This window comes from Lissotriton vulgaris, chromosome 4_1, assembly GCF_964263255.1.
Source record: "Lissotriton vulgaris chromosome 4_1, aLisVul1.2, whole genome shotgun sequence".
NCBI classification, from domain to species: Eukaryota; Metazoa; Chordata; class Amphibia; order Caudata; family Salamandridae; genus Lissotriton; species Lissotriton vulgaris.
The window spans coordinates 1,968,090,369-1,968,162,457 of NC_141691.1; the positions used below are offsets into that span (position 1 = coordinate 1,968,090,369).

Here is a 72,089-nt window from a genome sequence, read left to right on the forward strand (position 1 = left end):
TAACATCTACCTTACTCCTTGAACTGAGGTGGCTGAATCATATGGGGCCAGAATTGTGTCCTATGCAGACGACACTGGGCTGTTGTTTACATGGAAGGCTAACGATCCCTGCCCAGGTGCCCTAATCAGCTGCTGCCTCACCAGTTGAAATGTAACATTGCTAAAACAGAACTACTCTTCTTTGGTAAGGCGGGGGAGACCCCGTTACATGTCTTCTGGCCTGCGGACGCTCCGGCTCCTTCAGCGAATTGCCTTGTGGTGAAAAATCTGGGGTTCAAACTAGACAACCAGCTGCTCTTTCACGCTCAGGTGAACGCAGTATTTGGCACCCGTTTTGCTTTTCTGCATCTTCTACGGAAATTCATGTTTTTCTATCTAAAGAGGCCAGACAACAGGTGATCCAGGCTCTGATTATATCAAGGCTGGACTATGGGAGCCAACTCTATCTGGGGATGGCTGACTTTCTGCTGGACAGGCTTCAACTGGTCCCGAATGCAGCAGCCCGGACCATTTTTGAGCTCCCACGAAATTCGCATGTGTCACACCTTCTGAGGAGCCTACATTAGCTCCGTGCAAGGAAAAGAATAATTTTTAAAACTCTGCTTATCACACAGAAAGCACTCTACGGGGAAGGACTTAGCTACCTTAAACATAGAATATCTTTCTACTCTCCTCGTAGACAGTTACGCTCAGCTGACCTGTTGTTGGCTAATGTCCCTCGCTTTAAAAAATCTAGGTCAGGAGGTAAGTCTCTCTCCGTCCTGGAACCATGCCATTGGAATAAAATGCCACTTCAGCTGAGACACATTGAATCCATCCATGGCTGTTTTCCTGCCCCTAAGCTTGCTCTCCTGTGTTGCTACTGGTCAGTCAGCGTCAGGACACTCTTTGGAGTAACAGTGCGCTTTACAAATATTCCCACATAGACATAGACCCTCTGGCAGACCAGCTTGAAGAGCCAGACTGGAGAAAGGAGTTGGGTGATGCCAGTGGTCTGGATACCTCCCCAGACCTTGGTATGCTTTCCCCCCTCTACCGTGGATACGGAGGAGGGAGCTTCCTACGCTGTGGTGGTGCGTAGGGCGGCTGAGGCCTTGGGTCTTGAGCTTCTTTATTGCTTGATTAGTTAAAACCTTAGCAATGTGAAAAGGTGGCATCAGATCACAGTTTGCGTATTCCATAAGGTTATACCCTTTAAAATGCAGGTTTAAAGCAATAAAAGTTAAGGATTCATCGAGTCACATAGGCCGATATTACATGTTACCAACACAATGATGCTAGAATGAAAACTGCATTCATATGTGAATTAACATGGTAAGGAGTTGGCGTCATGGTTTGTGCGAGTAGATAAGGAGGAGCTTGCTTCTCCTTCCTTGCTCCGGCTACCTGGAATTCCCTCCCTCTTGCCATTCGTCTGTCTACCGACTATCGTTGCTTTCGCAACTCTCTGAAAACTTACCTGTTCCGTTTGGCGCATGGCTAGTTGCCCGGCCCCTGAATGTTCTCCTCCCACCCGGTCTTGAGCGCCAAGAAACCAATTGGTGTATGTGCGCGGTACCAAATCTTTTTTAATAATAATAATAATAATAAGCACCTACTGTGCGTTACACTTGTATGGGCTGGAGCCTGTCTGTTAGTCACAAGGCAGAAGAAGGGAGGGATGACATTAGGGGGGAGTGGTCGGTTGCGAGAGCCCAATGGTGATCCAGTTATCTGTCAGCCCATTGCATGCACGATTCTGAGCCTCAATCTTCCTAGAGAAGAAAATGTAACCAAGACACAATTCAAGATGGTATTGAAAGGGTCGAAGCAGGCCAGGATGTCATTAACTATCCAGCCCCTTTGTAGCAGAGTCCTTCTATCCTCTAGAAGGATTGGGCACAGGCACAAGACGTGTGTTATGTCCTCTTTGTGTTGATTGCCTCAACCTTGCCCCTTTTTGCATGCTGGAAGGTGCCCGGCCATGGGAATCACCCCTATTCTCAGCTTCATGAACTGTAGATTTGTCCTTTCGTTGTAGGGGGTTATCTAAGTAGCACTGGGGTGTCAGTTGTTTATAGGTGCATAGGGTCATCAAACCGAGGGACAGGGAGGAGAGACTGGCCTTGTCTTCTATTGAAGAGAGCCATTTCATGCTCCTTTTTGCCAGCCTTTTGAATTCCGATGGCTGGTGTGTAAGTCCCAGGTGGGAGCCAAGCCAAGTGTGCTGAGGGCTTGGGTCAGATAATGGTTGCCCGACGACCTATAGTTTGAGGCCAAGTCCATTCATAAGTGGTGTACCAAGAAGCCTTCCTTGGAGGCCCAAGCTTGTGACAGCTTATAGCAAAGTTAGAAATAAGTAAGAGGGTGCTACAAGGGATTTTGTTTCTATATTTGATTCAATAGTTATTTCTATAGAATTCACTTTCTGTTCAACCCTGATCAGTGATGAACCAATGATTAATCAAACAAACAAAACAAAACACATTTCTTTTTCATGCTGACAAATTTTCTCACAACCATTAAATGGGAATACACGGGGCAAGCTTTTCTTCAAAAGAGCATATATTTATTATATGTATACACAAATTGAAACATGGGATAAAAAACAAATCAACCAGACATAGCGCTAGAGGTATGACACCTTAACCTACAAAGCAACTATGCGTACATCTATTCCATAAGGTAAGTCAGGAAAATGATCTGAATAAAACAGTACACAATTCCTTAAAACCAACAAATGTGTGACGAAATAGATGTTGCAGTCGACGTTTCTGTCTGTGTTGGCAATAAGACCGTCAGACCATCTTCAGGATGTGAGGTTGTGTATGCAACCAAAAGATATCCTTCTGTAAGTTCTTTAGAAGGATATGGACACAGAGGAGTCAAATTAGACAGAAGCGTGTTCTGCAACCGTAATTGTTGCACATGCTCAAATGGATTATGCAAGCAATAGCCAAAAGCAAAAGTTGTTTGTCCTGTCGGTTCTAAGTATCTGAACATTAGCCGTTTTCGTGCGAAATGCAGAGTTACTCTCGGAATAGCTTATAGCAAAGGCAGCCTTGCGAGTCAGCGCCTGTCTACAAATTCCGAATTCCAGTCTTATTTGCGCTGGTGCTGTGTAAGAAGAGAGCTGGAAAATTGATCTGTTGATCTTTGTGAGCACTTTGCCAAATGTCTCTCTCTCCTGCCCTTTCAGAGCCTCACACCCATATGTTAGAGTTAGGAGAGCCTTCGCCTGAGCAAACTGGAGGATCCCTGTAAAGGAGAGGCATTTTAGTATTGTGTGAGCGGATCTGAGAGGAAACAAAAGTGCAGTGCCTTTCTTTTTTTTCCGTCATCTGGCTCGCATATCTGCCATTGTCATTAAAAAGGATGCCTAGATGTGGCAGTTGGTTGCTTCTAATTTTCCCTGGTGTTGGCTTTTGAGTTCTGGCAACTTGGACCACAAGTATTGAACCACTCCATGAATAGAGGATGCAGTTATTTTCCAGTATGGATGAAAAGAGCGGGGCTAGTAGGGTAGCCCAGAATGCTGGGTCATCCTTATTTAAGAGCAGGTAGTAATTTTCACTGGGCCAGGAACCCCATCCATCTGTCCCTTGGTGATTTGTTTTTGGATTAGGTATTCTGGGATGTAGAACCCAGCAGTTGCTTGGTCGTGGCTCTCGGTTGGAACTTCCCAGGCACTGCTGTCCGCATAGCATTCCTCCTGCGCGAGGAATAGGTTTGGTGATGGTTTGGGCATTCAAATGATCATGTAGGAAGTGGTACAACACTGGCTCTGAGATGTAGGAAGAAGCCACCCTAAGGAGAGAGCCCCTAGTCCATTTATGGTGCGCCAAAACGTTGCAGAGTTGTTTGTCCTGATATCATGCATCAGTTTATCCCAGAAGGAGTTCCAGATTTTTCTTCGGAGTTCACGTTGTGCAGTCTTCAGCTGTCTTCGAGCCTCTCTAAGTTTGCTTATTATTTTTGAGTACATTGGTGACCTTTTGAGATTCCTCCCCAACCGGTTGATATTTGTTTTAGCAAACCTTATGGGATGACTGAAGCCTACCCCTTGTGATAGAGGCGGCTTTCCTCTGCCCCGTACCGGTTTTGCAAACTGGTCTGGCAGTTTTTCCAAGAGCATTGACCATCTGAGAATTGGATCTACCTCTCATTCGTGGATGCTGGATAGTAGCAGTTTGGCTTTCGCAACCAGGCTGTTGATGGAACACTTGATGCGTTTTAGATTAATTGTGTGGCTTTCAAAACCTAGGTCAGCTGCCGCATTGTGTTGGGTCAGCCGGATGTTAATGGTGAGCTCTTGAGGGCGATGGCCGCTGTCCATGTTTTCACCTAACCCAAATGCAGTGATTTGATTCAACAAGGGAAGGCTGACAAATGTATAGTCGATCAAGGAGGCGGTGGTCTTGGACTGGTATGAAAGGCCAGGGGGATTATCGTGGTAAATCGGCCATTGAGGGTTTTGAGACCAAGGTCTTCCAGATTTCCGTGGAGGACCCGACCTCTTGGGTCATCTTTGCCCCACCTGGGGCGATCCTGGGATGGTGTAGCCCAATAGCCTTCTAGTGACTGGATTATCTCATTTCGGGAAGATTAGTCATGAGCCACATATTGAAGTCTCCCGAGATTTAAATATCTGTGCTGGGGTTTTCTGATTTGAGGTTTGAGACCATAGAGTTCAGTTTGTGATCGCTGCCCTTATGCCTGACTTTGGACGAATGTAAACGTTTATCAAAGTCAGGTTCTTTGACTGGCAATTGTCGGTTCTAAACAAGATGCCTGCTGCTTGCAGCCCTGAGGTGTCGCTCACTTGTTCCCAAGAGTGAATTGCGCTATTGGCCGATACATAGATTGCAAAACCTCCACTACTTCGGCTGAAGTTCTGTTGGTTAAATCAGGAATATAATGGTTTACAAAACCTTTTAGCTGATATGCCCTCGGTAGCCATGTCTCTAGAAGTAAGATTATTTCAAAGGAGCCTTAAGTAGGATGGGGCGCCCCGATCGCCTAGTTTGTTAGCCAGACCTTTGATGTTCCAGGAGCATATCTTTAGTGGGCTTTCCGAGTGTACGTTGTTGCTACTGCTTCGTCACCTGAGCAGTTGGGTTGAGTTCAGGGTCCCAGACAGCCATGCCTAGTTTTCTGCTCCTACAGGGTCCACGGTTAGGATTTTGTGGCCACCCTTTGGGTCCCTTGATCAAGAGATTGGGGTTTTACTTAGGGCTCCTCAGAGGACCGAGTAGGCCAGTCTTGGTTGTGCTGTTGGACTGACCGCGGCCGGCGAGTTGTTAAGCATGTGTGGGTAACACGGTTCCTTGCCCGGGGTGATGAAGATACCCCGCTGCATGAAGATGTCCATATGACTCAGAATTTTAGATGCTAGCTCTGTGGATCGCCATGTAACCTTAGTTATTTCATTGCACTGGTCATGCCCAAGTGCAATAAACTCAACAAATGCAATCATGTGAAATGTAACTTCTTCCTTGAGGCCTGCTGCTTGGATTGGCTTGAGGAAGTTTCCATGATTTAGAGTATCAAATTCACCTCTGGACTTGTATTCCGGGTAGAATAGTGTGTAGGTGGTTGATACTTGTGGATGCCTTGTATTCAGATACGACCATCTCGGTGACTTGCAAGCGTTTTGTCGGTCAGGTCTGAGGGAGTATATGGTGTTTGATTTAGTTTGCTCAATGAGGGAGGACCTGGCCAGTTGGAGACTTCTCCTAATAGGCTGCGAGAGGAGCTCGTCATTCCCAGATTTAAGGTGGTCCGATTGTTGGAGTCTGGAGGTGGCCCTCCTGCATGCATGTTAGCATCTATACCAAAATTTGCGGGTTGAAAAGGTAAGTTTATTACAATTCTTGGCTCCTAATGCCTCATTGGAACTATGTCTGTGTTGATTTGCTTGTCACTTGATTCTTCAAGTTACTCGGTATAGGCTGTTTGAAGCTCAGTGGCTTTGTTTTTGCTGGTTGGTGGACCGTCAGCCATATGCTGTTGCCACCCACCACTTGACTCTGGGCTTCGATAGCTGTAACTTGCCTTGGGGTTTTGGCATGGCTCGCCGGGGGTGAGGGGATCTAGATGCTGTTGTGGTTGAGCCTATTTCTGCTGCCATGTTCCTCGCTTTGATGGGTATCTTGGTGATGCTCTTGAGCTTTGCTGCAGATTCCGGGGTTCGTGTTAGGTCGCCTGTTGCTCCTGCTGGGCTGCTCGGTGTAGGTAAGACGTTGTGCTGGATGGTACCTTCATGGTTCCGAGTTTTAACTAGGTGTAGATAGCAAAGTCGAGCTGCTGTCTGCACTGCAATAAGTTTTTGCCAAGAGCTGCACTGAGTCGACTGCAGCAACCCCCTCTATCCCGTATTTTGACTCATTTTTTATTTTTATTGAGTTATCACCTCCATCGACAGTCTTACCTGTGGGGATTGGTGGTTTTGGAATGGTTATTTCCTTCAGTTCTCGCACTAGCTTTGCCATCACCTCCAGAAGTGCACTTAGTTTGCCTAGGACTGGCGACCAGTTGCAGGCTTGGCGAGGTTGATTGGCATCCTCCTGGGCCTGTTTTATTAGGTTTTTCAGGTTTGTGATCTTTTCATTGATATTGGCAACGTACTTGGCCAGAGTATTTAAGAGGCTTATCTGTATGTCCATTTTGTCTGCTTGAAATGACATTGCGTCCACCGACCTCTGTGTTCTAGGCCGACACTTGTAGGACCTTGCTCTCCACGTTTGGGGTGGCTGAAGGGTTTGTGTTGTTGGTGTCTTCTTTTCCATATGATGACAACATAATTTCCCATTCCTTATTCGCAGATTGGATAGGTCCTTTGCGAGGTGATAAGAATCTTCCTCATAAGGAGACAGTTGTGATTGTCTACTTTCCTGTGAAATTCTACTTTATAACTTTTTTAGGGCACCCCTGAGACATGGTTGTTGCTCGGTTTGTTTCACTGGTTGCTTGGTTGTCAGAGAGGGAGAGCTTTCCTTCTCACCCTGGACCGCCTGCTTTCTATCTTCTTCTTCCTCCTCTATCCTGGGGGTTAGGTGGGATAGATCGTCTCTGCCCAGTGAGGAATTGAATCAGGCTGCCCCGAATCTCCTACCGGTGAAACATTGGTAGTAGCATTGCTAATTGATGTGTTGGTTTGTTCTGGTTTTTTTTGTGCTGGTCCTGCTTTACACCTGGGTTTGGAGGGATAGGTGACAGTAGGGTCCCCTGAACTGGCAAAAATAAGGGGGGTGCAGACGCCCCTTCCTTTTGAAGCTGCCCGCATTTGACTCAGGGGGTCACAAAGATTTTCCTGTACTAGGATGGATTCCGAGGTGAGGGCGTAATGGATTGAGATTTGTGCCCCCCATGCTGACAGTCACTATTGGGATCAGGGAAATGGGCAGGCCAATGGTGCTCGAGTTGCTGGAGTAAATAGCAGAGCCTGCCTTTTTAGGGTATGCACATTTAGATGTTATTTTCGACTGGAAGAGGGGAGTGTTTGGTCCTAAAAGACTGGTTGCCGGGTTCTTTAGGGTTGGATTGGTCAGCAGGCCGCTCGATGGCGTGGTTGGTGTTAGGTAAGGTATCTGGGCAGGTGCCTCTATGGGTTCCAGTCTGCTCTTCCATTTCTTGAGAGGCACCGCCAGAGCTCTAGGTTTTGCCGTGTGCATGGTTTGGCTGGAGATTCAATACGTTTTTGGTACCAGGTGCAGTGCTCTTAGGAAAGTCCCACCCGCGCCCTCACTGGAGGAATCACGGCTTGGCTCGTGCTGTGAGGGGGCCTTTTTTGCATGGTTCACATGGCTTTGTCTTCCTGCTGTCCGCCGTACCCCTTTTCAATTTAATCCTGGTGTGGCTGGTGGATGCCTCCCCTTTAGCAGGCAAGCTGCTGATTATGTGGCCCGACACTTATTTGTAGCTTTGAATGGGGGCTGCTATATCCTTTCTCCACTTCTCCATTCCTTTCTATACCTTGCTGAGAGCGGGCTCTCGTAACTGGCGAGGGCTACGGCGTCTTGCGTGCTACACCCCCATGCATTGGGGGAGGGACGGAGTGACATTGCAAACTGAGTCTTCCGCTCCACCGATCCGAAGGGTTTCAGGCTCCCCTTTGCCCTGTAGGAGCTTGTGGTGAGGGCAGTAGGGCTTGGAAGTAATGCGGTTGTCGGATGTGTGAGTACCCAGCTTCTTGTAAATAGTTGGGGGAGAAGTTGGTGGCGTATTTGTGGCTGTGTTGCAGAAACCCTCCCTTTAGTCCACTTAAGCCCCTCTAGTGGCCCCTAGAGGTTCTCGAGTTGCGAGCCCAGGGTTACATTTTGCTGCAATGGACTCTACTGGTGAAAGCTGCGGGGAGCGGTGATGGGTGATGGGCATATGCAGGATTGGGGCAGTGATGAGTGGGGCCTCCAAGGGAATCGCAGGCTGCACCCAAGGCTAGACCGGGCCGCCTCTGCAGTCCACCTGGCCCTACTCTTGGCAGCTGCTGAATAGCAGCAGCCACACTCACAGATTCCGGTTACAGCCTCGGAGCTGCGGGATCGACCAGATTGTCTAGTTGGGGGAGAGTGCGTGAGCAGCTTGGACTGTGTAGGGCTAGGGTGGGTGGAAGGTAGGGGTGACTCGGTGACCTGGTCACTGACCCCCACTGACTCCCTCCACCCTGCTTACTCCTCACTCCTTACTCCTTATCCTTGCTGAGGGCCCCCGCTGCTGGCAAGTGGCTGCACTCTGCTATCCTCTGCATGCCTGCCTCCTCCTGCCCTGCTCTCCGCTTTTCCAGCCTCCTGTGCCTGTTCCTTGCTGAGTCACAAATTGGGTCTGTAGGTCCGTGGCATAGGACACAGAGAGCAGGTAGCCAAGGCCGGGGGTCTAAGCTGGCACGGAGAGCGGAGCGTATCGGAGCATTAACTCCTCTGGCTTCCGCAGCAACCTCAAGGAGCCGACTTGCAGGTTTCAGGTTTCCTCTTTCCTGACTGCCGCAAGCCACCCGGTGTGGACGTGCCAAAAGTCGCCTCTGGTACGAGTTTTCAGAGGATGATCTCAAGACAAGTAAAGCACTGCGAAACAGACAACATGTTAAGCAACAGCCTGGTGTGTGGTGTAAAATGCAACAAAAGAGAGAACTAGTCTGGCAAAAAACAACATTTGTGCAAAGAAGACTGTCCAGTGAGGAGTGTTACAGATTTGGGTCAGAAGTCCATGCTGTTGTTGTATAGCGTTTTAGGATCCGAGCGAAAATTTCCTGATTCATGCCCTTATATAGGTACAATTCACATTGCCCTAATGTGTGACTTGGCAAGGAACAGGCACATTGCCCTAATATAGGCATAGAAATCATACCCATACTTAGACATAGCCCATGCAGTCTAAATACAGGAATGGCTACTTTCAACCATACCAAAAAACTGCAACGATTTCTTGGAAATTCGGATAAAGCAGTCAGGGACATCCCCTTGCTTGAATATTGATTTGTCCAAGAACTCAAGGAGTTTTCAAAGAACTGCCATTCCCTTGGGGTTCTTTACTGACGTTATTATGCCCGACTTTACGTCAAACTATGCACCTGCAAGGTATAAATATGCCTTCACTTGCTCCAGCAAGACACAGTGGTTCGGAGCAGCTTGACTATCTACTTGCCCGACGCAGCTCGTTACAGCAAGTGCAGAAAGAAGCCGACCCTCCAGCTGACGCACTGATCGAGACGCTGTCCTTTCTCTCGCTGAGAATCCAGCTCCAGTGTTTCCAAGCTCCCCTCGCGGGGTATTGGGAAATCGAGTCCCGAGACAGAGATACCAGACCTCGTTCATTCTAAACTAAGGTATGGAGCTGATTAGACCCTAAGAGAAATCTTGGATAGATTCTTGGCAAAGAATCTAGACCTAAGCTACACCACACTTACCTCTTTCCTCGTACTAGACTTAGGTTAGGTACCTTGGGGTAGGCGTATTTTAGAAACACCAGTTGAGTACTTTTAGCCATTGTTATTTATGTATGTATTTATATATAGTTTAGAAACCATACAGTGCTTTTACAGTATTATTTCATAATACTATTCTCGTTGTACGCATTATATTTTCAGCTTGCATTACGATTGTAACAGTTCACTTTACGTGTATGAGAAAGAAGACTGTTCAATAAATCCTTTTATGGAAAACACCCGTCTCTCTATTTCACTGCACCCCTGATGGAACGAAGCATGCACGATTGACTGAGTAAAATATCTATCTATTGTTTCCACGACTCTGAAGATACGTTTATTCTTGGGGAAACAAAGTTGTCATCTTTTTGGGGTTGTTGGAAACTAATACCTTCTTGTGAATTCGAGAAAGTTTCTAGTGAACTCTGAGCTAGCTGGCACTCACAATTAAGTTTAATATATTTGATAGAGACCTAGTCGACCTCCGTCCTACGCCAAATCTATAGGATATATTATTCCAATGCACAGAGCCTATTGGGAATATAGGAACTACACTACACTGTGACAGACAAGTTATGTCCTTCATGAAAGGTGGATGTAATAAATGCCGCAAACTCAATGGAACAGGATGAAATGCAGTGCATGAAGAAATAGACTTGTAAGACAGCATGGGTAACATAGTCTTGACTTTTCAACTAGATAGAAAAACTATGATAGAAAATGAAAACTATGTAGGAGATGTGATTGTTGATGCCATTGTTTTGCCATCCTTAGTGGACTTAGTTTCATGCATAACTAAAATTTCTAGGTAAACATACGTTACTTTATAGTGTGGTATAAGTTGAAGTTACTGGATATAAACCCAGATGGAAATGCATTATTTCAGCAGTTTTAAGCAGACATAAATTTACTGAGCTAGATGTGTGACTGGAAGAGGACCATATATTTTAGGATGAAGGTACCAGAGAAGATGTGGGATTGTTGAGAGATGGTGGCATGAGCATCCTTTAACGTCCTGCCTTGCAGTGCATCCTGCCTGCTGTCTGTGCCCATGGTCTCTGTTAGGTTCTATTGAATCTATGTTTGGAGGACAGGGGTTTGCAACCTTTCCTGCAGTAAGAGCTACTTATGTTCAATGAAAATCATCCCGAGCTACTAATATATTAGTGTGGTGATAGTGACCACATCAGGTAAGGTTACATTTGTGGCGACACCCTGCAGGATTACCAGTAGTAATCACCTCTGTGTATCAGGCAGGGTTGCCAGCAGTAATGTGAAAAAGGCTTTCCAAATTTCGAATTCCCTGTACATAAGTAATACATGACAACCATGCAAAGCTCCTGGCACCAAGGTGATGATATTATTAATAAGTTCCCCAATGCCACATTATTTCTCACTCAAATATCAGCTTCAAATAGTTTTCGGAAACTCAGCCATGTTTTCCAAACATCAGCTTGTTGGTTCTGAAAAAACACACATTTTCATCTCGAATATACACTCTCAGCTCTGGTCTACTTATATTAATTCAAAAGCTTTTAATTTAGTAGGCTGGGCTGCACACAGGAGAGCTACTTACAGGTAGCTGGGGAGCTACTCATTGGAGAAGCCTGCTGGAGGGGATTCCACCGTAATTTGGAAGAGCTCATTATTTTTACTGTGAGCTGAGAGCAGCACGCTCCTGGAAGGGTGGTATCCCTCTAGTTAATACACACAACTCATTTTAATGAATCTACTTAAACTAACAAAATGTGTGGACCTTTGGATTCCCACAGCAGTTGATTGTTGCTAGGGAAGAATTTCTGAGAGTGAAAGACATTTGTGTGAACAAGTTAAAAATCATTGAAAATGTCTTGGGGAGATGGTCAGGTTGGATCATAAAATAATAGGCAAGGAAAATGTATTTACTGTTGAACACACTGGGTTGTATGTCCTTCATTGTGAGAGGCAAACTGAGTAAGATTTTGGAGCAAATCTGTGAAGAAGGAGAAAGTAAGCAAGGTAATTCATACATTTAGTTATTCTCAATAATCATTTCCTGTACAAGTAACCAAGAATTGTACATATTCTTTGGCATAAGAAGTTTCAATCAAGCCATCTTGGTCAAAGAAACACCCAAAAAGAAACGTTTAAAGTCCTGGAAGAACTAAGTCAAAAACAATCACCATCAGTACCACCCAATCAAGAACAATGCAATCGTTTCTTATCCTACTTCTCTAAATAAATTCAGGACATTATGTCTGAAATTGACAACTCCCCTTTTAAGCAACCCCCCAAGGCTGAGGAGGCCTCCCCGGAAAAGAAAGCAGAAATCTTCTCATCTTTCCAAATTCTTGACATAGAAACCCTCCGGTGTTTGGCCAAGAAGATCAAATCTGGCTCCCCAGCCGACACCTGCCCTCATAGTATTTTTAACCTTGCTTTCCTGGAATTGAGGAGGAAGTCCACGCTCTACTGAACCTCTCACTGGAGTCGGGGGAGGTTCCTACCCACTTTAAAGAAGCCAGATCTATTCCTCTCCTAAAGAAAGCTGGTGCGGACCTATTCAACATGAAAAACTATAGGCCCATTTCCCTGCTCACCTTTCTCGTGAAAATTCTAGAACATCATGTCCTGCAAAATCTATCCTGGTGTTTGGAGGATCACCACCTCCTAGGAGACAGGCAGGCTGGTTTCCTTGCTCACAATAGCACAGAATTAGTGATGTTGTCGGTGCTTGATGATATCAGGCTTACTGTGGACAACAAGAAACCCTGCGTGCGGGTCCTCCTTGACCTGTCGGCATCGTTCGACACGGGCAACCACGCTATACTCCTGGAAAGACTTTGATCCATTGAAATCGGGGGATCTGCCCTACAATGGTTCACCTCATTTCTGACGGACCGCACCCAGAGAATACAGATGAATGACTGGGTCTCAGAGAGGGGACCGATCCCTTGTGGAGTTCCACAGGAGCCGGCATTATCACCTCTCTTGTTCAATATATATCTCAGACCTCTAATTAATGCCCTTGCAGACATGAAGTGCCAAGTTACAACTTGCTGACGACACTCAGGTCATCCTGCAAATTGAAAACTCTCCTCAAGCACACTGTCGGGCTAAAGAGGTACTCCATTTTATCGTCATCTGGATGACCACCAATTCACTGAAGTTTAACCCAGATAAAACGGAGGTTCTAGCCATGACAGATGCTCTTAACCCATGGAACTCCCTCTTTTGGCCCCAGGAGCTGGGAGACACTCCAGCCCCAGTAGTTAAGAGTCTGGGAATTAAAGTTGACACCAAACTCACAATGGCCAATCAAGTCTTCACTGTTCTTGGCACCTGTGTTGGTCTACTTAGGCTTCTGAGGAGACTCTCCCCCATCCTATGATTTTCCACCATGAGAACAGTGATATCCACCATGATCCTAGCCCGCCTTGATTATGCCAATTCATTATACATTGGACTACCAGACTCCTAAGTGGGCAGACTACAAATAGTAATGAACGATGCCGCCAAACTCTTCTACAAAGTTCCAAGGCATATGCGAGCATCACCCCTCCTTCAACACCTCCACTGGCTGCCTCTTAAACAAAGAGCAAAATTTAAGGGTCTCTGCATCGCTGACAAAGCTATTCACGGCCAGGCCCCTGTGTATATTAAACAACGGCTTCAGAAATATGTACCTGGTCGCTCGCTTAGGTCCTCCACGGATAGCCTTTTAAAATGCCCACGCTTCAACTACGTCACCAAAGGAGGACGAGCTTTCTATAGCCTCATTCCCACTCTCTGGAACAAGCTGCCTAGCCACCTCCGTGCAGAAAGCCGCCTTCTTCCCTTCAGAAAGCACCTAAAGACCATCCTGTTCACAGAAGCTTGGACATTATCGCCCAGGTTATCTACCTGGTGCCAGCGCCTACCTTCTTGTAGCGCTTAGAGACCTTTTGGTATTAAGCGCTCAACAAATCCAAATTAACATAACATAACATAACAAAGGCACACTTTACTGAAAAGCCACAAGGGGCCAGATGTACGAAGGTATTTAGCATTTCGTAATGGGCCGAATCACTATTTCGGCAAGCTAATTTAGCCTTTTGGCTTGTACAAAGGCCGTTTTGGACTCACAAAATGGGATTTCTACCCAGTAGAAATAGCATTTTGTGACACCCAAATAGGAAATCGCAAATAGGGATTTCCTATTTGCGATTTCCTGTGCACAAGTACAACAAATTTTGTAAATGCGAATTCGGCATTTAGGAAATGCTATTACTATCGACTCAAAATCATGGGTAACTATGTGCAATAAAAAAATCCCTCCAAAATGTTTTTAAATGCTTTTTTAAAAGTGCAATAAAGCTCACACATGCCCCTAGGGCATCTGGGCGCTTTACATGTGAACCCCTTTTTAGGTCTCGCGTGGCATCGGGTGTGCACATGCGCACTCGAGCTCGCGAGATTTAATGACTTGGAGTAGCGAGGTTAAGCCCCGCCCCTCTTCTCCATTGGCTGTCCTCCTAAACGGTGACCAGCCATTGGAGAAGAGGTCCCAGTGACGTTCTTCTTTGGATCTAAGCCCCGTCCTTTTTGGATTGGGGGGGGCATGTTTTTGACTTTCTTTCTAGGCTGTAAACAACAGTCAAAAACACGCCCCCCAGTCTGAAAAGGACGGGGCTTAGATAGAAAGAAGAACCATTTGACTCTAAGCCCTGTCCTTTTCAGACTGGGGGGGCGTGTTTATGACTGTTGTTTACATCCTAGCAAGAAAGTAAAAAACACACCCCCACAGTCTGAAAAGGACGGGGCTTAGAGACATTTGCCGATTTGCTACAATGGTGCTGTGGCTTTCAGAGGACAGCAGAGCACATCTCTGTGACTAAATTCCAAAATGGAAAACTCTGCTTTTACGCACGAGGGGCTTCTTTAAAGAGAAAAAAAAGTGTTCAATGTTTTAAAACTTCACTGCAACGAGGCAGAGGATCCCTTGGACCACTGCACACTCCCCCTGTGGGCGCCAACCTGATTCCCAAGGTGATGTCTCCCCCTTTGCAAGCCAGCTACCACCACAATGTGGGAATCAATAACAGATCAATGACAGTCGGACACCACCAATGCATATCATACTGACTTGTAATCTAGAAAGAAAGTCAATTCCACACCCCTTTCAAGGTGTCTTTCAGTATGGTCGCAGAATTTTACGAATCGGAAAAAGTTTTCGAAAATGTGAAATGGATTTTGTACAAATAAATGATTTAAGGACCGCAAAGCATGTAATTTACTAAATCTCATGGTGTGCCACTACAAAATTGCTTAATACACGCGGACCTTCACCCCAATAGTCAAGATTTAAAAAAATACAAGCACAAAGCACATGCATGAAAATTCTCACATGGAACGCTCACCTTGAATCTATAGGGATTCCAAGTACATGTATTTGGCAACGTCACTTTACACATGACTTTGGTCTTCAAACACCTCTCATAGCTGCTAAGCAAACACAAACTTTGGTTGCACTGCTTTGATATAGTTTGTTAACAAAGCTCGGGTAATACTTGGGATCAAACAAACGACAAAATAAGAAGGAAAACCCATCATTTGCCACACAATCATTGCCCAGATTCGTCACTAAAAGTGTTCCACCCAAAGCGGTTGTTGTGTGTGCGACCTCACCTCGATGCCGCCACCTTGGCGTCCGTCGAGGACTGGAGGAGGTGCCAGTTGTGGGTGATCCATCTCAGCAGGTGATCCAGCCGTTCCTTGATGCCCTTGTCGCGCCGCACGTGGAGGTCGTGGTATCCGTCCCGTAGGTCGAAGCCGGGCTTCTTCTTATTGGCGGGCGGCCGATAGTAGCGCAGCCTCCGTGCGTCGTTGAAGAAGCGGCGCTCGGCATTCAGCGAGAAGACCCCGATCTCCACCGGCTGTTGGGAGAAGGGGAAATTGGCGTTGTACAGGTCTTGGCGGATGCGCAGCACCGGGAGAGACTGGGGCTCCTCAGGGCTGGTGCCCATGTGAAGACGTTAGGAGGGGTAGTCATCCAGCTCCCCGCCCACCCTCTTCAGGAAGGCCGGCTGCACGCTCACTTGCTCCTCCATCCTTCAGGAGTTTCTAAAAGGAGGCCTGTGGAAAAAGCACATGGGAGCTTGAACCACCACCACGTCCACCAAATCCACCACCACCATATCCACCACCACCAACACATCCACCACCACATCCACCACCACATCCACCATCACCACCACATCCACCACATCCACCACCACATCCACCACATCCACCACCACCACGTCCACATCCACCACCACCACATCCACCACCACCACGTCCACCACAATGTCCACCACATCCACCACCACATCCACCACCACCACCACATCCACCACCACATCCACCATCACCACCACATCCACCACATCCACCACTACCACATCCACCACCACCACGTCCACCACAATGTCCACCATATCCACCACCACATCCACCACCACCACCACATCCACTACCACATCCACCACCACAACCACAACCACCACAACATCCAACACATCCACTACCACCACCACATCAACCACCAGATCCACCACCACATCCACAACCACCACATCCACCACCACATCCACCATCACCACCACATCCACCACATCCACCAAATCCACCACCACATCCACCACCACCACATCCACCACCTCCACATCCACCACCACCACATCCACCACCACCACGTCCACCACAACATCCACCACATCCACCACCACCACCACAACCACATCCAACATCACCACCACATCCACCACCACCACATCCACCACCACCACATCCACCACATCCACCACCACATCCACCACCACATCCACCACCTCAACCACCACCACATCTAACACATCCACCACCACCACCACATCCACCACCAGATCCACCACCAGATCCACCACCACATCCTCCACCACATCCACCACCATTACATCCACCACCACCACATCCACCACCACCACCACATCCTCCACCACCACATCCACCACCACCATATCAACCACATCCACCACCACCACATCCACCACCACCACCACATCCACCACCGCTACATCTACCACCACCACCACCGCCACATCCACCACCACCGCCACATCCCCCACATCCATCACCACCACCACCACATCCACCTTCACCACCACATCCACCACCACCACATCCACCTCCACCACCACCACATCCACCTCCACCACCACCACATCCACCACCACACCCACCACCACATCCACCACCACCACATCCACCACCACCACCACATCCACCACCACCACATCCACCACCACCACCACATCCACCACCACCACATCCAACACAACCACATAACCACACCCACCACCACATCCACCACATCCACCACCACATCCACCACATCCACCACCACCACGTCCACATCCACCACCATCACATCCACCACCACCACGTCCACCACAATGTCCACCACATCCACCACCACATCCACCACCACATCCACCACCACATCCACCATCACCACCACATCCACCACATCCACCACCACCACATCCAACACAACCACATAACCACACCCACCACCACATCCACCACATCCACCACCACCACGTCCACATCCACCACCACCACATCCACCACCACCACGTCCACCACAATGTCCACCACATCCACCACCACATCCACCACCACCACCACATCCACCACCACATCCACCATCACCACCACATCCACCACATCCACCACCACATCCACCACATCCACCACCACCACCACCACGTCCACATCCACCACCACCACATCCACCACCACCACGTCCACCACAATGTCCACCACATCCACCACCACATCCACCACCACCACCACATCCACCATCACCACCACATCCACCACTACCACATCCACCACCACCACGTCCACCACAATGTCCACCATATCCACCACCACATCCACCACCACCACCACATCCACTACCACATCCACCACCACCACCACAACCACCACAACATCCAACACATCCACTACCACCACCACATCAACCACCAGATCCACCACCACATCCACAACCACCACATCCACCACCACATCCACCATCACCACCACATCCACCACATCCACCAAATCCACCACCACATCCACCACCACCACATCCACCACCTCCACATCCACCACCACCACATCCACCACCACCACGTCTACCACAACGTCCACCACATCCACCACCACCACCACCACATCCACCACCACCACATCCAACATCACCACCACATCCACCACCACCACATCCACCACCACCACATCCACCACATCCACCACCACCACCACATCCACCACCACATCCACCACCTCAACCACCACCACATCTAACACATCCACCACCACCACCACATCCACCACCAGATCCACCACCAGATCCACCACCACATCCTCCACCACATCCACCACCATTACATCCACCACCACCACATCCACCACCACCACCACATCCTCCACCACCACATCCACCACCACCATATCAACCACATCCACCACCACCACATCCACCACCACCACCACATCCACCACCGCTACATCTACCACCACCACCACCGCCACATCCACCACCACTGCCACATCCACCACATCCATCACCACCACCACATCCACCTCCACCACCACATCCACCACCACCACATCCACCTCCACCACCACCACATCCACCTCCACCACCACCACATCCACCACCACACCCACCACCACATCCACCACCACCACCACATCCACCACCACCACATCCACCACATCTATGTGTGTGTATGTGTGGCTCTGTGTATGTGTGTGGCTCTGTGTGCGTGTGTGGGTTCAAATGCAATAGGTCTCGCATTTGCAAGAGAATAAACTATTGGCATTGTAAATGACAAGGCCATTTATTTATCTGTTTTCAAAACCAACATATAAATAAAAAAGTTGTCATTTACAATGCCAATAGCTCTAACTTTTGCAAAGGTGAGACTGTTGCATTGTAAATGCTTGCTTGGGGTGTGGCAAGGGGGGTGCTGCAAAGTCATCCTGTGACCTGAGCCCAGATTTTTTGCTGACTGGTACTGGTGGTGACTGACTCCGACTGCCCCTGGGCTCTGCCTAACCAGGCCCAGGGCCAGTGCTATGCTGAAAACACACTTAAAATACAGTGAAAACACCTACATACACTAGGGTACACCATAAGTTAAGGTACCCCTATGATTGGCATGACTTCCCCTATAAGGCCCTTATACATAAGAGGGCAGGGGGATCAAAACTACCTTTAAGTCCCAGGTATATAAAAGGGCATAGCAGTTTAGAGGCCAGCATCCCTTTCTGCACTTGCATGTGTGCACTTCTGACCCTGACCTGAGGTCAGTTTAAAAACAGCACTGTGTTACAGGAATGTTTTTAAAATGTAAATTGTGCCCAAACCCGACTTTGGTGTTTGGGGCACTTTCCTAATATTATACTTCAATATTTTGGCATATTCAGTATCCCTAGGGTATCCACTAGGTGTCTCAGTGGCGGGGGATCATGTATTTAAAAGGAGGACCCTTATAAAATAGGTTTTATATGCCCTGGGCTTAGTGAAATCGCACATTTCACTGCCCACATCAGGGGCGTAACAGACACCCCTACTTCAGTAGGTGAAGGGGCCCCCACAGCTCATCTCTAGAGAGCTGTGAGTATCTTGCTCCAAAGCAACTGCAGTGTGCAGCCTGCTCTGAGCTCCTCTCAGTGACCGAGGACTGAAGAAAAACAAAGTAACAACTTACATTGTTTCTCTTCAGTCAGAGCCAGGCCCAGAACAAGGATGGGGGCGGGGGCCCTCAGAGAGAGCATTCTCCAGAGGGCACTGCTCCTCTGAGAAGGGATGAGGCAGCACAGGGCTGACTGGGGCAGGAGAAAGTTTGCTGCTCCAGGATCTGCTGGGACGCATTGGAAGGTGAACAAGCATTTGCAATGCAATTGGTCTAGCATTTGTGAGAGTTAGAGTTATTGATGTTGTAAAGGACAGTGTATTTTACCTATGCATTTTCTGTTTGGAGTGGAGTGAATGTGTGTGGTGTCAAGTGGACATTTGTGGTTTGGATTGGAATTGTTAGTTGTGGAATTGTGTTGTGTGGATTGGATCTGTGTAGCGAAATAATGTGACATGGTGTGCAGTGTAATTATGTGGTATTGGCTGTACTGGAATTATGTGGATTGGGACTGTGTGTCATAAAGTGGGATTGTGTGTTTTAGAGTGGGATTATCTGGAATGGTATTTTGTGTTGTGGAGTGGTATGTAGTGGAGTTTACTTATGTGGTGTGCTGTTAAACATTGTAGCATGATGTGGAATTTTGTGGTGTAGATTGGATGCATGTGGTGTGTTGTGTAATTGTGTTGTTGGTTTGAATTATGTGGTGTGGAATGGAAATGTGTAGAGTTGAATTGTGTGAGGTGGAAGTGTGCAGTGTTGGGTGAAAATTATCTTGATTGCTATTATGAGGCATGGTGTGAAGTGTAGTTATGTGGAGTGTTGCTATGTGACATAGACTGGATTTATGTGGAGTGTATTTATGCAGTATGGAGTTGAGCATAATTATGTGGAGGTTAATTCTGTGGTGCTGAGTGGTATATGTGGAGTGCAATTATGTTTTGTGATGAATTTTATGGGCATGAATTGTGTGACGTGTGGAATTATGTGGCATGGTGTGGTATATAATTGTATGGAGTGCAATTATGCGGCATGTTGCAGAGTTATATTTTGTGGAGGGTAATTATGTGTTTTGGAGTTGAGTGTAAATATGTTGTGTGAAGTGTAATTATATAGGTTGAAGTGGAATTATGTGTAGTTGAATTGTGTTGTGTGGAGTGTAATTATGTGGTTGGAGTTGTATTAAGTAGTGTCGAATGTTATTATGTGATGTGGAATTATATGGTATGGAGTGAAGTGGAAATATGTATTTTCAAATTTTTAGGATTCTAAATATGTGGTATGGAATGTTGTAGCGTTACATTATTTATAGTTAAATTGTGTGGCATGGAATTAAGAGATGTTTACATGTGCTGTGTGTGGTAGAATAAGGTGGTGTGGATTTGGATAAGCTGTGCAGGCTAAGGCTTTTATGTCATGGGGTATAAAGTTGACGATTGTCTATTTTTCTTTGAAAAAATCATATGGGCTGTTTCTTTACTTTCCTGTACATTTCTGAACAATTTGTTAAGCTTAATTGTATTGTTGCATTGTGTGCACATGCATGCAGGGAAAAACGTGGGTCTGGCAAACATACAAAAAATCATCCTACCTCTCAGTATTAACTTCCACACTTCTAAGCAGCAATTCCAGTCCTAGAATGAGTTACCTGTTTGCTTTACAACGAGTTAGTAAAACAAGTAAGTGCTATGCCAGCCTGTAGAAGTAGCAAAGGTTTTAAAGGGACATGTTGTTCGTGCAAGGTATTGCTTTTTCCAGTTCACAGAAGGGATAAAAAACATCTCCACATAATAATAGGGTTAACAGGATGGTGCGATAGCAGAATATTTATAGGTGTGGATCTAGTGAGGACTGAGGTTAGAAAGTGCTTGATGCGCTATTTGCATAAGAAAATATTATATCTTTTTCTCGTTATTCTCCATTAGTTATTAGTAAGGAAGGGGGAAGAGAAGCGTTCACAGACAGCATTTTGTTAGTCTTAGAGCGACAAAGAATGCTGTGGTCTGTGGTAGATGCCGCCCAGAAGGCATAGGTATATGTATCAGGAGTTGCCATTGAAAGGAAGTGGATATGGGCTTTAGACATTGCCAGTATTGGTGGCTACTGTGCGGTTGCAGAATTTGCTGGGCTGACAGTGGGTGAGGACATGCTACGCTGTCACTGCAGGTTTAATTACTTGAATCGAGCATTCTCTCCGGTGTTTGTCCTTGGGGTATTTGCTGACTGGTGCTACATATGGGATTGGTTTGCCTTTGACAGGAGGTATGGTTTAGTGGGGTACATAGTGTAAATTAATGTTGGTGTGAGGAAACAAAAATCTGACCCTTTGTACATTTAATATTATTGTGTGCCTCATGCAGAGGATGAAAAGTAGCAGGAACGGCTTTGGTGCAGCTAGCAGGAAGACTTGTTTTGGGGTGGTCAGTTGAAGAAATTGATTAATATGTTTTAAACTACCACAGTGGCATTGGCAAGGGCAACAGTTGAAAGGCTCTGTCTGTTCTTGTAGGCAGTGGTTAGATGGAGACTGGCCATCAGTCTTTCTGTCGGCGATCACAGGATCGCAGCGACATCCGAGGGGTGGTTTAAAGGTCGGGCGGAAAAGCATATCTGCGGTTTTTGTAGGGATGAGAGTAGAGTGTAATGTATGCATTAGTAGCAGGCAGGACAGCAGTGGTCTGTGTTTGGAGGTGGTTAAATGAGCAGGCTTTGCTTAGAGGTGGGTCATCAAGCAGGAGGATGTGTTTGGTGGGCCGGCTAGAGGCAGTGTTATTTAACTTTGCTGGAGGGCACAGCAGCAGTATTTACTGAAGTATGGAAATCATTTGATAAGAGGGCGGATGTGACCATTAGAGGAACCAGAATCCTTTTTTTATGGCTTGGGTATGGCAGTATGGCGGGTCGCTGGCCTGAGAGCCCTTGACTGGCATGGAGAATGGGGCCCCCCTCCATGTACTTTGCAGGGGGCCTTCTCAAGTTTTGTTACACCACTGGCCCACATTGTAGCACAGTTCTTCACAAAATTGACTTTTATGCTTGAAGCACTGTGGAGTGAGGATCTGTAATATTTTTACATAATCAAACCCTTAAAGTCTCTTCTAGGTGTTTCAGCGGTGGGGGAGTCTTGTATATATAAGCAGCGTTCTTATAAAATATGTTTTATAAGCCCTGGTGTTGGATAAGTTGTCCAAATCATTTCCCCTACTGCAAATCCCCAGCCACATGGGTTGACATGGCAAGAAGTTATTCATTAATAATTCCCACCAGGAGAATCAGAAACATATAATTCAAGGGCTTCCTGGAATGGCATGGATAAATCTAACACCCAACAATTTACTAATGCTGAATTTATCCTAAAATGTACAGACAAGAAGTTATAAGACTTTCTTGTCTGTGAGCCACAATTCAGCCTTCCACTGATCTGTCTTGATTGGTCAGAGTTAAGAGGATTAGCCAGGCTGCTTTGATGAGGTGATAAGTAGCCCCTGGGGTAAAAGAGCCATTCTGAGAGGAGAGGATTCTGCTGAACAGGAATGCCAGAGCCAAGGGGAGGGGTCGTAAACAATAATCTTCAATAGAAGGAAGAGACAGGCAGGAAACCCAGTTTCATTTACACCCTACTCTTTGAACCCAGCTAGATGGCAGGCTTAAGGAAGGAATGGGCAGATGCCAGGGGGAGGGAGAATATGGAGATGAGCCATCCTGGAGGATGGTTGAGCCAGCTCTTGCCTCTCTGCTGGGGCTTCAGCCATATTGAATTTGGGAGAAATAGTGCTTCCTGGGAGATCATTGCATCACACTTTGGACGAAATGGTCATGCTCTAGGGTGTTGTCCTGCTCCTCACTGGACAGGAGGGCCCTTCTGTGTGACCCCAGAGAACACTGAACAAGTATCTGAGAGGGGCAGTGCTTCTCAGATCTGCTGCTTGAAACAAGAGGAAGGAGAAGGGTCCATGCTGAGAAGTTTGATTTGCACCAACCAGTCCCTGTGCTCTGACTGGAACTACAGCCATGTAGACCTAACTTGCATGAAAAGAACTAGAGAGTGGACTCCCTGCAACCTACAGGTTAACAAGATCACCTGGACCATCACCACCAAGAATCCCCAGCCTGGAGTACTACCAGTGTATTTGAAAGTGTTTTGTCAAAGTGGATTGTAGGAATTTAAGTTCCAAACTTTTAAGGACCACCTTGAAGCTTCCAGACCCTTGAGTAGGTTTTGGACACTTTTAGACCCTCAAAGGAACTTCATGAAGAAGTTCCAGAAGTTTGAAGTAGTTTGGAGCAACTTTGCAAAAAAGCTCCATGTTTCCAGCAAAGCCGGTGGCTATAAACCGCAAGCCGGCCTGGCGTACAGGTTAGTGCCGCTGAAAACCTCCAGAGGTCCGACTTCCAGAGTTTGACCAGGAGTTGGTGGAAACCCAAGCCGGTGAACCCTCACCGAATCCGGCCTGGTGAAGAGCATCAAGGGAGCCCGCAAGAAAAAGGTCCGTAAAAGTTTCTAAGTCTGAACGTATAAAAGGTGACCAAGACCAAACGCTAGAGCAAAGCCGCCCACCTTCAACTGCAAGACTGCATGAATCCTCTGTTCTTCCCGCTAGAAAGTTCCTTAAGTCTGATTTCCATAGGTTTGACCGAGAGCTCGTCGCAAGGCAATCCGGCGAACCCTCACCGAATCCGTACTGTCTAAAAGCTTGGAGGGAAACCAGGAAGAAAAGCTCCATAAAGTTTTTGAGTCAGAAGTAAAAACTTCGACCAAGACCTACTGCAAAAGGTAGCTGCAAACGGCTCCATAGTGGTCAGCCTGAAACTTTGACTTTGTCCTGGTCTGGCGCAACCAGATGTCCCAATATGCACTATAGGCTTCTATGTGTTATCTTAAAAACTTCATATCTCCGGTTCCCTACATTGAATTCTTTTTGTTTTAGTGTCATTTTAAAGACAAACATATTTCCTAATTTTATAAATTGGTGTTGGATTTGTATTGTGTGTTGTGTCTTAATTATATACTGAATTGGTGTTTTTTAATACTTTACAGATTTGTCTTTGAAGTTAAGCCTGCCTGCTTTCAGCCAAGCTACTAAGGGTTGAGCATGGGTATAATTCTCTAAGACCTATTCTGAGCCTTAACTCCTTAACCGCTGCGCAAATTCCGCTGCAGTGCCGGAGTTCTAAAGAGTGGGCGGGGCCGCGTCGGCCAACGGATGTGCACTGCACTACCGAGGTAGTGCTCACGACGGCCGTTGGCCGACGCACGCACACAACGGGTTAAATCAATTTAGTGGCCTTATTTCCAGTGGTAAATATATGTTTACTACTACTAATAAGCCACTTTCCAACAGTGAGCCTTAGGCTAAACTTCACCCTGCTTTGGCATTTACGGCCCATAGAATCGAATGGTTTAGTATTATCTAAATAGCGATTTCCTAATAGCAATTCCTAAACTGCAGGAATCAGTTTTAGGGAATCTCTATTTTTGTACATACCCTTTTGCATTTCTTAAATAGCAATTTCTAATGAGTCGCTCTTGTCAGGAAATGCAAAATAATTATTTCGTACATCAGGCCCTTTATGATTGCCATGCTGGGTCACACCAACTATGTTTCTGATCTAACGCAGATCTTCATACTACCAACTGGTGCTGTCTCAGAAATAAAGATGTCTTCCAGCTTTTGCAATGATAGAGGGTATTTTTGTGCTGGCATTAGCAATAGCTCTTTTCAGCTAATTATGTATAAATTGTTTGAAGAGATAGAGTTTATTTTCGAAGCCTTCTAAGAGGTACCAACTTCGATTTGGAAACAACTGCAAATGTGTGAATTGTATTTTGAATTTGTCATTGGATTTGCTACTGCTATATCACTGTTGCACAGGCTGATTAAACAAAGGGCATATACATTATCTGCCCACATTTACAGCCCTTTGTGCAAGGACTGAAAGTGCAGATGCCAGTGATTAGGCATATGCGTGGTGCTATGCCAGGCCATCTGAACCGCAAAGTGGGTTTGCTTCTCGACACTGAAGGCACCTGAGCATCGGTAGTCAGTGAGTGAGAAAGAAATGTTATCATGCACTTGGGTTGCATCGAAGTTGAGATCATATACGTGGATTATGCATTCTCATTTGGATGGACCATAAGCCACTGATTTATATTAAACTATGATAAATATCCATTTAAGCAGATCTGCAGCCAGGTTGCCAAAATGAGGCAACCCCAGAGTATAATCCCAGAGCTGAGCATATTTCAGAGTAAAAGCACAAGAAAGCTGAATGTATCTCTTTTTGAGAGGGACAACAGAGCTTGTACCTTTGGAAGAGGACATAGATTGCTTAGTGTGTCCTGCAGAAGAGGGGTGGAGCAGAGCACTTGCATAGGATGGTGCTTTGTCTAATGTTGCAGAGCACATAAAAAGGGATAACAATGGGCCTGATTCTGATGCGGTTAGGAAAGCATTCCTACCTTGGGCATGATTCCGATGTGGTTAGGAAGGCCTCCTAATGGCATTTGCTCCTTCCAAATCGGATCAGGAACGTGTCTTCCCAACCCAGGGCCCAATTATGATGCTGTTAGGAACATATGCTCCCATTGAAGTCAATGGGAGTCCAACCAAATTGTATCTGGAAGCATCCGGATGCATCGTACTTGGTCGGTCAGACTCTCCCGATCCGAGTGGGTTGGAAACCATTTCCAAACCGATTCGATCGGGAAGCTTTCCAATGCGCATCAGAATCGGGCCCTAAGTGAACCAAAACTTCCTAGTTTGTAGCAACCACTTTTGAAAATGGTGCAAAGACAGAATATTGAGTTTCAAATATCAATATAAAAAAATATCGAGGTTGAAATATAGTCATTTAGGAATCTCGAGAGCAAGAATATCGTGGTCCAGAATATGACATTAAGGTAAGAAATATTGATTTTAAAAATGTAGAAGTTAGTTATATCATTTGCTAAAATATTGTTGTTTAAAATATCAATTGTAATATTAGTGTTATGTATTTTAGTATATTTTTAAAAGTATGTGATATAATTTTTTTGCATAAGTATTGATTTTGTGTTTTAATATATGTGTTACATTTTTAGTAGTGATTAATTTTATGTTAATTACATTTTGCGTTTTTTAGTTCTGTAGCGGGTTGTGGGTTTATAAGAGAATAGGGTGGGAAGTAATTTAATTATAGTAAAGTAATTAATATTTTTCAATTATTAGTATTTATTTATTTTGATTTTAGTGTTAATTGTGGAAATGAATTTTTTATTAATTAATTATTAATTGGCTATTAATATTTATTAGTTAATTAATTGATAAATATGTTAATTGTATTTTTTCTTGGGAGCGGGTTGTGGGTTTATAGGGGAATAGGGTGAGAAGTAATTTAATTATAATGAAGTAATTCATATTTTTATTTATTAGTATTTTTTTAATTGAGATTTTATAGAGTTAATGTTGGGAATTCATTTTGTATTAATTCATTATTAATTGGTTGTTAATTTTTATTAATTAATCGAAAATTATTTTATTTGTGATTTTATTTTAGGAGCGGGTTATAGGTTTATAGGGGAATAGGGTGGGAAGTAATTTATTTCTAACAAAGTAATTAATGTTTTTGATTTATTGGTAATTTCTTTAGATTAGATTTTATAGTGTTAACTGTGGGAATTATTTTTTTATTAACTAATTATTTAATTGGTTGTTCATTTTCACTAATTAATAAAATTAATCGTGCCTAACAAAAAATGACCGTGTCCTCATGTATTGCAACTAGTTCTATGCAACGCGCTCTGATACCCGATTCGGCTCAAGTCTGCGCTATATAAAACTCTGTAACAAAACAATTATAATGATGTTAATTGTGGGTTTTTTTAGGAGCGGGTTGTGGGTTCATAAGGGAATAGGGTGGGAAGTATTTTCATTTTAATTACATTAAAATAATATTTAAAAATTAATATTTATGTATTTACAGTGTTAATTGTGAGAATTAATGTGTTAATAAATATTTATTAATTGTTTGTTAATCAATAGAATATTTTGTAATTAATTATGCTAATTGTGTAATTTTTTAGGAAAGGGTGTTGGGGTTTAAAGGGAAATAGGGTGTGAAGTAATTTATTTAAAATAAATGTATAATTAATTGATAATTAATGGTAATTAATGTATTAAAAATTAATTATGGCAATTGTTTAATTTATTTGAGATGTGAGTTGTGGGATTAATAGTTGTAAAGGAGCTGAAGTAAATTATTTTCAAATAATTTATAGGTTGTTAATTAAAAAAAAAGAGTTATGGAAATTGTGTAATGACTTGTATGTGTGTTTTGTGGTGTTTATTGGGGTAGAGGGTGAAAAGTACTGTATGTTTTATTAATTAAGCCATATTTGCTCATTATTATTCATTCTTTAATTGATACATTTTTATGGTGATTGTTTAATTTTATTTTGTGGGTGTATTTAGGTTTTATAGGGGTAATGTTTGGTCAGTAAATTATTTTTTTATATGTTTTAATTTGATTTTTAATTATTTGTTTATTTGATACTAATTTTTTGTTAATTATGGAGGTACACATTTATTAGAAATGTAGATGTGTGTTGTGAACTGTGTGAGAAGAACATAAAGAATATGTATTTTATGTAATAATTAATGTTTTTGATTATAATTAATTTATAATAAATATAGTTATTTGTTTGGACATTTTGTTTAATATTTATAAATAATGTTTGTTGCTACCTTTTAGATTTTTTCACATTATAACATGTTTCTATTTTTTGTTCTTTTTTATACTTGTATATATTTATTAGTTTTGTGTTTTTAAAAAATGTTGTATTGTAGTTTATCTTTTGTTCATTTTCAATGTTTTTAACTGACTTTATTGAGAATATTAATTGTAACCATCTGCTATCTAACACTTTCCCTACTGTTGCACTCACTGGAGTGGAAACAGTAATTGTTATCCCTTCACTAGGGAAAGTTCCCTACTGTTGTACTCACTGAAGTGGGAATAGTAATTTTTACCCGTAAGCTATCCAACACTTTCCCTACTGTTGCACTCACTGGAGTGGAAATAGTAATTTTTTCACCTCCGCTATCTAACACTTTCCCTACCGTTGCACTTACTGGAGTAGGAATGGTCATTTTTACCCCTATGCTATCCAACACTTTCCTTACTGTAGCACTCACTTGAGTGGGAATAGTAATTTTTAACCCTACGCTATCCAACACGTTTCTTACTGATGCACTCAATGGAGTGCAAAATGTAAATAATTTTTTTCTAAATGATATTAATATTTTAATTTATAATATAATATTTTTTATTAGATTTTGTTTTATAGGTATATGTATATATATATATATTAATTTGTTAATTTATATATAGTTGTAACATTTTAAAATAAATTAAAGTTATTCGTTTATTAATTGTTTTAAAGTAAATAAACATTTATATATCACATTTTATATATTTACATACAATTTTTTATTATATTTGTTTAAATGTACATCATATCTAAATATTTTTTAAAGTTAATTTTATTATTTAGTTATTTAAACATTATTTTTTATAGATAAAAAAATCAATATTTTGTACATCGATATTTTTTACACCGGAGAAGTGTGGCTCACTGGTTAGAGGAGGCAGCCCTGGAAGCAGAGGTCAGCCCGGGACCAGGGTTCAATTCCCAGCTCGGCGGGTCTTGAGTCCGAAAATGTCCACGGACTCGACAATTCTCGCTCCGGTGCCTACTCGACTCATGGGTTCACACTCTGCGACTCTGGGCAATAGCTTGCTTAATCTCCACAACGGCCCCTCGCGGTGGGATGCCTGGCTTTCACCTTGTGGATACCCTGCCGAGGTTATCTCACAGGGGAATACCAGGACGGGTTCCCTAAGCAAGCACTTAGATACCGGGTCGGTGATTTGCGCTATATAAATACATTTACATTTACATCTGTATTTTTTTCTATCGATATTTTTGTATTTTACATTTTAAAGATAGGATGTCGATATTGAGGATGTCAATATCTGTGTATCGATATTTGTGTATGAGGATATTTTTGTGGTCGATATTATGTCAGTAATCCCATTTGGAGCTATAATGAATTTGTCGAGTTATACTGGTAGCTCAGTATAGATCATGTTGTAGAATATAGGATTTGTTGTTGTGAGGTCTAGAGATTGAGTGATAGAGTGTAATAATCCTTCAAAGATATCCTTCATAGAATTTGTCGGAGAAGCTTGAAGAAGCATGAGAATTGGTTTCTTAGGCCTTTTAAGTGTTGTTGGTGGAGAGCATGTTCCAGGAAACGGTAACAATGCTAGGCTATATTGAAAAGTAGAGACCTAGATGTGAACGATGGGGTTAATTGTTTGGCTCCCTACATTTAGGTACCTGTCGATCTACATTTCGCATAAGAAATCAAAGGTGGATTTTTAATAATAGTCTCTGAATCAATGAAAAATGGAGGAAAGGCGCTATGGAGTTTCTTTAGCTATTAAGGTAAGAGAGCATCCACTCATGATCCTTTCTCTAGAAATCTGGAGCAGACTCTTGTGAGTAAGTAATTTGTCATGGACAGAAGTAGGTCTATAAATGGGATTACCAAATCGCTAGCAATCCTTGAAAAATACTGTCTTTTGGAGATTCAGATTCCATGATGAAGGAAACACCCTGCGTAGGTGCTCTGCATCCATGTATTGCTAATATTGAGATTAGATGTTTCTCTGCAAAATGATCCCAGAGACCTTGAGTGGACACTGTTTTGGTGGTCTATAGATACCACAGCCACTCTGTTGTTGGTTCTGAACAACACCTTACCAACACATTTGTGTTCTGAAGGTACTGCTTGAATTAAAGTAATGCGAAAAACACTGCTGTCAATTATCTTCAGTTAAAAGATGTTGATGCTGCCAGCTGGTTCCTGTTTGCTTGAACAATTTCTAAGATCCAAGCATCTTTTGTGGACTTTTCCAGTTATCCAGAAAATGGTGGATCCTTCCTCCAACTTGCTAAGGTTGCCCATCCATTTCCTGTGAACTGGCATAGTCAGGAATGCTGATCTTTGCTGCTCCCATCCTGACCTTGTCTCTTGAGATATTTCTAAAAAGAAGACTTAGATTGTTTTATTTCATAATTCTGTCTTCTTGATGGCTGTCAAAAGGGCACTTTGGTCATGAAAGAAGAAGGAGAAGCCGACATCTTAGGGGCATATTCTCAAGGATTTATCGCCAAGTTATCGGCACTTCAGCGCAGCAAAAGTGGCGAAAGAATTATCGCCCCTTTCTCAAGCTGGTGCAAACTGCTGATATTGCCAATTTTCCAGCAATAGCTTCCGCAAAAAACATTGCCATGGATGAGAGCGACAACTAACGCTAATGATATGCAGAGTAGGCATACCCGTGCAAAAACACACAAAAACACCACTTTGCGATATTCTCAACGACCAGCCAGATCTGCGATATGGTCCAAAAACAGGGGATAAGGCGCGTTAGCAGCAGGGATTTAACACCTGCCTTTTACTGGTGTAAAGCAGGATGACTACCTGCAGTTTGAAAGGGAGCCCAGCCCAGAGCCACATCTGAAGACCAACATATGTCATGGAGACACTGATAATGCAGCTCGGAGACCCAAGAGGTCCACAGCACCCACCGCCACCACCCCATGCCAACCCCCAGACCAACACCCACCCGACTACCACTGAGGCAGCGCAGAACAGGACAGCGGACTTTCTGAAAATGGCATGGCCCCTCAGCTACACAATAGCAGAATGTGGGGAGAGGTGGGAACCAAGTATGCGTGAAGGAGGCAAGTCACCCATGAATAAGAATGCACACAATGCCAAGTGCGGCGGTGATGTGCTGGACAGACCTCAGTATGCAGAGCTGGCTGCACACCCCCTGAGCGCTTCAGGTGCCACTAACTCTGTGCACCACCCCCTGTTGTTTAATTATTTTGTCCACCATAAGCGTGGAAGGGTATACTCAGACGTGAGTCCCTAGCTCATTGCACCATCAGGATTCAAGCAAGCCGGGCCGAAGACGGCTGAAATGCCAGAAACCGGTCCCCGGTAGCTTGTTTCCTTCCTAGTGAAAGAGTTGGCTTGGTAGTTTGGTTTGCCATGTTCCCATGATACACTGGGCCAGGGACAGACTAATTTGCATATAGCCAGGTTCTGGGCTGGGATGGTGCAGTGAGCTAAAAAATGGTGTTGGATTAAGCCCTGATCTCTTGACTGGGTGAGAGTATTCTGCTTAATTCAGAAACTCTGTCCAGCACCACCCCCTGTTGTTTAATTACTATCTCTGTGCAGCACAAGTCAACGCCACGTGGCTGTGGGCCCCTGCTGACCTCTGCCTCTGGCCTACACTGCAGTCAGCAGGGCTCACACACATCAAATCCATTCCTGACTTTCACAGACAATACATCATCGCAGGCTACACACCCGCTGAGCACCACTGGTGCCACTAACTATGCACCACAACTCATGGACCCTTTATGATTGAGTTATGTGCTGTGGACGCAACAATGTAATCTCTGGCAGTGTGGAAGACCTTGTACGATGATGATGAAGATGAGGCAGGTGTAACACACCCCACTGCAGCTGCAGCAGGAATATCCCGAAGGGACACAATCATTGACAAATTCTTCACATGAGCACGCTGTGTCTTTGTGGTCATTATGTATGAATGATGGCCTCGGGCCCTACCACATTACATTGTGCTGTGGACAGAGTACGCAACCATGTCATGTCAGAGCTTGGACATGTAGCGGGCTTGCACAAACAGAGTAATGAAGGAGCGCAAGGCCGCTCGGGTCCAGGATCATGCATGCCAAGTATTGTGTGTATCTGTATTGCCGCAGCATGAGCCAAATGCCTAGCCACATTAGCAGCGCAAGTTCAGCCAGGCATGTACTCTATATCTGTGTCTGCCCTATCCTTACCATAGGCCTGCACTCACGTGGCCCACCACCTTCAACGGCCAACATCACAGTGTTGTTGTCAGGCTTGTGAACATGCGCAGACCGGCATGACAATACTGTGCCGTAGGAGTGCAAGTGATGCAATTGCGCAGCGCACATAAGTAAATGGATTTGGGGGAGGGAGGAGCAACTGTGAGGCAACGTAACACACAGTGATGCTGCTCATATGCTACATGCAAGTGATCCCAAAAATGAATCCCAAAGTCGCACTCATCCCATACCACACCCAACAAGCCACTCCACATTTCATGAATGCAAGCAGATTACAAACTTACACTAGGGATGAAAGCTCCTTTGTCTGAACTATCAGGAGGAAGCACATCTGCACCCCCGACCTCGGAATTGCATGTGCCCGCAACCCCTGACAGATACTATAACAGCTGATGTCGACTCCCACACTACGCACAGCCCGATGAGAGATGTATACACACCACACACACGGGAGTCCTTGCTCGAAGTTATCTTGCATGGAATGGCCTTCACACTTACTCCCAAAGCATCCCAGGCGTACAACCGGTGCACACTAAAACAAATCATTGATCCGAGATGTGGCATTTCATCCACAGAAGTGGCACAAGTCACAATAGTGTCGCTTCAACAAGAGGCACTAACACAATGGCCAAACATCCCGTACACATGCACAACCCCTGTCACATGGAACTGTACCGTGCATGAATGCTGTATTTACTGAGGGCACTGCCATTAGCAGTGCTGCAGATCAGTTACTGGCTAAGCTTCCACCTTGCCAAAGTCACCTGCGTTCAGCCTGTGTTGCATTGTCGATCGTGCATATTCAAGTGGTCCATGGATGTCTGCCTATGCAACAGGACTGTAGCTGAACTGGAATTTGACATGTGTGTGCGCCCCCTGTTGGCCCAAGACAAGGAGTGTCACTGTGATACCCGTTTATGGGATTCCTTGATACTTGACATACATGCTGGCAGCTGGACCTGGGAGATTGCACAAATTCTCGCGTGCAGGGACTGCATTGAAGCGCTCCCCTATTGGGCTGTGGTGCTAATTGGTGTAAGGGGGTGGATGCAGCACATCTGTCCGGACCTGCTAATGGATCGCCTCGTCGTACTGTTTGATGAAGTCGACAACGACTTCATGTTGGAAATGTTAGCCTACGAAGCTGCAATCGCTTTCATGGACGAGTAACTACGTACCTGCAGCCACAACAGATTGGAACACATTGCATATGTCCCGACACCTTGTTGCATCTTGGAGATCTGGTCACATATCCCACGACAACAGTGGACATGGCTGCATTTGCCTGGACTCGGAATACATGAGCGGACAACAATGTGGGTTAACACACACCTGTGAAAGGTGAGGCACTCCCCTGGAATGGACAGCGGCGCTTGGCAACGTTCCTCATTCTGACATACCGCTACATTGGTCTGCATGTTGTGGCACTTATCTTGCCCATACTGACACGCATATGCTAATAAAGTCTACTCACCTTTACTTGTATTTAACAGTGATGATTTTTCATTTGAATGACAATGTGTGTCTCAATGCCTTTCTGGGTCATAGCCTTACATGGGCATTGATAGCATTACCCAGGGAGTACCTTTTTGTAGAATCACTGTCCCTACATTCATCCATACTTTCATTCTTTATGGATCATGGCCATGACACATCTGTGTGAATTGGAATATTTTATTCACATTCAGTGGAGTGTTGAAACTGGACCTGTACAGGGCCATGCAAATTCCACTTTACATTGTTGGCCCGTGGAGGGCCAGCCAGAGTCCTTTCGGGAGTTTATAGGGAGTGGAAGACCACAGTCTGCAGTTTGATTGCTGTGTCATTGATAACCAAACCAAATATGGCAGTCCAGGACGAGGTCCAAGGTGAGTGTCGCTCAGTGTATAGGGGGACAGTGGAAGGTGTTATTCCAGGGCATGATGCAGAGGGCAGAACCAAGTTGAACCCGGCAACATGGCGGAGATGAATGCTACCACTTCATTCTAGCCACAAAGTCAGATTCATCATCATCTTTGTCCTCTGATGTGTCAGGTGCCTCAAATGTGGGTCATGGTATTTTGTCTACATCACTGTGTGGCAGTGACACGTCAGGGGACGGAGGTGGAAAATCTGCCGCACTGTGTGGCACTCACACTTCAGGGGGAGGAAATATGGATGTAGTAGTAGGACCAGCATCCATCCACGCCAGGCCTTGTGGCAGCAATGCCATGATGAGGATCTGCAGGGCATGGAAGATGCCAGCTACATTTCGCTGGTGTGCAGCCCTGGCAAAAATTCTTTCAGCCTGCATCCGCTCCAAGCTCTCCATCATTCTCCTTATGTGTGCCAGCTCACGGATTACATTGTTGGGGCCACTCTGACTAGACAGGTGTTCTTGGCTCAGAGTCAAGACTCCAGCGATGTCAGTCATGGCTTATTGTAGATAAAGGAGCGGACAGTGGGTGTCCGTTAGGGACTGTGAGTGGTCCCTGTTGGGACTTAGACACCCACGTATGGCATCTAGTTTGGTTGCCCTGAGGTCAAAACCCACCCACAACTGGTCAGACATCTCCTCCTGGCACCCTAACACACGGCGTTGGAAGGCCATGTGTTGGTCGTGGGGGTTCTGGGAGACAGCCCTGGTGGTGGGTGCTTTGTGCAGTGTGGTCTGTACAGGGGGTGGGGTCTCAAGGATGCAGTTGGGCTGCCCTGCTCCTGGAGGTTGGGTGCCGGAGCTGTCCCTGAGCTATTGAAATGCATTGGTGTAGATGTTGGGGAGGTCCTCTTCATCATCAGTGCTGAGTTGTTGGGTCTGCTCTGCTGGACGTGTTGATTCTCCCTCTGCAATGTGAAAGGGAAATGCAGATTGACATTGTGTTCACATGTATGTTCACGCATTGTACACGTTTACTGTCAGACTGCATGGCAATGTACATTGTGACTGTTTATGAGGGGACGCCGCCTATTTGAAGCGGGGCACTTGTCATTTCTACACCATCAGGGATGTGAGGTTGTACTTGTACATTGTCATCTCACAGTTTCCTGCTATGCCTATTGCGAATGGCCATATTCTACACACAAGCGGAAGCAGGTGTGTCCTCTGTTCTGTTGTGAAAGTGTTGCAGTTGGTACCACATTGTTGTGGTGCTCTGCATCTTATGTGTGTGCTGCATTATGGGTGAGTTTCCCCTTCGGATCTGATTTGGCTGGCCCTTATCCTTTTCAGGCGGTGTGCCTTTCACTTCTGTGCTTATACAGTGCTGAGATGTTGCAGACTTCCGTAAATTGGTCTCTTGGTCGGAGTTGTGAGTCTTGGGCATGGTTTGTCCGCAGATGTGCAATACTTACTTGTGCATGTGTGCCATTGTGCCCAGCTCCCTGCCTCCCCCCAGTCCCTGGTTGTTACTCACCCTGTTGCTGTTGGCTCAGGTCATGTTATGCAGTGTCCAGCCCCCCAACTCCTGCTACCCTCTCCCCAATGATGGTCCCAGGCTGGTCCTCCGTAGGGCTTGTGGGGTTCTGGTTGTCCTCTGTACTTGGTCCGGCTACCTCTATGGTGCTTCGCAGTTGTTTGGGTCTTGTTTGTGTTTTTGGTTGCCGCTTTTACAGTGATTTTGGCCGCCTGTCTTGAGGGTCTTGCAAGCTGGCACTGCTTCCCGCTCGATTTTTTATCGCAGTGGTGCCCATCGCAGGTTTTTTCACGTTGAGGTTTAGATTTTTATCGCCGTCCAGGGACTTTTATCGGGGACTTTTGACACTTTGTCAGGAAACTATCGCATATCACCGCCATGTTGAGAATACGACGTTACAACAAGGAAGGGTTGCTGAACTGTTCCTAAGCGTGACTAAAGGAAAGAACTAACTGGCGTGACCAAAGGTGTAAATGTAACACCCAAGGGCATCCATTGTGTTGGATGGATTGGCCTCACACACCCCGAAGGATGTCATGCTTCATCATCGGCGGTTGCTCCTCGTCGGGGAGGCGGTGCAATCCCCGACGGGCTCACCTCAAAGAGGGGCTCTTTGGCGGAGATCTTTTTTCCAACAGCCTTATGGTGAGGTGTGGGTGTGTGGGCAGGGGGGTATGTGATAGTGGAACAGGGATAATTAAAATGTAGCTAAGGGTACCGGAATCAATTTTATTCTGGGGGTCCCTCGCTGCAAATAAAAACAGGGGGCTAGCTTACTAGGAGTCAACGAGCATAGTCAGGTGAACCTAGATGGGGCTAGTGGTGAAGACGGTCGACATGTTTCTCGCAGTGGGTAAAAGTTACCCGCGATTCATCAGGACCTATTAAAAGGTGATTTACAACATGCTGGTGTCATGTGTGAGTTTGTGTTTATTTTACCTCTGTGGGGGTTGTCCTATGCCTAAACATAGAAAGGAGATAAAAACAATGATTACAAACAATATGCAAAATGCCAAAAAAGGTCACGCCATGGGAAAGGACAGTGAGTAGTGTGGCATGCTGTAGGTGTACTTGTGATTCAAGTAACAATCAATGCATGCCTAAGTGGTAATGTATGCCAAGCGTCACTCGTGTGGCACACAGCACTATCACTGAATAGGTGAGGTGGATTGTTTGTGAAGTGTGAAGAGGTTTAAAAAAAGGATTTAAAATATGCAGCAGTTATCCAGGTAATAGTGTACACCTGGGTTCATACCGTGTATTGATCTTAGTCGCTAAAGTGGAAAACACCCATTCAAGTATCAAGGTGGTGTTGGTGAACAGTTGCAAACACACTGATTCAATAACAAACTTTTGTTCTAGCATGCTCATATTCACATTGCCCACTCACCTATTTGCCAAGAACTACCAGCCACCTGAGGGGTCGGCGGGGGAAGGCATCAAGGAGGAGTCCTTAAGTCTAAAACTGAGGTAAAAGGTAGACAACCCGCCAGGGAACCATTAGTCAAAGGGCAGTGTCTAAAACCATATGGAACTCCTGGTTTATAGCGCATTCACATCCCGCTGTCACACTCACCTCCAGTCGCTTGTGCCTTTGCTGTCTGACCTACCCTTCTCCGCCGAGCTCGAGTAGATATGGGAGCTCGGCGGGAAGGGTTATTTACATTGGTAGCAACGAATCGGCTCGATGCGCGCGTCACCGCCTATTGGCGTGTCACGTGGTTTCCTGCCGATCCCAGGGCGGCCATCTTAGACTGGAGTAGCTATTGCGTGAGTTGGACTATAATATGTGGTCGCGTGTCACTAATCTTTATATAAGACACCCGTTAGTGCTGAGATTGGGTCCCGTTGGAACCGGGTTACGCTCCAGTGTGTTAAACTGTGGTGGAGCGAGTATCTTACTACATCGTGGTGTCAGACAGTGGAGTGGCGGCCATGTTGGATTGGGGTGACAATGCCTGAACCCCTGAGCCAGTCCACAGACCTTACGTTCTATAGGTGGATTCGTAATGCGTCTGAAAGTGTACACGCTATAGAGGAATGTAAATAGCGTAATAGTAATAGATGAGAAATGAAGGGTCGTTTGTTCCGGGTATATGAACAGACCCTGAGGTGTTGTGACATAATTACTGGTCATGGTGTTTGCCAATAGTGAGGACCCCATATTTGAGTGTGGGTTAAGTTCTCCAAGGGGTATGAACCCAGAGAGGGGAGGTATAATTCCAGGTTGTAGCCTAATGTTGGTTGTGAGGCTACATGGCAGCAAAGCTATATATTGGCATTCGAGTAGCTCATAGTGAGTGCCACGGGATGTCTTCATTGAGTCCCAATCTGTCAGAGGATAGGCGGTGGACCCATCTCTGTTCCTTATAAAAGAGGGCATTCTTGGGGCAGTGAGGGCTGGACTCGAGTACCACCCACTTGACTGAGTCCTCGTCATGGCCATGATCTACATAATGTTTACACATCTTGGTATGTGTCTTTTTGCAACGAAAATTGCTACGGTGCTCAATAATGCGGGTTTTAATGGGGCGGGTTGTCATTCCGACATACAGCAACCCACAAGGGCACGTGAGGAGGTATATACAATGTGAGGTGTTGCAATTGGTATGGTGCCTCAACTCCCATGTGAAGGTCTCAGAGAGCTGTATAGTTTTCACTGTCCTGGTGTATCGGCAGACGCCACACATACCACAGGGATAATGACCTGTGACCGGTGGAAGATGCCACAGTGTCTGTTGGGTTTCCTTACTGGCCTTCTTGGGTCGGGTGCTGATTAAGATGTCCTTAAGGTTCTGTGACCCAGAGTTATTCTCCCGCGCTAGACGGCGTTATGAAAGATTGCGTTAACCGATTTTGGCAATGATTATCGCATGTTCTTGAGAATAGCCCCCTTAGATTCATGCTTTCTGAAAATAAAATAGATCAAAGAAAGCTTTCTCCTCTTAAATATTTTATGCAACTTTTCTTCTAAGCTGTTTTCAAACAATGTTCTGTCTTAAAAAAAAAATTCTTAATGTGGTACCCTGTGCGCTGCATCGGTGTTCCAATCTTTTAGGAACAGGTAGCGATGGGCTACAACAGAAGCTCCACTGTCTAAGGCGATGCATTTACAGTGTCAAATGAAAAAGCAATTCAGCTGACGTTCTACTTCTTCCAGTGTATGTGTAGCATTCTGACCCTCCTGAAGTACTTTGAAAGGTTTTTACAGTCTAATACCAAAGATAGAGAAATGCATGCACCATAAACTACAGCCCTCAATGCTAACTGTGCACCAGCATATACCTTTGTTAGGGCTGCATCAACTTTCTTTTTGCAGGGTCTTTCAAAATGTTTTCTTCTGCCATAGAAGACCTACCATCCAAGCTAACAACTCTGAGTCCACATATATGGAATCCAGAAGGATTTCTTATATTTTCTACAAAGGATACAATTTTACCATTAATCTTGGGCAATTGATTTATCATGGCCTTAACACTCATTCAGAACTACATCCATGACATAATCATGAATCAGCATTCCTGTACATGGTGATTTTTAGGTTGATCATTCGAGACTTCTTGTATATACTTTAGTATATACTTCTATGTGTATGTGCTTTGTGGGTTCTGGAGATCAGCCCTGACTGCTTCCGCTTAGGGACTTTTTTCTGTTTAACTGCCCCTATTTTACTATCTTGATAGAAAACAACAAGTAGAGGTCAGTAAAATACCAGAATTGTGTTCTGCTGAGGGACTTTCTTTTTTAAATTGTTCTGGTAACTGCCTCTATTTAAGTTACTTGATAGAAAACGACCAGCAGACGTCAGTAAAATGCCAGAATCACTTTAGCATTATCTAGATTACAGTCCATAGAAATTGTCTTCCACGAGCACCTGTAGACAATAATAATTTTTTCCAAACCTTGTATTTTCAGTGAAACGACCACCGAAGGCCCTGAGTTTATATTAAAAACAGAGCTTTGGACTATACCATTTCCAGCTGAAAGGCAATATTTCTCTCCAGGTGTTCCCATACCTGGCGTGTCACGCAGTTTGTTGCTTACTTTCTCTCCATGTTAAAGAACAGTAAATGTGTTAGCACCCAGGATAATGTGCTACAAGATAAATACATATACGTTCCCAAAGATGAGACGTTTACTTGCAAATGCTTATTTATCTTGTCTTAATACAGTCTCTTTGGAGGTGCTAATAACGTCATCCACTGGAAACCCCATATTACGTTTAACATGATTTAAAATCTCTACCAAGCCCCTCGAGATTTACTTCCTAATTAAATCAAGTACAGGAGTGGATGAATCGTCAAAGCCACCTGATACTGAGACATTAAAATATAAATGACTCTCCAAAGTATCACTTCCTCCAGACTTTTTCCTTTGAAGTGAGGCTAGTGTCTCCAAAATAATCCTCTTTATCATATCCTCATCCATGCCTTCTCCTTTTGCCCTTTTAGGTTATAGGGAATGAGGTTTTGACCCCAGGTGACCCAGGTGATGAGGACGGGGCATGTCTCCTTTTCAGGAAACATCCTTTACGACGCAACTTTTACCACGCAGTGCCTTTACAACGCAGATTTTTCAACGCTAGTCATTACAACGAATTGTGCTGGGGGCGCTGTAGGATAGGTAATAGTTTAATTTACTATCCAACACCTTCCCTACTATCCACGGGGACTGGAGTTGGAATAATAAATTAAACTATTCACTATCCAGCGCCCCCCAACGCAAGTCGTTGTAACGACTTGCGTTGCAAAACCTGCGTTGTAAAGGCATGCGTGGTAGAAGCATGCGTTGTAACAACGTACATCCCTCTTTTTCAAAGCATGCTGCCCCAAAACTGCCAGTAGAACCCCAAAGTGATCTGCTGTAGAAAAAAACTCCTCACTCAATGTGCATGCAGTAAACAGTTGTATCGATATACTGGATACTAACCTTTCAAACCAAAATAAATAAGGCAAATAGTGAGCATTTCAGTGATGAATCAGAACCTCACACTTATGCGTGAAACCTAATACAGTGCAAGCGCGAGTCACACACTCTAGAGCAGTTAAACATTAGAGGGATCAAACACCAAAGTGGAATTTTTTTATATGCATGTGTGTTATCTCACCATTGCCAAATAATCAGTGGGATTACAACACACATGCGCTTTTCTTTTTTTCACACGAGCCAGACAGACAATTATACCAACACAGCGTTGTTCCCGTCAGCGTGCTTTTGATAGACTCGTATGATAAATATAATGAGGAAAACAGTAAAAAAATAAACCCCTGTGCTTTTACCATACTGTATCTCCAATTGAGCTTGCTTTTCAGAATGGAGAATCCTTTCCTTTATCTGGCCCAGCTTAATTCGATGGATGCAAGATTTCAAGCGTGGGAACACCTGTGGATAGTTTGTTGGCGCCGGAAGCAGACACAGATTCATCGAACACCTCCCTGAGTCCTTGAGGGTAAGGAACGGGGAAATCTAGTTCAATACTGATATATTGGGGTGAAAACGGGTACTACTGTGATATACTTGTGCATGCGGAATATTTTGACACTTTATTTATGACTGCTTGTCTTGATTAGGGAGAGCTGTGGGTGGGGATATTGATGGTATAGTTTTATTGCACTAATTTTAGTAGACCTACGATATGTATGACATATACATTAGTTGGAATATGGTTGAATGCTTTTGGATGCATGCCATATGAGATACATTGATATCACTTTTAATCTGTAAACTATAGTTATCACGGTATTTCTCCTTTTTTACCTATATAGCTCTCTGCCCCTGTGATAATATGTCGCTGCAATCCACCTTTCATGTAGTGTTGTTTTGCAAACTGTGTGAAAGGGAACGCAAAAGATGGATCAAACAGTATCTGAGACAGGGTGCTTGGCGGCAATGTAGACCCGCGTACCTTAGCTTGCAGCAGCGAGACAATGTCACTTGCATTATGGTTATGACAGGATTTTTAAAAAATGTTTTAAGAAAACGTTACTCACTGATTAGCTGATTGATAAAATTGATTTAATTCTATCTTAATATAAATGTTATTTATTGCGATATGGAATGTAATGTTGTATATTTATGTATTGTTGCTTTTATGATTTTATATTACAAAAATCGAATAAAGCTAATCTGAATGAAATGTAAGAAACCTATATTTTAATCTATTTATTATAATCTGTGTACCTTTTTCAAGCAAATTACTGTATATGTAGAGCACATCATTTAAGGTCTGTTTTATATGCCTATCACTATTGCACTAAGGTCTATTTATTGAAACTAATATCAATTATTTAAACTGGAAAAAAAGGTTTTAATGCCAGCCTGGCAGGGGGATAGCCTTGCTCCACAATGGAGAAGCAGCCCCCCCTGACATCTCAGCATTCCCTCGTTCTCATTCTGGGCAGAAAACAAATCAGGAGGGGCTGGGGGAATGATATATACTTATAGCTCCCAGCTGAGGGTGGGTGGGGTTAAAGATAGCAATACTGTTTCATGTCTTGGGGTGGGACCAACCTCAAAACTGATGGCAGAGATGAGGACGAGGGTCATAGAGGGGATAGCAGTATGTCTCCAGGTGAAATAGTAAATGGGTCAGCCCATTAGGATACCGGAAGACTACCTGACATTTTGTGGGCCCTGAAAAGGCTCAAAGGACTGGACTAGTGCCAACTAAGCATGGGTGGAAAATCCGTTCCGCTCGCAGATTTTGCGGATTTTCGGTAAATCCGCAAATTCGCACGCAGCGGATTTTTTTGCTTGGTGATATAATATTGCGGCGTGCGGCATTCACCTACCGTTATTCAGAGTTTGCCGAGTTGTTTTTCTCGATATTTTGCGAGTGCTGCGCCATTTTGGATCTTGCTGGGGGATCCCGCGGGAGTTTGGCGACGCATCGCGAGAGTTCGCAACTGCGAACATGTAGATGCGGCGGGCAGCAACAATCTCGCACTCGCGAAATTACAAAATTTGCAATTCTGCACAAGAAATCCCCCAGCAAGCAGCATAAACCTTCTGAAAATGATGATTTTTATCAGAATAACTCCTCAGGTTGACGTTTCCCTGCACTTTTTTTGCAAGGAGTCCATTTAGGGGGGGGGAGGGGGTGGGAGGAAGGAAGTGCCCCACAGAAAAACAAGTTTTGCAAAACTGAAAGCACTCAACAGGTGCAAAAGTTCAAACTCATCATTAGTAACCATTCCCTGTAGTGCTTCCTGAGGGGCCCCTCCAGAGTTCAGTTGCCTACTTGCAACTATTCTATGACCCTGCTCTGACCCTCACAGCAGGCTCATAGAATAGCTACAAGTAGGCCACAAAGGTCCTGGGAAAAAAAATTGCACTGCTACAGAAAGCAAATTACAGATAAGGAAGCAGGTGCCAGACAGGAAGTTTAAATTCAGTGACACATTAATCAACCCCAAATTAATTCATGTCAGTTGAAGCAGGGCAGGTGTGCTTGCTTTTCCCCCCCATAATCTACAGTGATGAACCAGAAATTAATTCATGTCAGTTGAAGCAGGGCAGGTGTGCTTGCTTTTCCCCCCCATAATCTACAGTGATGAATCAGAGGGTGGCAGTGATGTACCAGACTGTGGCATGGGTGTACCAGAGGGTGGCAGTGATGAAACAGAGGGTGCTGTGAACCTGTGATGATGAACCAGACGTAGAAACAACAAAGTCGCGACCGTTGCGAGCCGACAAGTAAGTTCGCAATTGCGAGCTGGTAAAAAACCCTCGCGAACTGGCAGAAACCCTTGCGAACACAAAAAAATTAAAAATCTGCAAATTCGCGAGAGTTCGCGGATTTTGCGGATTGCGAATTCGCAAATTCGCGAACGCCAGATTCGCAAAATTAGCCCATGCTTAGTGCCAACATACTGCCAATGAGTGATGAATTTTGGTCAAAACTCCCTGCCAGCTAGACAAGCCATCAAACCTGATTTAAAATTGACCTGATTCATTTTTCAAGAGCAAATTAAAAATGTGTTTTTTAAAGATGGCCTATTTTGAATTCAGATGTGATTTAGATTTATAAAAATGTTTATGTTTAATCAACATGTTGCGGGTAAGTAATTCAAAGTTTGCTCAACAGGTTGTGTTGGCTGATGAAACATTCTGGGGTTCATCAAGAAAGGAGGGTGGCATAGATTGCAAAGCCCATAGCACAAAAGATAAAGGATTGTTTGTTTCAGAGTTATCTTGGTGATTGGAAGTGCTGAAACCTGTGAAAGGAGCGGCTAGTTTGTCGCAGTCAAGCACACAACATGCTCAGCAGCTAATGAGGACTTCACTGGAACCATCCCAGTATGCGGTGAACAGCTGCAGCCTTCCCCAGCTCCCCGTAAACTTCCAGTGCAGGGCAGAGCCACCTTGCCCTGCATTTTCCTAAGCTATCTGAAAGTATTTTTTCTGCAGAGCTCGTTATGCTCTTTAAAGGACAGGTGGCATATCCCTCTGCTGTCTTTAGTGTTGTTTTCCATATGATCATGTAATTTTAGAAAGGTAAACAGCCTGGCAGTCAGCAAAACTTGTTGGCTCGCATTCCATGTCCTCATAAATACCAGAAGATCAAACTGCCCTTTGGAAATAAGCAATACCGCACCTTGGGGTTCATTACAAGTTCCCTGGTATTGGGCTGGGTAGTCATTAGGGTGACTGGATTTTCTGAATTAAAAAGAAACAGGACAGGTCTGGTCAGCTCATGGTCACTGAAGGACTACAATGAAAATATGTAGGGCCTCTTTTCTGATATCACACGAGGGGGGAGGGATATTAACAAAGGTTACAGGGACATTATAGTTAGGCTCAGATTTCACTCTTACAAATCCAGTGAAATTCAGGAATTATAGTTACCGGAGCTAACTATAACTTACGCCCACGCAATGCACTGCTTATGACCTCACATATTACATCACTCATGACATGGTCAGTGACATCACTGATGACATCTCAAATGGCATCATCCAGTGATTGTGTGCGTTTTCTAAATGTTTTTGTGTGTTAAACGTATACACTAAGGTGCCACAAAAGTTAAATTAGTATACTTTGTGTACTACCAATGAGTGATTCCTTTTTTTAACATGGTTTATGTGTGTTGCTGTGTGACTGTGTATCTGTTTGTGAGTGGGTGTCTGAGTGACTGTGCAAGTGTGACAGGGGCTGATTGGGTGTATAAGTGGGTGTCTGAGTAGCGATGTGGGTGACTTAGTGGCTGTGTGAGTAGTTGTATTGGTGAGTGAGTGGGTGTGTCAGTGGGTGTATGGGTGAGTGAATGAGTGACAATGTGAGTGGCTGTATGGGTGGGTAAGTGGGTATGTCAGTGACTGTATGGGTAAGTGAGTAGGTGTCTGAATGGCTGTAGGAGTGAGTGACTGGGTAAGTAAGTGACTGTATGGGTGAGTGAGTGACTGAGTGAGTGTTTGGTTAAGTGGTTTTGTGTGTAGGTGGTTGTATGGAAGAGTGAGTATCAGTGGGATTGGCTTTATGAGTGAGTGAGTGGCTATGTGAGAGGTTGTATGGAAGTGAGAATGGGTATGTACGTGGTTGTGTGAGTGAGTGTGTTGTTGTATTCCGCTTTAGGTGTCCGTATATAGGTTTTCCTAATACATGTCCTTATATAAAGCACAATTAGTATTGCCCTTATTTAGGCATAAGATCCCAGTCCTTATTTAGGCATTAGTCATGCTATTCAAATACAGGCATGGTCACCTCCATCCATCCACTCCAACGTCACAACAAGTTTTTGGAAACCAGACCCTTAAGCCATTGGGAGTTTCCCTAGCCTAGGAATATTTATTTCTCCAAGAACTCCTTTATTATGCATGAACCGCTATAACGTAATGGGTTCATTTATGTTGTCTTCCTCTGCCCGACTTTACCTCAATGCAAACATTCCTAAGCCCCTTCCAGGTATAAATATACCTTCCCTTACCATGGCAAACGACAGCTCGGTTCGCTGCACAACTCGTCACGGCAAGTAAGGAGGAGATCTCGACTTAGAGGAGCCTGATTCACTGACAAGACGCTGTCATCCCTGCTCGCAGAGAATTCAGCTTCCAGTGTTCTGACTCCCTTCGCGGGGTATTAGAGTTTGAGACCCGGAAAAGAGATTCCTACCTCCCTCATTCTAAAGGTATGGAGCTGCCTAGAACCTAGAGGGACTCGTGGCATACCAAACTATAGCTTACCAAAATATAGAATACAGCACCTACTTCTTACATTATACTACACTTAGGTTAGGTACACTGGGGTAGAACTAGTTAGATAACGCATTGTATGAGTACTCGCATTTTAGCCTGTGTTATTTATGTATATGAATATGTGTCATAGCTAAAAGACAATGCTATTGCAGTATTATTTCTTTCTACTGCTTACACTGTACATAATATATCTTGCATACTGTCTTATGATTGTAACAGCACATATTTCTTGCATGAGAAACAAGACTGTTAAATAAATCCTTTTTATTGAAACGCCCATCTATTCTTTCTGTATAACTCTGAAGAAACTAAGCATGCACGATTAGCTGCGTGAAACTGTTATCTATTGTTTCTATGATCATGAGGGTGTTCCGATTCTAAATGGAAACAAAGTTGTCATGTTTATGTGGTTGCCAGGAACTACTCCCTTCTTGTTTACAAAGAGTTTCTAGTGGCCTCTGAGTTAGCTGGCACACAAAGTAATTAAGTTTAATATACTCGGTAGGGGCATGCTGACCGCAGTCCTATGCCAAAACTATAGTGTATATTATTCCAATGCGCAGAGCCTATTAGGGAAATAGGAACTAAACTGCAGTGTGAGTGGTTGCATAGGTGAGTTTGTGGCTCTGTTGAGAGCCTGTATGGGTTTGTGAGTGTCTGTATACGTTAATGACTGAGTGTGTCAGTAGCTGTATGGGTGAGTGTGTGGCTATATGGGTGGTTTTATTGGTAGGTGAATGTATGATCAGGCTCTATGAGTGGACAAGTGGTTGTGTGAGTGGCTCTATTAATAGGTGAATGGCTGTGTGAGTACTTGTGTTGGTCTGTGAATGGGTATGTCAGTGGTTGTGTGGGTGTATGAAAGGTTGAATGGTCATGAGTGATGTAATATATGAGGTCATAAGCAATGCATTGCAGGGGTGTAAGTTCTAGTTAGATCAGGTAACTATAACTGCTGAATTTCAATGGTTTTGTTTGAGTGAAAGCTGAGCCTAAATATAAGGTTCCAGTGAATTTCTAAGGTTTTTTTAATTCTGTTTCCCAACTATAATGTCCCTGTACCTTTGTTTTCTTCAGTGAACCGCTAAGGTTCTTTAACTGCTAATTCCTAACTTTAATATCCCTGTAACCTTTGATTTTTTAAGTGAATTTCTAAGGTTCATTTAATTTTATTTCCTAACTGTAACCACTAACCGTTGACATTTAGGGCCTAATTATGATGTCGGGCGGACCGTTGCAGAATCGGAACCGACCGACCTCTGGTCGGCAGTCCCGACTGCGGCATAAAAAGCGAGCACACGTTGTGCGGTTGCATACTCCCATTTCTCAATGGGAGTTTGTGCTGCAGCCGTAAAATGCCCATTGCACAAGCTCCCATAAAGAAATAGGGGAATCTATTTATCCCTGCACCGCATGGCAGGCTCAGCAAGGTACCTGCCACACGGTGCAGGGATCAAAAGGGGGGCACCACAGGAGCTCCAAAGGCCCGCAACCGGAGGCCGCAGTGAAAAGGGGGCCCTGCAAGGGACCCCCAAAGTCACTTTCCAACTGCATTTCCATGTCGAAAAGTCTGACATTAAAAGCCTGTCGGAAACCGACATCGTAATCCCCACAATGGAAATGGGATTACGATCAGGCCCCTGACTGGCCGATGGGCTCCTTGAACCTGTCAGAATCCAGCCAGAATGACCGGCTGGTTTCACTTTCGACCAGTCTCATTGTAATGAGGCCCTAAATGTGTGAGTTAGTGCATGAGTGTCTCAGTGGCTGTATGAGTGTCTAAGTACGTTTGTAAGTGGGTGTGAGAGAGTATGCATGTAAGCTGGTATATGAGTGTCTCAATGGGTCTGTGAGTAGGTATGTGAGCCTCTGATTGGAGTGAGTGGTAAACTTCACTTGGCCAGTGGAGGTTGCAGAGTTTTGCCACTCTACACTCTGTCTGGAACACGGAGTTCAGCAAAAACTCTGGCAACCGCCTATGGAATGGAGTCTCCTGTTGCAGTCTCCCCTAGACTTCATTCCCCAACCAGTAGTTTGCCAGGAGGCCCCCTCCAATGAGGTACAAGCAATCCCGCTGTGGGGGACTTACTTGTGGCAAGAATTGGGGTTCTTGGCCCCCCACGACCCTCAGCATCCAAAGGGGTTTCATCCCCCATCCAGTAGTGCGCCATGAGGCCCTTTTGCAGAGTGGTTGAGAAAGGGGGTGGGGTCTTCGACAAGAGATCCCAGCTAACCTGGTGTGGGGAACTTACTTGTGGCAACAATACGGTTTATTGGCCCACAAATACCCTCAGCAGCCAAGGGGTCTTAATCCCCAACCAGTAGTGCGCCAGGAGGCCCCTTTGCAGAGTGGTTGAGAAGGAAGGTGGGTCCACAGTCAAGGTCTCAGCAATCCTGCTGTAGGGTACTTACTTCTGGCAATAATATGGGTTCTTGGCCCACAACGACCCTCAGCAGCCAAGGGGACTTCATCCTCCAACCAGTCATGTGTCAGGTGGCCCCTTTATAGTAGGGTTGAGAAAGGGGACAGATCCTCCGCCGAGGTCTGAGCAATCAAGTGGTGGAAAACTTACTTGTGGGTGTTTGTCCCGGGGAGGTGGTGGTCTGTAGGGTTTGGAGAGTCCGCACGGCCCCCCTATTAATCTTTCTGTAGGCCCAGGGACGTGGTAGTCTCTGGGACTCAATGAGCCTCAGGAGGGGGGTGGGCCTTATGCCCCTCCTTTTTTAAAATGCCCCTGGGACCTAGCCCACCTTGGGAATGTCTTAAAAACAAGTGCGGGAGCCCTCACTTGTTTTTTTTCAAATTTTGCTACAGATTTCCAAGGTCAGTCACGTTTTCGTGGCAAAAATATATATATAAAAAGTGCTTTTGGGCCCTGTCTGGGTCCGTCTTGGACCCCATGACCAGAACTAAGGAATCGGGTTATTCCTACCCTGCCCCCATTTCTTTTTTTAAAATGTTTTTTGTGGGACTCAGCTGAAGCTGAGTCCCAAAATGGCTTGTTGAAGTGTTGGCAGCCAATCAGATCTCAGCACGAGATCGGTTGGGTTTGCAAAGCCTTTGATTCCCTATATATCCAAATTTGGATTTTCATTATTATTTCGTAAACTACTAAACGGAATTACACCAATTCACAAAAAGGTCGCTTTCTGGACCAAAAGCTACTGGTCTGCCAAATTTGGTGAAATTCCGTCCAGTGGTTTTGGCTGTATTCAAGTCTAAAATCCTGATGGAAAATTGCATTGGTAAAACATGTGTTAACACCTTCCTTTTTTCTCTGCCCCCACGTGACAAATCACCCTGAAACTTTCAAAACACGAGCACAACCGACTGCCATACAAGGTTTGAAAATCTGTCAATCGGTGCCTAAGGGATTGGCAAAACAAAAAACGCTAAATATGTATATATTATCCAGGTTGCCACTGGGTAGTTATAGTTAAGATTGTGTTTCCATAGGAAATGCATTCTTTGTTTTGCTCATAACTTTTGCGCCGTTTAATGAATCTCCACAAAAGTTTCTAAAAAAGGTGCTCTTTTTTGCCTAGTTTGCACATGGCAAGTTTTGGGATGATCCATCCAGCAAGGACCGAGAAAAAGAGATCCCAAAAGTCGTTTTCTCCATTAATTTTCCCTTAGGAAATTGAGACACAACTACCGTCCAACCAGCTGAACGGATTCACACCAAACTTGGCTACTTGCCGAAAAAGCGCTTCAAAGCCTCATCAGGGGCAGTAAGCGCTATTTGACTGCAATTACAATACAATACAATATAAGTCCAGAAAGAGTGATTTTTTTTTTTCTATTGGTGTCAAACTGTGCAGTAGTTTTTGAGCAATTGATAAAAAAGATGCTGTATATATAGGGATGCAGAGGCTCCACTGATCCAGACAGACCTCAAACTGAGATCTGATTGGCTGCCACCACTGAACCCGGAACAGGTGGGAGTTATTTTAGGACTCGGAACTTGGTCCCAAGTCCTAAATAAAAAGCAAAATAAAGACATAAGGGGGCATGGTAGGAATACCGTGAACCTCTAGGCCTGCTGGTGGAATCCAGGAGGGACCCCACCTGGAGCAAAAACTGTTTTTTTCCTGTTTTGCCATGAATAGGCGGAGGATCCTCAAATCTGTGGCTAAATATAAAAGACTGACCACACTTCATTTACATTTGTTCTCATTCGCCTAAAGGGTGGAGGGCGATACCAAAGGAGCACCCTTTGAATAAACATATTGGAGCATTGAACTTCATTTGAATTTAGGTGTGCACGGGTCTACTAACATCATAACATATCTTGACTACATACCTACCCGGTGACTCGCAGCACCCGAATATAACAGTTGTTAAAATGGAATACGAGGATATAGCACGCACTACAGAAGCGAGGGCAGAAACCTTCGTATTTGCCCAAGAGGAAGCCAGCAGAATATATGCCTTGATTCAAGACGACATATCTCAAACATCTACGGCCAGGAGTAAGGAACAGACTATCAAACAATTACTTTATTTATCCAAACGACGAGTAAACCAAAGGTTACACGCTAATACGCTTGTAAAATATCACAAATCCCAGCGCATTCCCCGAGGTCTACGAATTGCACTTAAGCCTTCTTTATGTAAAAATTCTAAATCTTTCCAAGATCGTTGGTACGCTATATTTAACAAGTGCAGCTTGGACCTAATTCTTCTGATCATCGAGGAGCTATCGAACATATTAATAGAGTTGGAAAAAGAAATAATAGAGACCACAGAAGAACTCAGTAAAAATATGACAGCAGAAGAGTTGGACACATTTATTGTGGATATGAAACTTCAACTTGAGAAACACACGAACGACATTAATGACCGCAAAATAAGAAAATTTCGCAGCGATACCTTAGATTATAAATTAGGTGAAGTGTACACCTGGGCAGAGGTGTATGCTCAAAAAAGAAGAAACCGCTCGTACACACAAAACACGGAGACATCTTCTTCTGATAGCGATACCAACCAACCAAGAAGACCTGGAATGCAACCGACTCAAAAAACACAAGATCTACAACCTGGTGACAAAAATGTACAAACTCCAAGCACTTCAACTAACTCCTTGAATAGGGATTTTTTAGAACAGGTCGTAGAACCAGAAGACCCAGGAGGAGCAAAGCAAAAAGGACCTCCACAAACAAGGAGTACCACACAGCCAAAGAAAGACAACAAGAAAAAACAAAATGTAACCTAGTCATAAACGTTGACAGAAGAAGAAACTAAATTACTTCAAAAAGCACATCATTTGTACCGACTACACAGTCAGATTTATTGGAATTGGAGATAAGCACATTTAAATTGACTAGAAAACTCAGAGTACGACACTTTTTCACTAATGTTGTACCTCCTCAAACAGTAAAGGAACCAGACCCTTTAATGGGTTTAAAGACTTCTAGCTCTTTTCAAGCACCGGTGAGCCATAAGATCATAGACCTATTTGATTAAAAAGGATATACAATCCATCAACTTTAAAAAAAGTTCATATAAAAATATGACCCAAAAGGACCGTGACAAACTGTTAAAAATAGCGAATGACAAAAACATAGTCTGCATAAAAGCAGATAAGGGAGGAGCCCTAGTTGTTATGAATTCCGACATGTATCAGCTAAAATTGATAGAACATCTATCGGATGAACTAACTTACATGCGATTACCTGGGAATCCAACAACAGAATATGCTAAGATTTTGAAAGAAATTGTGGAAAAAGCATTAACCTTGGGTACAATCAATCAGAAAACGAGGAACGTTCTGATTAAGACTAACCCTAAAAGTCCATTTATCTATGCAGCTCCCAAAATACATAAAAATCTAATGGATCCACCTATACGACCAATAGTATCGACTTGTGGCAGCATTCACCAACCGGTAGGACAATTTTTAGATCGCCATCTCCAACCGATGGTACAATCTCTTACCAGTTATATTCGAGCTACAACAGACTTTTTGTGTAAACTACATGCCATTGAAATTGAACCTAATGAACAGTTGTGGTTATGTACAGCAGATGTTTCTTCCCTGTACACTTCGATCCCGCACCATGAAGGTATTGAAGCTATAGAAGAGGCTATTTTAAAACTGGAAGTGGAAGAGACAATGAAAGTGTTCCTAATGGAATTAACGATGTTTACGCTGTATCACAGCTACTTTAAATATGAGAATGATTGGTTTTTACAACTGGTAGGCACCAGCATGGGAAACAGCGCAGCACCGATATACGCTAACACCTTCATGGGTGAGTTTGAATAGACTCACATTTGGACCAACCCAACGTGGAAAAAACACTTGAAAATGTACGTACGTTACATAGATGATTTATTTCATTTTTTCTTTGGAAAGTTACCAAAGAGAGTCTGGAAGAAGCTCTTATGAACTTAAATTCAGTCAACCAAAGAATACAATTCACTTGGACAATCGATTCCAAATCTATTACATTCTTGGACACACACATTACCATAAACAATAACCAACTCATCACAGACATTTTCCGAAAACCGACAATCCGAAACAATCTCTTGCATTATACCAGTTTTCACCAAACATCTTTGAAAAGACACCTGCCCAAATCTCAATTACTTCGAGTGAAATGTATTACATCTGACCCCGAGGCAGCGGTGATAAGAATGGAGGAAATGCTTGACAGATTCAGAGAAAGAGGTTACCCGGAATAAATATTGAAAACAGCAAAAATGCAAGTACAAGAAATTCAAAGAAAGGATTTGCTCAAACCAATACAAACCAAAACTGTAGATGACCGGATGGTTGTTGTATCAAAATATTCTAATGTGAGTCAGCTATATAAAAACATCATACTAAAACATTGGCCAATGTTGCAAGTGGAACCTGACTTTAAAGACATGTTCAAATCCAGACCTTTATTTGCCTACACGAGAGGTAAAAACGTAGGAGAAATTTTAAAACAGCCACACAGGGAACAAGTGGTCTCAAGAGGAACAAGACCCTGCAACAACTGTAACAATTGTCACAATATCATTCCAGGAACAAAAGTCACTCATCCTATGAAAGGATATGATATTTCATTAAAAGTTACAGCCACCTGTGACACCAATAATCTCATATATTTACTCAAATGCCCTTGTGGCATGGTATATATTGGGAAGACTGAACGTAAGCTGAAGACCCGTTTAAATGAGCACAAATCTAACATCAGAACTAAAAACTTGAAATCATCAGTAGCAAGTCATTTTGTTGAAATGAATCATAATATTTCTCAACTTAAGTTCATGGTGTTGGAAACCATTGACAAAATTGAAGGTAGAGACAATAACAGGACATTGTTACAGCGTGAGAATTATTGGATTTACAGACTCAATTCGATAAAACCGAATGGGCTCAATGAACGCATTGAGTTTGCTTGTTATTTATAAGTTATCCCACTATTTTGTAGGCTTCCTGTTCTGAATATCCGTTTGGCACGTTGTTTATAACTTTGTTTTTATAACTTTGTATTTTGTGCTAGGATGAAATTTATCTATTTTGAGAAATATACATTTGTGTTTAGTACACATTTTCGCTGATTACATTGTTCATTTACGCTTATTTTACGCTTCTATCTACATCATGTTACATTCGTTTGCAGTTCTTACTGTGTTTACATCCCGATCGCCGTATTTACTTTAGTCCTATCTTTATTTTTACTATCACGTTCACGTGAACACATAACTTCTTGGTTCTTTTGCGTGATATTTGACCGCACACTGTTTCCGTAGTAATCAGTCCCGCGAAGATGCCATTAAAAACTTTGCCATTTTACAATTGAGTAAGTAACCTAGATCCGTTTACTTTTTACTTATTTTCCTGGCCGCTCGACACCTTGCAGTGTCACACGAGCTGTCTGTTACCCTGCTTTACCGTCTCCATAACGCTCTTCGCGATTTTTCACTTCTGTTTAATCACGCGTTTTTCACTTCTGTCTAATCACGCGTTTTTCATTTCTAACTAAGCACGACTTTTACTCTCGTTAAATCACGGCCTACATACTCTTGGGACCTCGTGGAAGTCTTAATTTTTACCTATAAGAGCACGTTTTATTTACTTTTTATTAAATACTGCATGAATACAATCACATGCCGAATTAGGTTCATTGATCACGTGAATCTCTCGTATTCACAGCACCTTGTTCGTTCTTTAGATGAGCACCAACCGCAGCATTTGTAGTAGAATATGTTTACATTCTTTGTTTAGTTAGTGATTTAACAGAAAATTCTTGTTGATTATTTTTGTTTATTACCATGGTCATATTGTACTTAGAACAATATATGTTGTTTTGTTTAGATGCTCCCCGACGAAGGGCAATGCCCGAAATGCATTGGAGAGAATTCAAACATATATGAAATGGAATGAAAAATATATGTTTCTCAACATAAACGTTATCGTTTTTTGAAAAGAATATGATATATCTGAATTAAGGAAGAATAAATCTTTGAAAACGAATTCATATTATCCTGTAATGAATAGAGGAGGATTATTTCCCAAATATTGGAGTGCCCTATGGGATGTTATCAGTTTTCAACTGACCACACTTCATTTATAAATATAAAAGAACAAAAAAACAAGTATGGTCTCTTGTGCTTGTTTATTTAAGTCCCCAGCGTGGGACAGGTCCAGCGGGGGGGGGGGGGGCATATTTAGTTTGAGGGACGGGAAATCCCCAGGCACATATCTAAAGGGGAGTGAGGTATGCTTACTCCCTCCCCAGCCGCTTTCGGCTTAGGGGGTCCGTACTCACTGGTAAAGGAGAGGGCGGGGGGCACGCAGCCCCATCCCCGAGCTGCTTTCAGCCCCGGGTCCACCATCCTGCGTTGCCCAGCCCAATTAGTAAAGGGGAGGTTGACCTCTCCAGGCTGATTTCGGCACCAGGGCCCCCATCCCCGCCCAGCCAAATCTGTGAACTGGGCTGTGCAGTCCCAGGCCACTTTTGGCTCCGGGGACCCCATTCCCCGGGGTCGGGCCAAACTGGGAAAGGGGAGGGGGCATGCAACCCATTCCCCTTGCCCAGCTCATATGCTATGTCCCGGGGTGCCAACCGACGAGACATAGCTGTTTCCCTGCCCACACGGGCGTACCATGTCCGTTCCCAGTGGGCATGAGCTTGAAAAATGTTCCCGTCTGCTGGGAGCTGACTTTTTATAGGTTTCCCTGCCCGAATTTTAATCTGCTCCCAGCGGACAGGTGCAATGTAGGTTCCCGCTGTAGGAGGGGAGTTAGCTTGGGCCGCAGAGGCCTTGGGGTTTGGCTTGCGGCCCCAACCATAGTGTGGTGGGTTCCCTGGTTGGGCACCTACCCTTTGTTGGCCAGGACCTGGGGGATAAAGTCCCCGGGGTGGAAATCCACCCTGGGAGGGGGACTGCTGAAGGACTGGGTTCTTTTGGACCCAGCGGTGCCAGGGCACAACACCTGAAACCTTCGTGGGTAACCTGCTCCGGCGTACAAGTCACAGAGACACGGGACACTTCCTTGGACGTCAAAGATTCAAGGTTTATTAGCTGCAGGGAACACAGAAGTCACAGGAAGTACATCGAGTGTAGTTCGGGGAGACTGCTTCAAATTGGTTCTGTGGATCGCTCCTTTTATACAGTTTTTACCCATAGGATAACATTGAACACAAAAGTTTACAACCCAGTTCCCACATCTAGCTCCCAGAGGGGTCGCTTTAGTCACTTTGAAACACACAAGGTCCGGAACATAAGTGCGGAAACATTTGGCGGTTCCCAACTGTAAAAACCCATCTTCCCACCATTAGCAAATTCCAACCAACAGTAAAACAGATCGGAATAGGAACGAAGACAGGTGCAGAGGAAGACGGAGACAGTGGGGAGATCGGAAAGGGTGTAAAAGGGGAGGTATCGGGAAACACGAGATACAGGCATCAAAGGGATGTGCCTAATGAGATGCACGGCTGAGACAATAAGTCCGTGCGGCAAGATGAGCCTCGAGCGGCGCCACCTGCCTTGCAGCAGCAACCCCCTTGTCATAAAGACACTTTCAAAGAACACGTGTCTTCCGCAGATATCTTGCGAGTCCCAGGGTCGCGAAGCGGACAGCGTCCGTTCGCTGGCTACTTGAGGGCAAGAGACAAAATGGATGCCGTATCTAAGATGGAACCCGTGGGTACAGATGAAAAACCCACGTAACAAACGAACGGTTTAAGTTAGCACAGCGAAACTGCGCACACTTACTAAACTCGCCATTTGCGGTTCATAGATACCAGACTCGACCATATCCGTGCGAGTCGAAAGCACCACTTATAATTGTCACGGAACCTCAGACGCTCCTTTTGCCCTCATGTAGGCAAGCACTAGTCGGAATCATATTCGATATTCATCAGACCATCGAGATGTCGTTGTAGCATAGCTCTGTCCAACCGAGTCCCCTTGGTAACAGATGGTTGTCTCATACACGTTGTAGCACAGAGGCCACATAAGGCAGGACCACACTGCACACAAAGGCAACACGTGAACAGGAACACTACCACAACCCCGATGATCATCAGAATCTTCCAACCCCAAGTCGACATCAGGCCCCAAAACCATCCAAGTAGCGTCCAATCCCCTACATCCACGTGTATGGATTCGGAGATCTTATGCAACTTCGAGATGGCTTGATAGACAGTAGGAGCATTATCTGGGATGAAAATGCAGCAGCTCGAATGGATCACCTTACATACCCCACCGCGATCTGCTAAGACGACATCTAAAACCATACGGTTTTGTAACGTCATAAGTCTCTCCGCCTGAAGTTCTGTGGTGATATTACCAAGAGCACTGGCAGTAATATTAGCTGTCGATTCTACCACTCGAGTCAACTGTCTCAGGTTCCTACTATTAACCATAGGTCCCCAAAACGGGAGGAAACCCTTGAAAAAGTCTCCTGCCTCTTGACCGGCAGTATCTTCTTCGCTAATTACGCCTCGTACAACTCTAGTCTTATGATAATCGGCATCTACAGTGAACGTCGGATGCAACAGATTTGCAATGAAACATGTGCCCATGAAGTCTGCGGGCAACCATGTGTATGCACGATCATAACAGATAAAGTATGTACCCTTGGCAGCCAGAAACACAGGGGACGGGGACATTGGCACAACGTAGGTTTCAGTGCAAGCACTGTCTCCAAGTCGGGCTTGCGGACTTTGACCACGACCCATAAGACACAAATTACCAGTGTGGGGTACGACCCATATTGGAGGCGAGCTTTTAAGCTGCTTTTCACTAGTGAACATACTGTATTCCCCTCTACTTAGGACCTTATAAGCTTGTACCTCTTCTTCAGGGATAAGAAAAGGATCATGGATCTCATCTTCCATATCCTCTATTGCCATTGATAGCAGCTTCTGATACGAGGTAGGACCAGAGTTGGGGGAACGTGGTTCTCGAATGGGGTGGAAACCCAGTGCGCTTCGAAACATTGTTTGGAATGCTCGAGCTGACCCTTGGGAACTATACGGTAACACCAGATATGGAATTCCCTTACCCGTAGTATGTGGCATCAACCCACACACCCAACAATTAGTAGTGTTAACCACTAACTGATGCTGATGAAGGAGCTGAATAAAGGAATTGTTGCGGAATTCTACACGTCTAGCCTGCTCGTGTTCCGGTAACATGTGAAAGGAATGAGGAGAAACAGTTGAAGTAAGGTTAGGGTAAGGCGTAGGAGTAGGGGTAGCAAGTAAGAAGTAACACATCGTGTAATACACCCCACCCGCCAATAATGCAGAAGCAGTCAAAAACAATACAAACAGTTGGAATATAAAACATTTGGTACGACTGAGTTGCTGCAGCTTGAATCTATAGACTTGAGCTCCTTCCAAATCATTTAGCTTCGAGAATGCCATTCCCTACGACCGTCCGCAACGTTTCTTGACGCACTTCGTTCTGTGCAGCAATAGTCAATCCCCAGGAGTTCCTAGGAACCGACGGCCTTTAACCTAGCGTCAAGACCTACTGTCCAGAAGGAAGTACGCGCGCGGCCCTACGGCCTTCAATACACAATATGTATATATATATAGGCACAATGTCTTTCAGCTGTCGAAGGAAAAAAAATACAAGGAAGAAGCTTGGTATATGTACAAAGAATTTTCAATGATACGAATGTTCGAAGTTGATCATGGGAAACGAGGATATTGCAGTTGTCAATTTCAGCAAAGCAAGAAAATTTTATTTGTCCTTAGTGTGAGATCGCAAAGAATATCGATGTTTCCCGGGACGTGTCTGCTCGTCGAACAAAGGATCCGTTGACGAGACAGCGTCCTGCTGATCAGTTGGTTGATCTGGTCTTGAGTCTTTTGCTGACAAGTGTTCAACAGTGGCTTTCTGCTGCGCTGAGTGTTCTCCAACAAGCTGTGCGTCGCTAAAAGGTACAAACGCCGACAGTGTTTCTGTTTCTGTTGACGCAATGCCTTTCCTTACCCACGGGTCTGCCGGCAAAGGAATAGGGACTCGCTTACAATGGGTAGCATGTACCCAATTTTTCCGCCCCTCAAGACGAACGGCAGTCCTCGTGGCCAGGAGTACCTGGTAAGGTCCGGTAAATCGGGGGTCCAGATTGTTCTTGCGTGAAAAATTACGAGTAACCACCCAGTCCCCGGGCTGGAGCTGGTGGCCTGGACCTTCCGTCTGCGTCGGCAAGGCGTCGTAAACCTGTTGGTGAATTAACCTCAGTTTAGCAGTCAAGTCATGTAAGTAGTCAATCAACATCGGATACTCAAGATCAGAGAATATTCCTGGCCTAGGAACCCCCCACACATTCGCAGGACGGCCGAACACTATTTCATAGGGGCTAAGCCCTACTCGGGAGTGTACAGTCGCCCTAGTTGACAGTAATGCTAGAGGCAGAGCGTCAGGCCACGAAAGACCAGTCGTCGCCTGAATTTTTGCTAGCTTTAGTTTAAGGGTACCATTGTATCCTTCAACTAATCCAGCTGACTGGGGATGATTGGCGCTATGGAATTTTTGATTAATTCCAAGGCCCTTACACACACTCTTCATCACACTTCCAACAAACTCACTTCCGTTATCTGACCACACGACTCTAGGCATTCCATACCGAGGAAAATATTCCTTCAGTAGGATTTTCGCAGTAGACAAAGCAGTATTGTCTTTGAGGGGATAGGCCTCAATCCATCGGGAGAATGCACAAACCACAACCAAAACGTATTTCAAGTTATTGCATCGCTCCATATGGATGAAGTCCAATTGGATCACCTCAAAGGGATACGAAGGAGGAGCAAAACTGCCAGGGGGAGTTGGGGTTCCTTTGCCAGGATTGTACATTATACACACCATACAATTCTTCACCAGACGTTCAGCACATTTCGTAATTCCATCATTCTTCCACACAGCAGCCAACAACTTGCAAATGCCTTTCGCGCTAATATGTGCCAACCCATGTGCCATTGTCACAACGGCCAGCACATACGCATCAGGCAACATCCATCTTTTCTGATCCGACAAATCAATCCAACAACCATTCGCATCCAACTTTCCCGTACTTTCTTTCCACTTCGTCTTTTCAGTGTCGGTGGCCTCATTCTGAATTGCTTTCACACTTTCAACAGTATCTTCACACATACTTGATTCTGCAGGCCACCTAACCGAACTCGTCACATACATTCGAGTGCCAAGGTTCCGGGCAGTCTCCTTAGCAATCTCATCCGCAAACGCGTTACCACGACCAACATCATCCGTCACTTTACGATGCGCACTACACTTAACAATTGCAACTTGTGCAGGCAAAGTCAATGCATCCAAAAGATCGTTCACAAGCTGGCCATGCTGTATTTTCGTGCCATGCGACGTCAAGAAACCACGCTCTCGCCACAATCGTCCAAAACTATGCGCTACACCGAAAGCGTACTGGCTATCGGTGTACACATTCACACGTTTCCCTTTTGCTAACACACATGCTCTAGTAAGAGCGATCAGCTCTGCAGCTTGGGCAGAATTCTGATTCAATCTTGCAGTCTCAACAACAGTATTCAATGTTACAACAGCATAAGCAGTAGTCACATCGCCATTCGGTAACTTAAAACATGACCCATCCACATACAGAGTGCCATCCGGGTCTTCCAATGGGGTGTTTTTAAGGTCCACTCGACCTTTTGTTTCCTCTTCTGTTCGCAAGTAACAGTCATGTTCTGCTACTTCATCTGACTCTGCACTAATTGGTAACAAAGTTGCCGGATTTAGGACATTACAACGTTTTATCTGAATGTGGCTTGCCAAGAGCGTCAATTCGTACCCAGACAACCTCGCACTCGTCAAGTGCTGGGTTTTCGTTCGATTCAAAAGAGTATCGACTGCATGCGGAACCATCACTGTAAGCATATTATCCATGACCAATCCTGCTGATTGTCGGATGGAGACCGCAGCTGCCGCAGTTGCTCTCAAACAACTCGGCAATGCTCTAGCTACTGGGTCTAAGGTCGAGGAAAAATATGCACATGGACGTTGCTTACCACCAAAAGGTTGCGTTAGAACACTCAAAGCACAACCTTCCCTCTCGTGAACATATAACGTGAACGGCTTACTGTAATCAGGGGTACCTAACACAGGAGCCGAACACAATGAATCACGTAATTCAGAAAAACTTTTCTGACATTCTTCCGTCCATGGTAAAGGAGTTGAAACATCCTTGCACGTAAGAGCCACCAATGGTTTCGCTAGCAATGAAAAATTAGGAATCCACTGCCTGCAGTATGACGTGATACCTAGAAAGGCACGCACATCTCTTTGGGTTCGTGGCACAGCCATTCGCGCAATCGCTGCAATTCTCTCTGGGGTCAATCTCCTTCCCTCCTTTGACAATAAGTGACCTAGATAGGTTACTTCTTGACAACAATATTGGAGTTTAGAAGGTGACACCTTGTGATTCAATTCACAGAGATGTTGCAGCAATGACACTGTAACAATTTTGCAAATGTCCTGAGTATCAGCGGCCACCAATAAGTCGTCGACGTATTGGATTAAAGCCGCACCAACTGGCAACCTAAACGCATCCAGTTGACCCTTCAAGGCTTGACTGTAAATCGATGGACTTTCACAGTAGCCCTGAGGAGCGCGTTGAAACCGGAAGCTACGTCCACCGAGAGAGAAACCGAAAAGGTCCCTGCTCTCTTCGGCAATCGGGATACTGAAAAATGCATTTTTCAAATCAATCACCGAAAACCATGAAGCAGTAGCTGGGATCAGAGTCAGTAGCGCCGTGATGTCAGGCACAACAGGAAATTGAGGAACCACAATTTTGTTTACCTCCCGCAAATCGATAACAAAACGATAAACAGGCGGTTTGGTAGGATCAGTACGTTTAAGAATGGGCAGTACAGGGCTATTGCACACGTTTCCCCGAGTCTCCTCGATAACATCTTTCTCGATCAGATCATAAATGATCGCTAACAAAGCTCGTTCACCATCAAGGGAGATACGATATTGGGGAATACGTGGCAATCGCACATTAGCTTTCAACTGAACAACATAAGGGGAGATATCAAGTAGGCCCACATCATTAGGACCCGTCGCCCACAAAGACGCAGGAAGAGAACTCAATTCCGGTGGAAGCTTATCGAGGGACAAATACATGGGAGAGACTACCCTCTCTCCTAACGTAAGCTTTACACCCGCAGGAGAACAATACAAAGTTGCATACAAACGTTTAAGCAAATCCAGACCCAAAAGATTTTCGCCACAACCAGTAGTCAAAATCAACGGAGCTTGGAGCTCACGAGGCCCAATTTGAAGGGGCAAAGGGCGCGAAACTGGATTGCTAACGGGGGCGCCAGAGAATCCAACGGATACATTTGTTAAGCCAGACAAAGGTGCGCCAGGGAGTTTCGAATGCATGATAGAACTTTTCGCTGCACCAGTGTCCAACAGAAAAGGCTCAACGACGCCCGATGTAGCAACTGCGACGTAAGGCCCTTTCTGATCAACCGGAACTGATACCACTCCCTCTCCTTGTCTTCGGCTGTCCTAGTAATTACTGTCGTCAGTTCCCTGATCGACGTAATAATCATCTACATTGTACTGCGCAGATCGTCCTTGCGATGATCCACGTTGATCGAAACAATTATTAGAATTAGGTGAATGGTCAGAGCGAACATTCTGAGCACCACGACCTCTACCACGTGATGCGTGCTGTGAACCACCACGGCCTCCTTTAGACGAATTACCACTATTACGTTCATTTAAGGCAGGGCAATTGAATTTAATATGTCCTTCCTGTCTACAATAAGCACATTGATTGTACCCTAACGAGGATCTTTGGAAAGAGGAATCATTACGCGGCTGCGATCGATTCGATTGCGACTGTGATCTATTCTGTTGGGGCGCATTCTGATTAGAACGTGGCGGATACGCTTGTTGTAACAACACTTTAGTTTTTAGTTCTTTCGTCTTTTTATCAGCACGGTCATTTTCCTCTTTCTCTCTATTCTCATAATATTGTGCCGTAGCCAATATCTGAGCTGAGGTAGAAACGGCCCATGCACTCTCTGAATTCCTTAATTTATTACTCAAATCGGGCAACAAGTTCGACACGAATTTATCCACAAACAACCTCTGTCCACCCTCAGTACCCATATCCTGCCCACTATGATCAATGAATGCTTCCTCGAACCTCGTAAAGAAGTCGGAAACACTCTCATCTTTCTTTTGTTTACAAGCGGACAACTTGTCCCAATTTACCCTCATAGCTGGCATAAGTGTTTTCATTAATGTTATTATCCGCTGAGGGAGAGCAGCAATCAACTGTTCAGGCTTAGTACCACCGGCTTGCAACCCATCTGACGCTACAATGGCTGCCCAATCACCACCCAATTCAGTTGCGTGATTTTCCTGACGAATCTTAGCCCATACCGGTTGCGGTACGACATTGCCAAACAACATATCGATATCGGCAAGATTCATTACCGTAGCATCTACGAGCTGCGATAATTCCTTGTAATACCCTGTAGGATTTTTGCGAGGGTCAGGCAAAGATTGCTTCACCTGTAACACTTCCGATCTTTTCCATGGGAGATGTATCCATACTCGCTGGAAATGCGGCGGAACAATAGGAACAGCAGCAGCATCGCCGGGCATCCACACGGGTGGAACTTCCCGCATAGGGTATTGGCCAGACTCGTCTTGTTTTTCAATATCCTCAACGAACAATGCATGAGGAATGGGAGCGGGACGAAGAGATAGCAACCGCTCAATAGCACGTCGAACATTAGTGTCTACTATCAGTCCAGTTGCGAACTGAAGCCGAAGTTCAGACAGGGCGGTCAGCACCTCGTCAGGCGCATTGGCCACTATCTGATCATAAAGGAACTTGCACATTTCGTCGAACACATATCTCTGAGTTGGTATGTTAAATTGATTAAACGTTTCGAGGACAACACGGGGTGGATTTCTAAGAGGGTTTACCATCCAACCCATCGCCATATTATACAGTGCAACACGTTCTCTGTTACCAGGAAGTTGACTACGTCTCTGAGGACCATCAGAACCAGCAGACCCAAAAACAGGTCCGAGCGACTGAAAGAAGTTTGTTGCAAGGGGAGAATTACGATTACGAGTAGAGGGAGAAGAGTAAGACACAGGGCTAACAAGAGAAGGAGTAGAGACAGTAGCAACAACAGGGGTTAACAACACAGGAGCAGTAGCGGGAGCAGGAGTATGTGGAAGCGGAGGAGCAGTAGGAATAGAAACAGACAAAGGAGTAGGAACAGTCGGAGGAGCGGGTGCAGGTTGAGGAACAGGCGGAGGAACAATAGGTGGAAGAACAGGTACGGCAGGGACCACAGGAGCTGCGGTACCCTGTACGTACGGAGGTGGCGACTTCATAAGATAGGACATTAAAGGATCCTCAACTGCCTCTTCCTTCTTATCCGACTCCGTGGGCAAAGCAGGATAGCATTTATCTATGGACATACGCTGTAGCCTCTCAAACACTTCCTTATCCTTATCCTCCTTATCACGCTGAAACTGCTCAGCTTTCTTCACTATGGTAGCAACAGTATCTCGCTGACTACGTTTATTCTGTCTGATTTCTTTCTGTCGGGCTTCTTTGCGCCACAACCGAAAGGCATCAAACATGGCCGGCCTAGACTTACGTTCGAACAACTTTATTTCCAAATTATCTAAGATCGACGCTTCGAAGCTACCGTGAGGTGGCCAACGAAGGTCGCCGTCTTTCTTTGTATATTTAATCCAATAATCGTTAAAAGCAATCGGGCCTAGCCCATGTTTGCTATATAAATCATACGTAGGAGTTCCAACCGGAGGAATCGGACATGAGTCCTCCAGCAGGGAATCCGCACCACAAGGTCTGAAACAGTTAAACAAAGTACTGCGACCAGGCATCTTGCACACTAGCCGAGTTTCACAAACTTCAAGGGTTACGGGATTTACCAAGTCCCAGCAAAGAACAAAACCCTCGGTTTTTGGCGGCTGCAGTCGTCAAACAATACAACAACAAAGTACGCTAGCAAAGTGTCACCGACAAAAACACTCACACAGCGTTCACAACAAAGACACTCTCTAAAGTGTCAACAACCAAGAACTCTGGGAGCGACCCACAAATACTTAACTCAAAGATCGATGGCGTCTTCAGGAAGGCCCGTCAATCGTCTCGCTATACCAAGGTCTACGCCAGGCGCCAAAACAGGTCTACAGTCAGGGCAGCAGTCCGTCGCAGCCGTCAGGAGGCGGGAATCTTCGCGGGAAAAGTCTTCGGGCCACTTATTTCGACAACAGGATCGATGAAGCGGGGTGCACCTTCCCTCGGAGATTTCACACGAAGTTCCTCACGATCGTCGGGCTTGGACCGGTACCACTGATGCAGCCCCACGTTGGGCGCCAACTGAAGGACTGGGTTCTTTTGGACCCAGCGGTGCCAGGGCACAACACCTGAAACCTTCGTGGGTAACCTGCTCCGGCGTACAAGTCACAGAGACACGGGACACTTCCTTGGACGTCAAAGATTCAAGGTTTATTAGCTGCAGGGAACACAGAAGTCACAGGAAGTACATCGAGTGTAGTTCGGGGAGACTGCTTCAAATTGGTTCTGTGGATCGCTCCTTTTATACAGTTTTTACCCATAGGATAACATTGAACACAAAAGTTTACAACCCAGTTCCCACATCTAGCTCCCAGAGGGGTCGCTTTAGTCACTTTGAAACACACAAGGTCCGGAACATAAGTGCGGAAACATTTGGCGGTTCCCAACTGTAAAAACCCATCTTCCCACCATTAGCAAATTCCAACCAACAGTAAAACAGATCGGAATAGGAACGAAGACAGGTGCAGAGGAAGACGGAGACAGTGGGGAGATCGGAAAGGGTGTAAAAGGGGAGGTATCGGGAAACACGAGATACAGGCATCAAAGGGATGTGCCTAATGAGATGCACGGCTGAGACAATAAGTCCGTGCGGCAAGATGAGCCTCGAGCGGCGCCACCTGCCTTGCAGCAGCAACCCCCTTGTCATAAAGACACTTTCAAAGAACACGTGTCTTCCGCAGATATCTTGCGAGTCCCAGGGTCGCGAAGCGGACAGCGTCCGTTCGCTGGCTACTTGAGGGCAAGAGACAAAATGGATGCCGTATCTAAGATGGAACCCGTGGGTACAGATGAAAAACCCACGTAACAAACGAACGGTTTAAGTTAGCACAGCGAAACTGCGCACACTTACTAAACTCGCCATTTGCGGTTCATAGATACCAGACTCGACCATATCCGTGCGAGTCGAAAGCACCACTTATAATTGTCACGGAACCTCACTGCATGCCCCCTTCCTCGTGAATATGGCCCCGGGTGCTCGGGTACCAAGGCCAAAAGTGGCCCAGGGAGGGGTGCCAAGTGCCGTCCTCCCCAAGAAAATGCGCTGGGTCCCTGGGGCATAAATTTGAACCAGGGAGAGGGTCCATGTGCCCCCTCCCCTTAATTGTAGTTAGAGGCCCCCAGTGTCAGGCTTCATGGAAAACCCACTGCCACACTCGGCTGGCCAACCCCTCACAGCATGGGTTGGCTGCATGTGGGAGATTGGCCGAGGCCAGGCCCAGTGGCCAGCCCCCCGCCGTGCAAGACCGAATGCCCTTCAGGGTGGTGGCTGCATTTGGGTGGTTGGCCACAGAGCCTGGCCACAGGCAAGGCCCTGTGGCTAACCCCCTGCTGTGCACATCTGGAGGCCATGCACATCAGGGCATTGGATAAAAATATGGTGATTAAATGTTAAATTACGTTTAAAAAAACTGGAAATTTGCTAAAAAAAAATAAAGGTTAAGGATATAGTTAGGTGAAACGTTCTGTTTTAAATTCTAAAAACCACTGACCAGTTATAGTTATAGTTATCTCAATTGTAGGAGAGTAGGGTCTGCTTCCTTTGGTTATCCCCACTTTTTGCTGTGTTTCACTGTTTTTTTGACTTTAGTAGAAGTTGAAGTTGAAGTTGGGGGGATTTATAAAGCGCTTGTACACCAACAAGGTTTCATGGCGCTTTGGCTGTGGCCCTGCTAATAAGGCCCACAGCCTAGCTGTACTCTCTCTAAATTGATACCATGTACTTTAGGTACATACCAGATTGGTTACTGGGTCACCCTTGTAAGCCCCTGTATATGGTACCTTAGGTACCCAGGGCATAGGTGCACCCTAGGCCTACCAGGGGCTGCAGCATGTATTGTGCCACCCCTGGTTAGCCTTCCAAACTGACACCACAGGTCTGTAATCACCCCTTACTTAGATATAGTATATCAATATCTACCTTATAAATAGACACATAGTAACCTATAAGTCACTCCTATGGCAGGCCTTGAAAATCCTGGAGGCAGAGTGCTTTGCTTTGGCTTTATCAAAACATGTTGTGTAAGGTGTCAAACACTTTGGAATACTACCCCCGCCGCCAATTCTGGTGGCAGGGGTAGCATTCTACCCTTCTAGAGGGAGAAGACATGTAGTTACTGTTAAACCTGGTTAAAGTTAAACAGAGCCCCAGCATCACAAAATAGATGCTGCTGCCACAGACACGAGTCTGCCCTCCTGCTGCTGGACGAAACTCAAATAGGTTTCCTGTCCAGGGAGGTGCACAGACAGGCTTTAGTGTATTGGGGCAGGGAGGGATGCTTTCAGTGAATGCTTTTCAGACACTGCCTGGGGCACACAAGGTGCTCCATGCATTTCCCAGTTCAAACCGGTTGCTGGGGCTCTCAGCCCCAGCTCTGGTGTCAAACTGGACAAAGGGGAAGGGGTGTAACCACCGCCTCCCCAGGTCCACCCATAGGAGGGACCTTGGAGGTAGTCCAACCCCTAAACTTGCTATAAGTATAGAACCCCCACTCCCTAGGATTTTAGATTACCCTGGACGAAACTCTGCAACATATATCTTGGACCTCCGACATTCCATATCGACTGGAAGACGGAAAAAATCTCCCATGTGGTCAAGGAGTGGCCAACCCGTTCAAACAGGCACCAACTGCATCTTTGCCGGTCTTCCTTTTTGAGGCTCCCGAAGAATCTGCGACACAGGACATGGACTTCAAGACATCTCTGATGCTGACATGCGCTCCCAACAAAGCTGAGACCTGTAACGGACACAAGAGACGTGGGACCGGAACTTCTGGACATCCTGCATTTGCAACCTGCCCCTACTTCCCGAGGTATCCCGATGTTTTGCATTGGGGTGCTTGAAGCCCGAGCACCTTTTGCACCAAAGCTCAGAGGCCCACACTCCATGAGTGTCCCGTGGGCCCGCTTTGTGCATTTCATCTCAACGCGTCTTCGCAGTTCCTAGTCCGTTGGCTAGTGAGCCCCCACGAAGGCCAATCCTCACTTTCTTCAGCTTTCCTGGTTGCTCCACGCTTGCTCCAACTCCTCTCCAAAGGGGGAGTTCCTCAGACCTTGCTGGTCTGCACCGAAGCCCATCTTGACATCCTGCGTGGATTGCGTTCGCCAAGGCTTGTTGGGTCCAATCCGGATACCAACGCCGCAGTCAACTAGATCCTTCGTGGGACAGCTCGAATCCAGCTCCAGTCATCGTCGACGCTTCCGGATCCTTGTGGCTGAAGAGACAAGCTTCACCTTCTCACCTGAAATCACCCGACATCGTCTAGTGACCCACACTCTGTCTCCTCTGCTTTCAGGTTCTTAACATCTACGATCCACCATTGGATCCACCCGGACACTTTTCCTTTGGTCGCCTGCAGCACTTCTTCGCAGCTCTCCATGGGAAACGACGACGAAACCTGACACCAAAAGGCACCTATGCACCCGGCTTCCCTGGGTGAGGTACAACCAATGAAAAGGAGGGGCCCCCTGGGGATATTGATATGGGGCAGACAGGCAGGGGAAAGGACCAAATATTTCAAAACACAAAAGAGTCTGCCTCCTATATTTAATGCGGTGGCTCAAAAAGAGTCCAATATTAACAACCTGCAGGGATGAGCTCACTGAAACAAGCAACCATACCACATAGTCAATGTCAAAACATATAAGAAAGATATACAAGGTTCTTTATTTTTTGTTCATTTTCATCAAATTTAAATATGTCATTTCATCACAGAACAAGATACATAGTCAAGTCAAGTCAAGTCAGAGAATTTATATAGCGCACTACGTACCCAGAGGGTTTCAAGGCGCTTAGGGAGGGGAGGAGGATTACTTGTCAAATATCCACGTTTTAAGTTGCTTTCTGAATGCTAGGTGGTTCTGGGTAAGGCGAAGGTGAGTGGGGAGTGAGTTCCATGTTTTAGCGGCCAGGTATGAGAAGGATCTGCCTCCCATGGTGGTCTTGTTGATGCGAGGTACAGTGGCGAAGGCTTGGCTAGAAGAACGTAGTTGGCGGGAGGGGGTGTAGAAGGACAGTCGTGAGTTGAGGCATTCTGGTCCGATGTCGTAGAGTGATTTGTGTGCGTGGGTTAGCAGTCGGAAAGTGATCCTCTTATTGACGGGTAGCCAGTGGAGGTCTTTCAGGTGGCCAGAGATGTGTTCGTTGCGCAGGATGTCTAATATGATCCTGGCTGAGGCGTTTTGGATTCGTTGGAGTTTCTTCTGGAGTTTAGCGGTAGTACCTGCGTAGAGGGTGTTTCCGTAGTCCAGTCGGCTCGTGACAAGAGCATGGGTGACTGTTTTTCTTGTTTCGGTGGGGATCCAGCTAAATGTTTTTTTGAGCATGCGGAGAATGTTGAAGCAGGATGAGGATACGGCGTTGACTTGTCTGTTCATTGAGAGTGAAGAATCCAGGATAACGCCTAGGTTCCGTGCGTGGTCTGTCGGGATGGGTGCTTTTCCAAGGGCTTTCGGCCACCAAGAGTCGTCCCATGCAGAGGGGGATGTACCTAAGATGAGGACTTCTGTTTTATCTGAGTTCAGTTTCAGACGGCTGTGTTTCATCCATTCGGCAACTTCTTTCATTCCTTCGTGAAGGTTAGTTTTGGCGGTGCTGGGGTCATTGGTGAGAGAAAGGATCAGTTGAGTGTCATCCGCGTAGGAGATGATGTTGAGGTTGTGTTGGCGGGCGATGGCCGCGAGGGGGCTCATGTATACGTTGAAGAGGGTGGGACTGAGTGAGGATCCTTGTGGTACGCCACAGATGACTTCAGTGGCCTCGGACTTGAATGGTGGAAGCGGACTCTCTGGGTTCTTCCGGAGAGGAACGAGGTGGTCCATTCAAGTGCTTTTCCTTGTATTCCGATGTTTCTGAGGCGTTGTAAAAGGGTGCTGTGGCAGACTGTGTCGAAGGCTGCAGAGAGGTCGAGGAGGATGAGGGCGACTGTGTCTCCATTGTCCAGTAGAGTTCGAATGTCGTCTGTTGCTGCGATGAGGGCGGTCTCAGTGCTGTGTTTTGCTCGGAAGCCAGATTGTGAGGAGTCGAGGGATTTGTTGGCTTCGAGGAAGGCGGCGAGCTGGTTGTTGACGGCTTTCTCGATTACTTTGGCCGGGAATGGAAGGAGCGAGATGGGGCGGTAATTTTTGAGTTCGGTGGGATCCGCTGTGGGTTTTTTCAGAAGGGCGGTGAGTTCAGCGTGTTTCCAGCTTTCCGGGAAGGTGGCGGAGTTGAAGGAGCAGTTGATGACATCTCGGAGGTGCGGTGCTATGACGGAGTCTGCTTTGTTGAAGATGTGGTGAGGACATGGGTCTGTGGGGGATCCTGAGTGGATGAAGTTCATCAGGCGGATGGTGTCCTCAGTGGAGATTGGGTTCCAGTCGTTGAGGGTGTTCAGGGGGGGAGAATGTTCAGCATATGGTAGGGTGGGTTGGTCTCCGGGTTGGTTGTCGAAGCTGTTGTGGATGTCTGCAATTTTGTTGTGGAAGAATGAGGCTAGAGAGTCGCAGAGGGCTTGAGAGGGGGTGATGTCGTTGGAGTTGGCCGAGGGATTGGTAAATTCCTTGACGATGTTGAAAAGTTCCTTGCTGTTGTGGGCGTTGTTGTCAAGTCGATCCTTGAATGCTGTTTTCTTGGCCTTCCGGATTAGTTGGTGGTGTGTGCGGGTGGCGTTTTTGAAGGCGTCCTTGGTGCTAGTGGTTGGGTCTTTTTTCCAGGCCTTTTCAAGGGAGCGGCAGAGTTTTTGGACTTTTTAAGATCATCGTTGAACCATGAGGCCTTCTTGCTGCCAGGTTTGCTTTGACGTTTTTTCAGTGGTGCTAGGGTGTCGGCGGTGTTGGATAACCATAGAGTGAAGTTGGCGGCGGCTTGGTCTGGGTTAGAAGAGTGGGTTGGGGTGTTTAGAAGGAGCGATGAGGAGATCTGGTCGATGGTGATTTTGTTCCAGTTTCTTTGCAGAGTTGGTTGGAGGTGGTTGATGGGTTTTGGCTTGTTGTAGGTGAAGTGAACGCAGCTGTGGTCAGTCCAGAGGAGATCCGTAGTGTGGCTGAAGGAGACATGATTGCTGGAGGTGAAGATGGGGTCGAGTGTGTGACCTGCGATGTGGGTGGGGGAAGTGACCAGTTGTTTAAGTCCGAGGTTAGCGAGGTTGTCCAAGAGGGTGGTGGTGTTGCGGTCGTTGATCTTTTCAAGGTGAAAGTTGAGGTCTCCCAGAAGGATGTAGTCTTTGGAGGGGAGCGCGTGTGGAGTGATGAAGTCCGTGATGTCTTCACTGAATTTTGCGCGGGGTCCTGGTGGTCTGTAGAGGAGGGTGCCTCTGAGTGTGGTCTTGGGGTCGATGTGGATCTGGAAGTGAAGGTGTTCGGAGTTGGCGAGGTTGGCGTCAGAGCTGGTTGAGATGCGGATTGATTTTTTATGGACGATAGCGATTCCTCCTCCTGTGTGGCCGGTACGGTCCTTTCGTGTGATCTTATAGTCTTCTGGGATGGCGATGGTGATGTCTGGGGCGGAGGAGGCGTGCATCCATGTTTCTGTTAGGAAGGCGACGTCTGGAGAGATGGTGTCTAGTAGGTTCCATAGGTCAATGGCGTGCCTGTGGACCGAACGGGTGTTGAGCAGGATGCATTGTAGGTGGTTGGGGTTGGGAGTCTGAGGTGTGATCGTAGCGGAGTTGTAGACGGTGCCGATGAATTTGCAGGAGTAGCAGGAGAAAGGTCCATGGGTGTGTCCAGGAGCGGCTTGGACGCAGTTGGGGGTGCGACCGGGGTTAAGGGCTAGTAGGGTGGAGGCATCGTAGGTAATGCGGGAGGGCTGGGCAGCGCGAGGGGCAGGGGGGCAGGCGCTGGGCGCGGTCCAGGCGCGGACGGGCGCAGACGGGCTTACCTTTGGCGCACCTTCGGCGTGTACATAGCGCGTGGACGCTGCGCGTGGGGGCATTGGCCATAAATGGATGGAGGAGGGGGCGGAGCGTGGGAGGGTCAGCTGGGAGGCGGTCTCGGGGAGGCGTGTCAGGGGAAAGGACAACACACAAGATGGTGGTGGAGCCAAAAACGAAACTTAACTAACTATACCAGCAAGCACAGCAACAACCCGCACCTCCAGAAGAGCAACCCGGCCTTCCCTTTGGCAATCCCA

At 45.5% G+C, this 72,089-nt stretch overlaps 1 long non-coding RNA gene across 1 annotated transcript; it reads right to left on the reverse strand.

The window, feature by feature from the left end:
* Nucleotides 1–36,809: 36,809 nt before the first annotated feature.
* LOC147724756 (uncharacterized) lies at nt 36,810–37,554 on the reverse strand. The gene is made up of 3 exons (XR_015310107.1): nt 37,502–37,554; nt 37,316–37,390; nt 36,810–36,886 (listed from the first exon to the last, which is right to left on the reverse strand). It is a non-coding gene; the product is annotated as an uncharacterized LOC147724756 (long non-coding RNA).
* Nucleotides 37,555–72,089: the final 34,535 nt, after the last annotated feature.